This window comes from Castanea sativa, chromosome 1, assembly GCF_040712315.1.
Source record: "Castanea sativa cultivar Marrone di Chiusa Pesio chromosome 1, ASM4071231v1".
Taxonomy (NCBI): domain Eukaryota; kingdom Viridiplantae; phylum Streptophyta; class Magnoliopsida; order Fagales; family Fagaceae; genus Castanea; species Castanea sativa.
In genome coordinates this window covers 17,481,512-17,553,600 of record NC_134013.1, presented here as the reverse complement: position 1 = coordinate 17,553,600, position 72,089 = coordinate 17,481,512, and the positions used below count along the sequence as shown (strand labels likewise).

The 72,089-nt window shown below is 36.9% G+C and overlaps 1 protein-coding gene, 1 long non-coding RNA gene and 1 pseudogene across 2 annotated transcripts; 1 reads left to right on the top strand and 2 right to left on the bottom strand.

Annotated features, from left to right (window-relative positions):
* Positions 1-6,016: 6,016 nt before the first annotated feature.
* LOC142621665 (serine/threonine-protein kinase RIPK) lies at positions 6,017-8,512 on the bottom strand. Its single transcript, XM_075794992.1, has 5 exons — positions 7,748-8,512; positions 7,468-7,603; positions 7,175-7,311; positions 6,878-7,001; positions 6,017-6,662 (listed from the first exon to the last, which is right to left on the bottom strand). The coding sequence occupies exons 1-5, from the start codon at positions 8,117-8,119 to the stop codon at positions 6,160-6,162; spliced, it is 1,272 nt and encodes a 423-aa protein (XP_075651107.1). The 5' UTR covers positions 8,120-8,512; the 3' UTR covers positions 6,017-6,159.
* Positions 8,513-24,155: 15,643 nt separating this feature from the next.
* Positions 24,156-40,217, bottom strand: LOC142640306 (uncharacterized). The gene is made up of 5 exons (XR_012845179.1): positions 40,094-40,217; positions 39,929-39,979; positions 37,974-38,064; positions 37,823-37,888; positions 24,156-24,322 (listed from the first exon to the last, which is right to left on the bottom strand). It is a non-coding gene; the product is annotated as an uncharacterized LOC142640306 (long non-coding RNA).
* Positions 40,218-54,818: 14,601 nt separating this feature from the next.
* On the top strand, positions 54,819-61,195 carry LOC142621591 (ABC transporter C family member 10-like; annotated as a pseudogene).
* Positions 61,196-72,089: the final 10,894 nt, after the last annotated feature.

Genomic DNA, 72,089 nt, shown 5'->3' with positions numbered 1-72,089 from the left:
CAGAACTAAATTCCTTGCCTAGTTCTTCTAAGTCAGGAGCGAATTCTCTGTTTAATACGAAGATATTCAGAGATTCTTCTTGCTGGTCTGGAGGTTGTTCCATATCAGTTCCAGATGGGGATGGGGGGGATTGATCATGATTGTCTTCCTTATTGACAATCGAATCCTGTTTGGCTGTGTAGCAAGGTGTGGTGAGTTGGGAATTGGTTCTAACTCCCTGGAGCTATACACCTAAATCTCTTCTAGACTTTGGGAATGGTGATCCTAAAGGTCTAGTTGAGCTACACTGGGATGCAGATCTATCTCTCAAGTAGATAGGTGACTGCCTATGGGGCTGCTGTAGATCGGTTGGAGATCTAAACCAGGATATTTCCAGAGGTGGTCTACACTCATAGTCTAGAGGAGTGCTGATCCTAGATCTGTCGAAACTTAACCTAATCGTGCCGTCGGCTAGTTGTTGGACAAATTCTAGATCTGGATTCTGGGCTGGGTTTTGGATCTGTAGAGCATGGTTCTCATTCTCTATAGTCCAATTGGCTGGGAAAGTGACTTCTGACCATTTGAGGGTTCTTGGGACCTCAATCTTGGTGCTAGGGTCAGTGGTCTGGATGAGGGTTGTCTCACCTTTCTTTCTCCTATCAAGTGCTCCAACATTCATGTTCGTTCTCATGCACTTGTAGTATACTCTGTATATCAAGGCGATCTGACTGATTCCCTGGGTCATGAGGGTTCCATGGGTCTTGACATTGAGTGTGAGAGCTTTGATAACTGTGCTGTCATGGAGATAGATAGAAAAATCTGGGAAACAGTTAAAATGGATGGGTCCGTTGCTAAGACTGGTTTCTATGGTTCCTAGGAGGCTGTCGTCGAATCTAATGTGACGAGCATCTCTAAGGGCCATGAGGATTGAGCCGTTCAAACCTCTTCTGGTGAGTGGTTTCACTCCAACTTGGACTAATCCTATGTGTAGGAAGTTATGTCCTTTGTCTTTATGCTTCTGGATAGCTGAAGGGGATAACAAGTAGCACATTTCGTACTCCTTGTTTATTCCATAGACTTGTTCTATGGTCTTAACATGGTAGTTTGTTTTGAACGCTCTGCTCAAAGACCATGAAGACTTATAGAATTGGCTGGTGGCTACTTTTGGGATATTCCAATCTCCTATGTCTAGATCTAGATCGAATAGCTCATAAGACTCCGAATTAAGTACTCCTATGTCTGCTGGGATATCTGGAATGGATGATGGTTGGGAACATCTAATGCTGGTAGAAGAGTAACTTCTAAACAACCTATTCATGATTCTGGGGTTACAAGTTTAAACCAACGATCACAACCTAGTCACCTTTATCCTCAAACTTCTGGATCTAACCTTTAGATCTGAAACAAAAGTATACAACAGTGGGATAGAAACTTGATCTGTGAACTCCTACCTGTCGGACTCTCCTCCAATAATGGGGACCACCCTAACACGCCTTCTCTCGGCTTCACACGGGCTGACCAAACCAAACCTAGGAAGATTTTCGGCCACTTTAAGGTCTGGAGACCACACAGACTTTGGTAACAAATCTCACAAGTATAAATCTGCAACAAACTTTTAGGGCTAAACACAAAAATAGGAAGAATCGAGATAACAGGGAAGCAAAGGTTAATCTGAACAAATAATCACAAAGTAACAAATAGAATGGTTAGAAGGAGGCTCAGCCTACGATTTGCAGATGTAATAGAAGATGATGAAATAATAGCAGACGAAGAAATAAATAAATGGGAATGGAAGAGTTATCATGAAATAGATGTAAAACAAAATATGGGGTATGAGAGATATATCCATAAAATAATTCAAAATAATTATAATGCCAAAATAATCTAGATAACTATGGCGGCAGTGCCGACCAACTTGATTGAATGATAAATAGTAACTTACAACTCCGACCGGGCCAAACTTGGCTCTGATACCAAAAGGGGGTAAGTTACCGACTAAGGCCGGTTGAGGCCATGTGCGGAATATACAAGTAAAGGCCGGCTGAGGCCATGATATTACAAAAATGAAAATAGGCTAGAGCCATCTGATTACAATGCTAAGGGTTGTAAAGAGGAGGCAAAGCTGAGTGAGGTGTTTTGGAGTTCTTCCTAAAACTAGAACCTCTGAGGTATTTCGCTGTGAAATTGGACCTGCTGAAGACTGGAGTCTTGGCTTCCTTATATAGGCTGGAGGGAGCCTTGGATGCTGGCTGAAGACTGCTGAAATTACGGAGAGTGAATTGCTTTTACTGAGGTGAAAGCTGTTTCCACCGAAAGCAATAGTAATTTTGAATGATTGTGCTGGTGAACAGTAACTTTTACTGTTCCAATGAATAGTGCTTTGTCCCCTTGCTTTTCCGGATTTGGTCACTATTGATGATGCGGGTACTGTTCATATCAGTGGCTGGTGCTGATTCTGAATAGTAACCGTATTGTAACCTTACCCTGAGTTGCTGGGTCAAGATGCTTTAGTCAGTATCAGGAGCATCTGATGGATACCCATCATAAGGATCCCATGGGGAATCGTCATCAAAATTGTGCTCGTGATATCTGGCATAATGGTTGCAAAGTCCACAATATATCAATGGCTCATAAACTGGTTCCTTTGTGATGAACCGGTTGAGATTAATATAATCAACCCTGTGGAGATTCGGAATAGCGGCAGAGTAGGGTTTGTTGGTGAAAACAGTAATTCTTCCTGTGTTACCAATATGATGGTAGTCTCTCCATAAATCTTGCATTTTATCAAGGATTTCATTGGTGGAATGCTTTTTCCAACAGTCTGCAAGAGTGTATGGATATCTATAGGATAAGTGGGAATCTCCTTCATACCAGGGCCCTTGATGGGTATGGCCATTAATGATGACAAGATGAGTGGATGGTTGGACTGTCATCCAGATGTTTCTTTCTCATTGTGGGATTGTGCTCCAGCATCTGATAGAAACAAAAGGACTTTTGACTTTTTTCACAACCTGTTGAATGATTTGGGGTAACTGGCTGATCTGGTCATGGCTTGATAGTTTGATCATTTTTATGAAGCCATATTCGAACATTTTTGATAACCAGCTGGGGTCTTTGTCAGGTTCTACTTCAAAGTTTATGAGGAGTCTTGGAAAAGGATGATGTTGCTCATATACTCTGAGGCTGTTCCCAAAATACTTCTCCCATTCATTCGGAACTGGATTATCACCTGTATCTCCTAAATTTGTATATTGAGTGGTGATCAACACTTTGAAATGCTCCAACCATTCGTCGGATGATTCGAACATTGCCTTGGATCCTAAAATACTGGTTTGTATCTCAGGAAGCAAGTTGGCAACAACACTCCTCAAGATAGACTGAGTCTTAAGACTGAGTCTAGCATAATCGGTGCCCATGATAGTCTTTCTATCCATGGAATGGATATCCTCTTTGCCAAAGAGTTGACTAGGGAATGATAGATTTTCCGCCTCAAGGTTCACTAGGTGGATTTCTATTGCTTTGAGGGTTTTTTGGAAAAGTTTATTGCTGTTTTGGGTAAAGGCCATTTGAAGGTTATCAAGGATGAATTTAATAGAGGCTGGCAAATTTGTATAAACTCCATTTTTGAAATGGTATTTCGTGGATAAGACTTCCTGTAAAATAATAGCCATATCACCACCGGAATATGTCATCGTTGGAGGGACAAATTCCTGAAGGGATGTTGCTCCTCTATGGCTGGTAGAGGATGTGCCTTCATGCTTTACAAAAGACTGTCCCGCTGGTAGTCTTTTGTCTTGAGGATAGTCCCTTGCTGGTACTTTCCCCTTGCCCTTCTTCTCTGCTGAAGAAGTCATCGTCCACTTACTAGTGGTATTAAATATTGCTTTCTCTTTATCCTGCGTAGAAAGGTTTGAGATTTTCAAATAATTGTTAAAAACCCTTTTGCTTTTAAAACTGATGGATGCAGAGATGCAAATATTTTCATGATGAATGCATGATGACAATTGATTGGAATCAAAAGAATCATCAATTGCTTTGGCTGAATCAAGATGCTGGGCTTGATTATGGGATGGAAGGATGGTGACAGTACTGAGAGTTTTTGATATAGAAGCTTTCTGGAGGGAGCTGATTTCCCAAGGTTCGAGGCTTCTCATGAACTCAAACTTGACAGACTGACTAAAGGGATTGGTTGTGATTCCTTCATTGTCTGTGATGAAAAGATATAATAAACACAAGAAAGGATTTCCTAGGATGACTCTATCTGTCATTTTTTTGACAAGGACAAATTTTGTCATAAAGGATATGCCGCCTTGGCAAACCTCAGCTTGTGGGATATTGAAATCAATTTGCATTCTTCCGCCACTTGCGGATGTCAATCGCTCCTTAGACTTCTTAAAGTATTTGGAGGGAATGATTCCTTCTTGAATGCAGTTAAGATCAGCACCTGAATCAATTAAGGCTATGACCTCAAATTCAAAATCTTTGCTGATGACAATCCTGACTTTGGAATGCCATTTATGGAAGTTAATCCTACTGATGGTATCTAAGAACAATTCTTTGCTGGGTTCTTGGATAAGATCAGCTGTAGGGTTAACTGTTTGATCAACTTCATCATCTGAAGGACCTTCCTCATTGCTTTGATGAGAATTGTTTTCCAAGAGTTTGATTCTTCGGTTGAGAAGATCATAATCGACCCTAAGAATGGTTAATTCTTGATTTAGGGTTCTAACTTCTGATTTGGTTTCCTTAATATCTCTCTGGAGGTCGTTGACTGTAACTTCCTTTTTAGACTAGGTAAACCTATTGTAGATTTGCTCTAAATCTACCTTGGGTTGCTGGATCCTTAGTGCAGGTTTGCTAGTTTCCTTGACTAAGGTCTGATGGAAAAGGGTAAGCTTCTGAGCTTTGATGATAGGATCTTCTATAGCCATATATATATATATATATATATATATATATATCAGAAGCTTATGATTAAGTTAGAAAAATAAGTTTGGTTGGTGGGCTAGGTGAAGTTTGATCAATGCATGGATTAATAACAAGATTTTATGATCAGTCGAGAGTGTGCCTAATATCCATTCTTGAACAAGAATTGAAGCTTTTGGTTGCTGGATATTAAAAAAAAATGGCAACCTTGAGCTTTGATCAAGCTTGGACACTAAGACAACTGTTTTATGATAATTTTGGGTAATTTGTTGAATAAAGTTGTGGTTGCTGTGCCTTTTTAGGGGAAAGTAGACCCTAAAGAGTTTGTTGAATTAGTGAGAATCTCGACCTAAAAATGATTAGGTCGAGATTTCAAGTAAACATTATGGATCAATTAGGTGGCTTTTTATGTATTAGTGGCTAGCACTCGAGCTTGCTCATAGGCTTATAGACTTTGTAAGTGTTTCTAGCACACTTCTTGAGCCTATGGATAAGCTCAAGAGATATGCTCACTCTTTACCTTACATACTACACTCCTTCAATATCTCCATTAAAATACATGGGCTAACCCCATGTATACAAAATTAATATAATATATATAAGGATGAAATGTGCTTAAAAAAAGATAAAGCCTTGCCTTCTAGGACCTTTAAAAATTTAGTCATTAACACCCATCAAGGAATTTGCTAAAAGCCTTGTAGTATAACTATCTCCTCTTAGTTTTTTAGATGGAAACTTCAAGTCTAGATCCTCTTCCCCCATTGTAAGTATCTAATTATTAAATAAATATATATTTTTTTTTTAAAAAGAGAGGAAAACTCTTTTTCTTTTGTTCTTGTTTTGAGCAAAAGGAAAACTCACTTTCTAGGTTTCAGAAATAGTTAGGATTTGGTACTAATGCTAAAGCAAATAATAAGTAATGATTAACGAGCACTTCTAAGTGCTGATAGACATTTCTGCTGATTTTCTCAATTATAAGGTCTCCAACAATCTTTTTCATCGTTTATATTTATCAATGTGGTTTTGTATTTCACTTCAAACTGTTTTTGCTAGATAACGTACATCATTTCAAATCATGGTCTGAGTTTCTCTCCATTACAAATTTGGACTAATCAGATAATGCAAAACTAAAAACTTTTCATTCATACTTACTAAAGAGGAAAATCCATTTACATTTACTGCCATATGTATCTTTAATCTATCAATTATTCTTCCTAATGGTGCTTGTCATAGTTTAAACCATTTCCAACATTCTTACTTTGAGTAGAATCTGGACAGGCTACCAAAGACAGACAATTTGATATGATCTTTCCGACCATGTTGGTATTGTCCACTCTCTTCATTGTCATCAACTTTTCTCTCAGCTTCTATTTTAAACTCCTTCCCAAAATCATCTCCACTAAGACTTTCACCTGGTGCTACATACACAAGGTTTTCTAGGAACACAGTGTCAAAGTCCTGAAGAGTCTCCAAGATCTTGACCACATCACTCATAGTGGGCCTAGGCTTTGGATGATTGCTCAAACATTTGTAGGCCAATGTAGCTGCCCTTTGAGCCCCTTTGATAGAAAACCGCCCTTCTAGTCTTGGGTCTAAGACATGGTCAAGCTTTTTCAGGTCCTTCAACTGAGGTCTAGCCCATTGCACAAGGCTCAACCCTCGGCAGCAGAGGGTCTTATCCATTGCCTCTTTTCCTGTTAGCAGCTCTAGCAAAACTACTCCAAAGCCGTACACATCACTCTTGGTCGATAAGTGGCCTAAAATTCGATATTAAAATGGGGTTAGGTTGTATATTTTCAATTGTGCAATTACAAAGTTGGTAAGACATTTGACAATACAGCAAGTGGCTGCTTCTTAATTAGTATAATACTGAAAATGGCTCAAACCTTGAAACTTAATTATTAAACAATCAATGAAGCTGCTTAATAACTCACCAACAATGAAACTTCAAGTCAAAGTTGGTAGTAATTACCTGTCATGATGTACTCGGGGGCAGCATAGCCTCGCGTGCCCATTATGCTTGTTGTTACATGTGTGTCATCTCCTTCCAGACCATCCTTTGCAAGTCCAAAGTCTGAGAGTTTAGCTGTATAATTCTGTAATGAAAAGGACAACAGAGATTGAAAGATTAAATATAGAACCCATTTTTATATGTATTTCCTACTAATTTCTTTGAGCTGCAGGTCACAACCACTTCAATGACATATTGACATGATGTAATTTTGATAAATATATTAATAACAAAAAGAGACTAGAATAAAGAACTTACCGAGTCCAATAAAATGTTTGAAGTTTTAAAATCCCGGTATATAACTGGTTGATCCATTTCATGGAGGAAAGCTAGACCCTTAGCTGCTCCCAATGCAATCTTCATCCTAATTGACCATGGCAAGGCAGCAGAGTATCCTGCATGTTAGCAAAATAGTTCTATCATATATTTATTAAGTGGTTCAGATTGGTCTTTTGGTAATGACATTCTTTTATCAATTTACAGTACATATAAACGTTTCTGTGATTGTAGGAAACTATATAAATTCCCTAGGAATAATCAAAGCAACATACTTTGAAATAGTTGATCTGCTAAGCTGCCTCTTGCCATGTATTCATAGACTAGAAGCCTGTGCTCTTCCTCACTACAATATCCAATCAACTTAACTAGATTTAAATGCCTTAGCTGCCCAAGAAAGACTATTTCTGCCTACAACACAAAGCACATCACAATTAGATGAAGAAAACATCAATGTTTTGTTTTCAATTGTAAGACAGGCTCATAAGGGTATAATAAAACTAAGTATATTGATGTAACTATAAGAAACTGAAAGGAAAAGTTCATAGAACTAACCAGCCACTCCCTATGGCCTTGCAAACCTTCCAAGTCCAAAACCTTCACGGCTACAGGCTGAGCCTCCAAGCCAGGCTTAAGTTTGTCATCAACAAATCCCTTGTACACTGGTCCAAACCCTCCTTCACCAAGTAGATTATTCCATGAGAAATAATTTGTTATGACCTCTAGCTCAGCCAAAGAAAATACATGAAGGGTCCAGCCAATAAGGGAATTTGATAGATCATCAACAGAGAGTGGAGAGCTGGGATTGCTCATGTCCGAGAGGGATAGCCTCTGAAAAGAATTTTGTTTCAAAACTGGTTTTTGAGCTTCTGGCGCTGTGCAACAACTTAACATGATAGACTTCCATGTAATCTTCTTCTGAGTCATTTTCGATCAGTGATACTTTCCAATCAACTTTATCTTTTTCTTGCACCCAACAAAAAAAAAATCTTCAGTGTAGAAAACCTCAATTTGATGCACAAATAAGATTAGAAGAGATGATTGAAAATTGTAATGTGAATGTGTACAATGGCTGAGCTTATAGCTCATCCATTCTACTACTCAACTACTTTCAGCACCAATATACTTATATGGAGGTCTCACTGCCTTCTTTGCCTCTTGATTGTTTCGCACTCTATCAATCTCTTATTTGATTGGCTAGAGATATAATTTATTAATGTCTTAAATAATAATTTATATGTGTAGAATATATCTCCATATATAATTCCAAAGTTCAAATCCACCTTCAAATCTAGAGTGAATAATTTGCCTACCTCTTGACTTATGTATGCTGTCTATTTAAGCTCTATTATTAATATAGATGCATATATGTTGTTTACTGTAATAGTTGTTGGTCCTAACAATCTCCCGGGGAGGTAGCATAAAAATGTAGCAAAAATAAAGTATATCATGAAAAATTATACTAAACAAATTCAGTTTATATCCTAGATGAAAAATTATTTAGTTAACATCTTTTGGGTCAATACAAAAGCTCAAATTGGCTTTCGATAGTGATTTACTTGGGTGTGTGTGTGTGTAATTTGCCGGGGAAAAAGAACACTTGCAAATTGAACACACAAACTCTATAGAGGAAGGGCACTTGAGAAAAGATGTCATCTATTACCTGAAACTTTGACTTTATTATTTGTTTATTTTTTGGGGTTAGGTAAGATTTTCAAGCCAAAACCTGTTGAATTTTGGATGTTTAGATGTCAGGATCAGTGTTACCAACAAAATTATACCAAATTCCTTAGAATTTCCAACGACACATACGTTATATGAACTACTACAAGGAAAAGCTTCTAGACGAATCCTTGTTTTTTCTATCTTGGCTAAACCCATATAGAACTTTGTGCAAAACAACTTACTGGCCTAATCATAAGTTTGGAACGAGAACCATAAAATTATTATGCTGTGAAACTACTGAACTAAATAAATTTTCTAATACTTGAACCTATTGAACAGCAAAATGAGATAATCTTCCAACAAAATTGGCAAAGCAGAAGTCATGATCAGCAATCACTACTCATGCATCAGCATTCATGCTCAACACTAGCTCACTTGTTGGCATATAGAATTGACTGAAGCAGGTGAAAACAACGACACAAAGATTTTCATTAGGATGAAACTCTTTCCAATCTTTCAAAAAGGTCAGAGGGAAAGGGTGAACAAATCAATCTACCCCCAACCAACTTAATCTCTCATGGGAATTTTACCAGACAGCAAATATAAAATGATTATTTTAATACAAAATAGACTTAAAATAATTTGAATATGATAGTTTGTGTAGGAAGTCCATATCATTATATTTGCTTTTAAATTTTCGGTTGGCTTTTCAGGTGATTACAGAAAATTTTGGTTCACAACTTTACATACGTTTCTATGGCAACTTTTGGACCATAAATATGATATTGTTAACATAAATGTGATGAGGCAGTTAAATCAATAAAAATAAAAACAACCATTAGTGAACTCCAAATTGAAGTTCTATCTTGTTCCCCCCCCCCCCCCCCAAAAAAAATAATACTAATGAGTTATTTATACTAATAATAACGATGTTGATGATGATGGAGTAAGGCAACCACCTACTCATCCTTAAAAAAAATTTGAAAATGAAAAGGCAAGCACTCTCAACAAACCAAACCGTGAACATTTGTTCTATGTTAAGTGTTCTATTTTATACTTTACTAATTACAATGTCATATGATTTTTTTTTCTTCTTATTTTCATAATTGACCAACACCTTTTGTGTATTTGATTAATGCGCAGTTAGGGATCATATCCTAGCTTGAACTTTCAACTCTTTGGCACGGTTTAACGAAGTAGTCATGCCGTCCTACTTATTCAAAATTTGACACTCCATTTGTTTTGTCATAAACGTTTTTTAGAAAATAGGTCATTTTTTGAAAAAAAACATTTTCTAAAAAACCATATCATTTTTCTATGTTTGATATGCATAAAAAATCACTATCATTTTTGGTATAATTGAAAACATGTATATTGTGTAAGCCAACTACATAATCAATATAAAATATTACATAATCAAGAGTCTTTTATTTCAATTGGTTGACACTTCTAAATATTTCTAAGAAAAACATTCATAATTCAATCCCTCTCTTATTGTAACTCTTGAATTATTAATATATATTTTATAATGGTAGTATAGCACATACACATGACAATAAATTATAAAAAGTATATTATAATTTTTATAATAATATATGTGTGGCAGCCAAAGGTAATCCAGGTAGCTAGGCAAAAAAAAATTGTTGTCCCCCATCTAACGTGGCACCATGAGGTTGAAATAGTTTTTTTACGCAATAGCCCCATGGGATGCTACTTCCTCGGTAGTTGTAGAAACTAGAAACATTACAAAAAATTATAAAAAAGTATATTAGAATTTTTTTTTTTGCAATTATATGTGTGGTAGCCAAAGGTAATTAAGGTAGGCAAAAAAAAATTTGTTGTCTACCATCTAATGTAGCACCATGAGGGTGAAATAGTTTTTTTTTATGTAATAGCCCTATGGGATGCTACTTCCTCGGTAGTTGTAGAAACCATCTAGACTACTCTAATAGCCTTGCTGAGTGAGTTGCTGAATCTATTACTAGGTATTGAGGAGTTTGCAACAGGGGAACACGATGATAATTAGATTGGAAACCTCATTAGATACCATCTATGAAGGCCTTACACACACACACACACAGATTTACCTCTACAAAATAAGCCTTATTTTAAATTGAGTTTTTCATTGACAAAAAATAACTTTCCTTTGATTTATTTATTTTATGCTTCTAAATGTTGGAAATTGAACACAAAAAAACTATTTTTACATAACATTTTCTATTGAAACAAACGTAGAGTGAGAATAGGTCAAGGATGGCTTTAATCAGATACCTCTAATCATTGCTTATTTGGTTCACATTTTGTTTATTTTTATAAGGGAAAAAAAAAGTGTGATAATTGAGCTATTGTTAGTGGATAGAGTGGATAAGACAGGACTTATATTCAAAAACAGTCTACAATTACTAGTGCTATGAAGCATGCTTTGCCATCTTGTTTGGTCAAAGAACAGCCCATGCCTTTGTAATTTTTAAGTTGTGCAGTAGGTGAAGTGATCCAAATTACCTAACTGAGTAGACTGTGTAGACTTTTTTTGATGAAAGTAGACTGTGTAGACTTTGGCCTTTGGAAGTATTTCAAAGCACATATGCGTGCAAAGTTATGGAAGCCCATTCGAGTATTGCATGCTCTCTCTCTCTCTCTCTCTTTTAATTCAGTCTATCTTTCCGCAACAATCGGAGAAGATCATGACAGATAGTATTCTCAACAACTCTATGATTCTAAAAAAGCAATAAATGGCCGGAACTGACCTTCCTCTAGATATATATTCTCAACAACCGGAAGTGTATTCTGCTAGTATTTATCATGCAGATTGATGTGGTTGGTTGAATATTGGGTTTTGCGTCACAAGCAAGGGTTTATTTTGTGCACACTGCGTGTAGTGGAACGCGTTTCACGTACGCAATGCTTTATATTCAGTACGTGCATTGACCATATGCACGATATTATTAAGTTATTAACCAATTTTTAATTAATTAATCTATTCAATGAACACTATCATGCATCTTGTATATAATCTAACTATAAGAGAGTTGAAATGCAAATATTTTAATGCATTCGTTTTCTTATTTTGTCTCCAGAATCTGTTTTCTTCCCCAAAAAAAAAAAAAACAATGTATATATAGGGTTTTTTTTTTTTAATTTTATATTTTTTTAACGAAAGGAAAAGAATAATACATTGCATGACACCTTTATTTGAGAAATAAAAGCCCGACACGTGTGTGTGTCCAAGGAGGAAAATGATCTGTTGATACCTCTTATATTTTTAGTGGTAGGATATTTGTATAATCCTAATAATCCATATAGTCCACTAATTCCGTCTATGAAGTTGAGAAAAGGGGGAGTGCACTGGACATTTATAGATAGTATATGACTATAAAAAAAGAGGGGCTATCCCAGCGCTTTTGCAAAAAGTACCGGAATAAGCCAAAAATGCCTATCTTGGCGCTTTAAACTGCCGCGCAGTGACAGTTGATAAATGGTCGTTGAACCTGTACTAGTGCTTTTCAAAAGTCAAACCCTGTTCCGATGCCTTTACTTGTGTCGAAACAGTCCTGACCAACTGTTTTGAAGACTTGTACCAACGGATTTCAGGGCCTATACCGGTGCTTTTTAATAATAAAAAAAGCGCTAGTATAGGTCTATCTATACTAGTGGTTTTATAATTGCCCCTATAAGGTATTTACAGAAATATGAATACAATCTATACCAGTGCTTTTAAAAGCGCTGGCATAGGCAGTACCTATTCCAGCATTTTCGAAAGCGTTGATATAAGTCTTCAATGGATAAAATAACAAGGCCTATAACAACGTTTTTAAAACATTGTAATGGGCCTTGCTTATGCTATTCCCTATCCCAGCGGTTTGTAAAGCGCGGCAATAGGGTTTTAAAAAAAAATTTAATAGCACCTGTAATGAACCTACAATTCATAGCACCTATAATCTATACTTTATAGAACCTACAATTCATATTTTCCAATAGAAAAATGCAATACCACTTTAAACCAACAAACCAAATATATTTAAGTACACCATATCAATAATTACATCCCAAATATCTAGATTATGATACACAATATAATACATCCCAAGTGTCTAGAATTTTATAATAAAGTTTCCAACTATAACATATATAGATCAAAGTTTGAAACTTTATTATAAATATCAAAATGTCCAGGTAGTTACTCCAAAATAAGGCCCACCATCTACGTCATCATCATCTAATGTATGTCATCGGATGATACGCGGTTATCACTGGGAGAGTGGACCTCCGCTGCCAAATCATCATCACCATCCTACAATGGATTAGTTTACATCAATGTATTAGTATTTTGTCAGTACCACCATTAAATCACATCTATTTATAATTATTGTGAACGTCAAATTTTATATCAATTTATAATATAAAACTCATGAATCCATGCATTTAATAAATTCAAAACAAAATTAAAAGAAAAAAAAAACTATAGTTTTGAATAGTTTACTAATGAGATGGTTTTATCTCCTATCATTTTGAAACTTGAAGAGCATAATCAATATAGAAAGACATTTAATATTGTGTTATATATGACATTAGTCAAATGTCACAAAACGTGTGACTACTAGACAGTGTTTCATTAAGAATCCAATTTAAGGTTTCTTGTATTTGAAAGATGCAAAGTAAAGGCCAAAAACATTTATAACATTCTTTGACTACACTATCAAGAGTAAAGTGAGATATAAGGTTCCTCTCATTAATAATTTATCACACATCACATTTACAGGCTTTTGATGTGTGTGTTTATGACTCATTTTACTAACAAATTTTGACAATTCTATGTTAATAGAATGGTGAAAATTCCACCATAGAAGTGTCCAAAAGTTTAGCTTTCATATCCAATGTATTAGACTTTCTAATGCCAAAAATGGTGCATATTTGCCTGGAAAACCCTAATGCCATTTTGGTGATAGAATGGTGATCTAAGCTTGAGGAAATCAGCAAATATAGGACTACTGAATGCAAAGAGAAGCAACTTGTTTGCTTAAGCATGCAATTATTAGATTTGACAAATTGAACCACAACTAATGTCCTTGGAAGTATAGCACCATATTATTAACCCTAAAATGAAAAGTTATCTGCATCTTATTATTTACTTATTTGTCCAGCACAAAAAAAAAAAAAAAAAATAAATAAATAAATAAATCACTTATTATTTGTCATGTCTACTGACATTCCATAATTTTTTTTTTCCAACAACAATGTCATTACATTCAGAGAAATAGAGCAACGGTGTTGAAACACATTTATTTCTACTTTAAAACGCAAAATAATTTAAGTCTGATTATTTTTTGGCATGTTACTAATATATAAATTTTAATTCTTACAAGGAGATCCACTATTTAGGCATAGCTTTTGGAACCACAAGTATGTATCTCCTGCTTCTCAATTATTGCCAAATGGTCTTTTGGCCACTTTTACAAATCATATTTTCCATGAAAGACATAAAACAAGTACAAAATAAAAATTCAATCTATAGCCAACTAAGAACACATTTTAAAGAAATAACAATCAACACTCCCAATAATGAAAAGTAGACCACCTTATATCACCATGCAAGTCACCCGCTTACTCCAAATCAAAAACCCACCACAACAGTAATGAAGGGAACATCACTAGTACTACCAATACGTGTTAAGGCATCTGTGCACTAATTAGCTTCCATGTACGCATGTACTGCTTGCAAGTTTGGGAACTTCAAGAGGAGCCTAAAATCAGTAAGCAAGGGTTCAAGTGAGAGGTTGGAATTAGAGTTTTGCATCAGGTGTACAATAGCAAGAGCATCATATTCAACAATAAGATTATGTATTTTTTCAGTTGCTACCAGCTATAGCCCATCTTGAATAGCCCATAGTTCAGCCAGTACACTATTTAGCTTCCCACAATTTCTGGCAAAGCCTTTGATCCAAGTACCATGTTCATTCCTCAATAAACCTCTCCCTCCCCCCTGCTTGTCTTGCACTGCCAAGGGAGGATCCTTCAGTGTTTAATTTCACCCAACCTACTGGTGGTTTTTGCCATGAAATTGCTTAAAGATGCTTCTCTGGCTGCACCTTTCCCTCTATTGCCATAGCAAAAAATTCTGCAACTTTTCTTCGACATTGCATATAGAAGTTTTCATCAATAAGCACATTCCTGAAAATATAAGCATTCCTATGAAGCCATAAATGCCAAACACCCATGGGAAAGGTGATCTTCCACGGTATGCCATGCTGGGAGCTCTTGGAGGTGTAGTTTGAATGGGGCCAGTTCACCATATCTTCCAGAAAGTATTTCTTGCAATCCGAGGGAACCCCTAGCTTATTCCAGAAAATTTTTGCATATTGACAGTTTCTAAGAATGTGTTGAAGAGTTTCAACTTCTTTCTGACAAATGGGGCAATTGTATCAAGGGTAAAACCCCTAGAACCCAACACTTCACATGTAGGCACACTATTGTGGATGCTCAGCCATAAAAAGAACATAATCCTAGGCGTTGTGGCAGCCTTCCAAATCCACTCACAAGCAATAGATGAAGGGTTCAAAGGGCTTAACCCTTTAGCTAATAGATAGGCAGATTTCAGGGAGAATGCGCCATCTTTCGAGTAAGCCCAACATGAAACATCTTCTGTGTTCAGATCCATCGAGAAGGGAATGTCTTGAATCTGATTGCACAACTCTTCAAGTAGCTCTACTGATAACATACCCTGATACCAGTTACTTCCTTAGCCTTTAATATCTGTTACCAACAAATTTGATTCTTCTCTAGTCAATGGGCCTTGAATACAAGATCTCAATGGACTAAATGGAAGCCAAAATCAGCCCATAGATTGCTTAAGGCCCTATTCTTGATTACCCATTTATGGTTATTCTTGAAGATAGGACCCCCTTTCTTACAAGCTACCCACGTCCTGGAATAGGGGAGTTTCCTACCCCCTTCAGTAATTCTCAAGTCCGTGAAGTATTTGCTCATCAACATTCTTGCCCAAGGTGCTTCTTGTTCATTGGCTAATCTCCAACATTGCTTTGCAAGATAGGATTCATTCCTAGGCTGCATTTCAATAATCCCAAGCCCTTCTCTATCTATAGGAAGGGTCACAGTACTCCAATTCACAAGATGAAGCTTTCTTTTTTCTTGCATTGACCCCTAAAGAAATTCTCTATGCTATTTATCCACTGCAAGACACACTTTGGCTAGGAGCGCGCAGCATTGCATGTATTATTCCATGATGGGAGTGGAAGCAAAGTTGATAAGAACTTTTTTCTCTATAGGAGATAAAACCCATGCCTTCCAACCAGCAAGTTTATCCTGTACTCTCTCAATCACAAAATTAAAAACATTTACATTCCTCCCCTCATGAAGTATAGGAAAGCCTAGATATTGTCCCAAGTTGCTAGTGGCTTGGATGCCGAGCTGTTGACAAATATCCAACTTCATTTGGACACTAACATTCGGTGAGAAAAAAAAATTTTGACTTGGTCCTATTAACTTTCTGCCCTACCATATCACAAAAGGAGCCAAGTGCCGTGGTGATGGCTTCACAATTCTTGGCATTTGCTTTTGCAAACAACAATAGGTCGTCTACAAAGAAGATGTGAGAGAATCTAGACCCTCCTAAAGACGCACCCTAGTCCATTGCTTAGAATCACACAAACCCTCAATCTAAGCATTCACATATTCCATGCAAAGTAGAAAAATGAATGGGGATAGTGGATCACCCTGCCTTATCCCTCTAGAAGGGGTAAAGGGGGGAAGTTTCTCTCCATTGAAGAGAAGGGAGGTAGAAGAAGAGGAAATATAGCTCAAGATCAGCTTGATAAGGTCTGGAGGAAACCCAAAACAAGTGATAACCTTTCATATTAAACACCACTTAAACCTATCATATGCTTTCTCCAAGTCTATCTTGACTACCATAAATCCTTCTTTTCCTTTGCGCTTTCTTAGGGAGTAAATAATTTCCTGTGCTATAATTACATTATCCGAACCTCGCTTTCTAGCCACAAATGCTGTTTGATATGGAGAAATTAGATAGGCAAGTGAGGTCAAAGCCTTTGAACCAAGATTTTTGTGACAAGCTTATACACTGTATTACATAAGCTAACGGGTCTGAAATGGCTAATGGTTTTAGGGCCTTTCTGTTTCAGATTGAGAGCAATGAGGGTTTGGTTGAGGAACCCACATGTAGACTGTCGAGCCCCGAGGCTTTATAAGGTTTCATAGATTTTAAGGCTTCATAAATTTCAGCATCTGAAGGAATGTTGGCCAACTCCACGGCCTCATGCTCCGAAAGCCTACAACAATCCATCTCTAGTGTCATGTCTCTCGTGCTAAATAGGCATTTAGTTGTATATAACTTCAAGAACCCCTCTAGAAAATATTGTTTTGTTTGCTCCAAATCGTATATCCATTCCTCATTCTCCATTTTAACACAAGAAATTTTGTTAGCAAATCTGCATATAATAGTGGACAGATGAAAATAAAAGGTGTTTCTTTCCCCAGTAATAAGCCAATTTTGACATATAATTATAGAGTAGTAGGATATTATGAAGCAGATTTTACTCACCCTTTAGAAACTCACTGCCCACCTCACAGAAAAAGGAACCCAAACTTACAGCAAGGTGCTAATCCTGCAAAAGCTAAGTCTAAATTATAAACTACTAAGATAACCAGTGCATAAAGATAAAGTAAAGAAGGAATGAATATGATGCATCAATTTACTTCCTCAACAACAAAAGTCTATTGTGAGAATAATAATAATCATCATCACTGATGAACCAGAAATTTATGGTTGTCATTATACGCAGATCATCATTTACTCAGAGAAGACGTTACGCATTTATTACGGCCATTGATGACAAAATGTAACTGATGGAGCAACGGTCAGAGAATGAGCTATGGCCTCCAAACAAAGATTCTATAACACATTAGCCGTTGAGCATAAATGCAACGCATCATTGCCCATTAATGAGGCATACAACTATAAAAGAGAAGATAACAGAAGCTAAAGGTACACACAAATACTCAACGGAATCACTCTCTACTCATTTTCTCTCTAGAATCTTTCTCCCTTACTGACTTAAGAATTGGAGGCGGTTTGGCTAATGCCACACTGGCATGTTACTCTTCCACCCAGTTCATTTTGCAGGTTTCTCATCAACAAAGATGACCCACTCATAGCATCATCCATCTGCTACAAAGAGAAGCTCAACTGTTGATTTTTTTCATCATCAGTTTGGCGCCGTCTGTGGGGAACGCTAATTATTCAAGCCATCTCTCCCCATGACAAAGAGTTCCTCAAAGTGTGAGATGGAAGTAGAAACTAGACCTCAGCCAGATTCTGTGCAACAACAACAAATCCAAGCTCTCTTGGCAAATGTGGAAGAGCTGACTTGCCAGAATGAGGAGCTACGAAAGATGATGGAGTCTTAAAATGTAGAGCGTCGGCAAACAGGTGAAAACCAAAATGAAGAAGAATCAAACTCTCAAGCCAATAGGTGAGACAGAACTTCAGGAGAAGATTCCACTAGCGTGGAGAATGAGCTCCGCAACATGAGAAAGGAGGTGGACAAACAAAAAAGTGCTACAAAGGACAAAGGCAGAGAGAACGTGGATGGGATGATTCGATGGACGGACTCACCGTTCACTAATGAAGTGTTGAATTGTCCCCTCCCATCAAAATTTTGTCTCCCACAATTGGAGTCATATGACGCTTCCAAGGATCCCTTGGATCACATCGAATTATTCAAGACGCTGATGCTATTGCAGAGGACCCCAGACGAAGTGATGTGTAGGGCATTCCCAACAACACTAAAAGGAGCAGCCAGAGTATGGTTTAGCAAGATACCCCCAGGAACCATTGTAGACTTTGAACAACTCAACAAGGGTTTTGTTTGTCATTTCATTTGGGGGCAAAGACACAAAAAACCAACCGGTCATCTTATCAACATCCAGCAAGCAGAAGAAGAATCACTAAGGCAGTACGTCACACGGTTCAATAAGGAGTTGCTATAGGTAGATGAAGCTAAAGATCAAGTCATCCAAACAACCTTCCAAGCAAGATTTATACCTAGAGATTTCTTCTTCTCAATCACTAAAAGTCCACCAAAACAGTAGCGGAGTTGCTCTGTAAAACTCAGAAGTACATGAATGCAGAGGATGTTGTGCTCGCAAAGGAGATGAAAGGGAAAAGGAAGAGAGACAAAGAAACAAACAGCAATCGGGATTAAAAGAAGGAGACATGAAGTGGTTGACAGACTATAGGGAAAAAGAAGGAGCTTCCAGATAGGAAACCCAAGTTCACCAACTTCAATCCTCTAATAATGCCAATTGAGTAGGTCCTTATGTAGATAACAAACGATCCTTCCCTACAATGGTTGAAGCCAATTAGCACTCCAATTGAAAGAAGAGACAAGAGCAAGTACTGTAGATTCCACTAGGACCATGGGCATCGTACTGATGAGTGTAGGCATTTGAAAGACCAAGTAGAGACTTTAATCCGGCAAGGGAAGTTACAGAAATATGTCAGAAAGACAGAGCCAAACAGGTACCAACAGAAGGACGATCAGGACAGAACTCCGGAGATAGGGGATACCAAACCCTCTGCAGGAGAAATAAAGACAATCTCAGGAGAAATAACAGAAGGCAAAACGTTGAAATCCCTGAAAAAGGCACAAGGAAGGGAGATAAACAACGTCCATTCACGACTCCCTCCAATGAAGATGCCAAGGAATGACGAACCTGATATTGTCTTCTTAGAGAAAGATGGTCGCGGCATCAGGCAACCCCATGACGATCCACTTGTAATCATGCTCAGGGTAGAAGAGTTCAACATCTACTGGGTGCTCATTGACAACAGAAGTTCAGCGGATCTCATCTACTTGCTTGCATTTCAACAAATGAAACTGGATAAAAAGAGGATTAGGCCTTTCACCTTGCCTCTAGTAAGCTTCACAGGGGATAGAATCGTCCCCAGAGGCATCGTCACTCTAACTATGATTGCAGGAACTTATCCGACACAAGTCACTAAGGAAATTGATTTCCTTATAGTTGATTGCCCTTCAACATACAACATCATCTTGGGAAGACCTGCACTCAATAGACTAAGAGCAGCAACGTCGACATATTACTTGAAAGTGAAGTTTCCAACAACCCATGGGGTAGGAGAAATCAGAGGAGACCAAATTCTGGTAAGAGAGTGCTATCAAGCTGCCTTAGCATTTGGAGAAAATCACACATGGGTAATCAATGAACTAGAGCCCATTCCCAAACCGTTAGAAACACCACAAGAAGTAGAGATTGTCCTAGGAGACTCGACGAGGATATTGAAGATTGGAACAACACTTCCAACCCCTGAGAAAGAGAAAATGATCTCCTTCCTAAGGGCAAACCAAGATGTTTTCATCTGGAAACATGAAGATATACTCGGGATTGATAGGAAGATCATACAACATCTTTCCAACATCAACCCGAAATGCAAACCTGTACAAGCTTTTGGATGTGAGACGACATCCCCTCACTAGATGAATTTGCCATCAGAGGAGTCAGATCATCCATAGAGAGTGCCTCATGGACCTTCAAAGCTACCGCGTCAACATCATCCTAAAAGGTTGGAAGGAAAGATTTACCACCAGCTTTCTTCTTCTTCCTAATCTCCTCTCCACCGGAGGCAATCATCTTTAGTGACGAAGAGGGAGAGGCAAGGCGCTTGGCAGGACGAGGTGTTTTCGTGGGATCTTTCTTAACGACATCACTAGTCTTCTTCTTGGACAAAAGGCCACTGATGGTTCCACCCTTGGCCTTCTTCTCTTGAGCTTCAGCTAATTTTTGCTTGCTGAACCTGATCATCATTCCTGAAAGGAAGAAGAAAAACACATAAATTTTTTTTTGAGGAGACGATTCCAGACCCAAAAAGCACTCACTCTTCTTCACAACTTCCAAATCTCTTCAAACCTTAGTAGACGATTCCAGACCCAAGAAATGAAGAAATAAGGATTGAGGAGAGACAAGCTCGTCAAAATCCTTAACGGTCTCCAAATATTCCCTTACTTTTTCAACACGAGGCTGGTACCTCTTCTTCAGACAAGAACACTAGGTAACTGCAAAATAAGAGTACAAGTAAGTCACCTATCACCGTCACTCCTAGAAAAAGGAAAAACAACTAAAAAGACAAGGAAAATGCACTTGACACGGGAACTCCCCAACTACGAAAAAGCTTGAGGGCTTTGTCCAAGTCCTTACCAGGAACGAACTCCCAACCACTTCCAGAGATAAAAAAGAAATTTGGCTTCTAGTTTCGAAGAGACGAGGGATAATTAAGGATTAACCTAGAAGCCCTATCCCACGGCTTAAGCTTATAATAGCCGAGGTCCTTAGACTTCCTCAGATGATAAAAATGGAGGAATTTTTCCCTCCTAATGATATCAACATCATTGGCAAACATCCATACCACCATGCAAGAAACAAGGATCCGCCAAGAGTTAGGCACCAATTGCGCCGGAGCAAGATGCAAATAGGAAAAAAGTTCCCTAACAAAAGGATGAATAGGGAAACGAAGGCCACTGGCAAAGTCAGCCTTGTAAAAACAAACCTCATCAGTATACGAGTGACAAGCCATTTCTTCGTCAATCGGGATCCTAATTTTTACAGAACCAGGGAACTGAAATCTATCCCTGATCCGCTTCTTGTCCTTTTTAGAAAGGGAACACTAGATATTCCAGGCTTTATAAGGGGCAGAAACAAAAATGGCCCCTAAGACCACACGATCATCAAACGAGGATAACCCCGTCTCCAGGTCACTAGACCTTACCTCAGACATCCTCAGCAACCTAGCTACCTCAGCAGAATAGGAAACTAAAGGAAACCAAGAAGAGAGGACAGAAGTATACGGACAATCCTTCCCTACAAAGGAACTAATCCTCTAAAGACGCTCCCCCTCTACGGACTCAAGTAAACTACCTAAGTGAGCAAAAAAGAAAGCTACTAAAGGATAATCTGCTCTAATAGCAGAATAATCTACCATGGAAGAATTAGAAAAGAAGAAGAAGCACGATGGACTTACCAGGAAACGCAGAACAAAGAAAGGAAGCTCGGAGGAGAAACAAACCCTAGAACAAAAAACTGAATAAGGAAAAATACAGAAGAAAGGAAAGAGGAGGGAAAACGCAAAACACGTGGCCAAAACTCACGTGGGAAAATCGAGACATGTTCGCACGTCAAACACATCCTAGCCGTACATGTGGCGCCCAACCACCCAGACATCAAGTCGTCATAAATGCGTAGCACACAGAATACAAAGCGTCAGACGAATCTATTCTTATCTCGTCTAAAAGACGAGAAAACGAACAAGGGGGCAACTGATGAACTAGAAATTTATGGTCGTCATTATACGCAGATCGTCATTCACTCAAGGAATACGTTGCACATTTATTACGGTCATTGATGACAAAACGTAACTGACGGAGCAACGGTCAGAGAATGAGCTATGGCCTCCAGAAAAAGATTCTATAACGCATTAGCCGTTGAGCATAAATGCAGCGCATCATTGCCCATTAATGAGGCATACAACCATAAAAGAGAAGATAACAGAAGCTAAAGGTACACACAAATACTCGATGGAATCACTCTCTACTCATTTTCTCTCTAGAATCTGTCTCCCTTACTGACTTAAGCATCGGAGGCGGTTTGGCTGACGCCACACGGGCGTGTTACTCTTCCACCCAGTTCATTTTGTAGGTTTCTCATCTACAAAGACGATCCCATTCACAGCATCGTCCATCCGTTACGACGAGGAGCTCAACTGGTGATTTTTTGCATCATCAATCATCATAATTTTTTTATGGTTGTTTTCATTCTTAGTATATTAGACTAGGAAGTGTTAACCAAATTATGGAGCCCACATCAACCATGAACAATATAACATATAATTGGTTTAATCTTTTTTAGTCAATTAATTAATCCCAATTTAGATTTTCCCCCCATCCAAGCTTCAAGGGGAAAACAAACAACACTAAAACCAGAATTTAACTTTGGTTGAAACAAAAACCGTATAGAATAAACGCACTTTAAACCTACCATAGAAATTATTTCATTTTATCCCTGTGTTGAGTTCCAAAATAAAGAGCAAATTGACTTCGGAAGTTCATAGTACGTAGACTTCCACATAAAATGAGTTGCACTCACTCAACAAAAATTGTAGCAAGACTAATCCCCTGTCATTCCTTAAACGTGGATATATAATGCAAATAAAAATCATTGCAAACACAATCCTTTGTCCATGAAACTACACAAATCATTATCATTCATCATTCCATGTGTTTTTCTTTTTAGGTAAAGGAAAAATTTAAGAAATACACGAATAATAAGAGGGGAGAATTTGAAGTTCGGTTATGAGAATAGACCATATCATTGAGTTTCAGGGTTCTTAATCGGATGAGACATATAAGTATTACCAAGTCATCCGTTGTTATTTTACCTATATAAAAATGTTGGTAATGTTTTGATTATAAAACAAAAAATTTCTCTCATGTAGATAAAATTTATTCATGAGACCCTTATTCCACACTTAAAAAAAATTGAAATACTAAGACATTTCAACTTTTTTTTAGGGAATCAATAGTAGAATTTATTAGTTTAATATCATAGTATACATTTAGGAATAGAATATATGGGCATTTTTCAAATCAAGAATATTTTTGCCCTTTGTCTTTGGCAACACTAGCAAAAGATAGAGTAGCTCTATTACGTTTCAAAGGCACACTAACATAAGAAAAAAAATGTAAACTTTCACAAATTAAATTAATGTCTTTTAGAGAGATGATTCTATCACATTTGAGAAGATCACAAGTTCGCTAAATGTACTTTATGCAATAATGTATTCCCAAAATAAAGTAAAAACAAAAATAAAGTAACTTTTACAAGGCACTTTTGTAACTCAACATGAACATCAAAATTCAGATGTTAAAGAATTCATGAACTTAATCATAATTTAATCCTATGTAGTGGTATTTAGTATATCTCACTTCTTAATTAATTATATATAAAAAAAATACCCTACTTCTTAATTAATTGAATGAAAAAAAAAAACCAAAAGTACATGGCAAAGGAACACGTGTAAATCCTATGTATACAAATTAAGCACACAGAATAAAACCTAAAACAGAAGCACAAGCACAAAGCCATACATGAAACGAGAAAGAAACATAACCTGAAACTGAAAAGTAGAATTAAAAAGTTGCTTATCTTTACAAAAAAAAAAAATCTATGTTTTGAAACTTTTAAAGTACCTTTTAAAAAAGGCTTTTCTTGCTTTGCTCTGTTTCATTCAAAAATGGAAGTGCCAGCAAGTTCCGTGTCGTATTGTATCAGACTCAACGAGTTGTATCGGCCACCGCCTTCTATGTACCTTGCCTTCTTCTCTATCTGGGTCATCATCGCTTGTTCTTGGACCATTAATACCTACAAAAACCGCCACTTTCAGGTCCTTTTTTTTCTTCTTTTAATTTTTTTTTTTTTGAAATTTTTTCCTAGGTTTATTTAGATAGTATGATTGGATATGGAATTTGAGCGTTTTGGTTTGATGGCTTGATGTGTATGTTTCAAAATCAAAACTAAAAAACCAGAAATTTAACAACAAATATGTATATATATATATATATATATATATATATACACACACATATATACAAAAATTGCTACAAAATAGAAATGAGAGCTAGAGAGACTTATGATGATGCCGAAAATCTTCAGTGAACCACACAGTCTTCACATGCTCTAAGCAAGACCTACATAACACACAAGGAAGAAGAATAACCTACGAAGGGTACTAGTGTGGTACCAGCCAAAGACCCTCCGACGGTCAAGTTAGAGAAATCTCTTGTTCACAACTCTAGAATGCCAGAGCTAGGGTAAATCAAGCGTACCTTGATTTGTTAGAGTATTGGGGTTTTTATAGTAGCATAGGGTTGACCTTCGTTTCTTGGCTCAGAGGATCTTTCCTTGTAGGAGAGATCTTCTTTAATTCGTGTATCTTGCAGAATCCTTTCCTTGTAGGAGACCTTTTGGTTAGGATTTATCATGGGGCACAAGATATGTCCTTATATATTCATACATGGAACTCAAGTAAAGTATATGCTGGACCCGTCAAGAGTTTGTCTTGCCCCCGTCAGCTTCATGTCGTCAGCTTGTCATTCCGTCTGTGTCTTATGGTCATCACATAAAGGTACCAAGGATCTTGAGGCACACCCATCAACTTTGGGATTGACCCGTCAGCTTTGGGATGAATTCGTCAGCTTTATGGTGTCATTTAAGAATCCCTTATCAACTGCCCCACTCCATAATCCCGTTAGCTTTAGCTGACAGGTTGCTTTAGCTGACGGGTTGTGGAGTTTGATTTGCCGTTCGTTTATCATAAATACGTTTTTCAAGGAAGAAGCATTTACTAATTGATTCCTCGAGCAGCCATTATTAAATGTCAAGACACGTGGCTCAAGCTGGTTGGTCTCGTTTCTGGATGAGGGTGTCGCTTCGTCTTTCATGCACCTTTTACCCTATATATACTTCACCCCCTCCCCTCATTCTTCTTATTTCAACCTTGTTGTATTGAGAGAGAGAGAGCTTGTCATTTTTCTTCCATCATCCTACTGCCTCGTCACTTTTGCTACCGTCGTCTTGCTAAGGCCGTCATTCTTCCAGAGACCATCTACTAATCTATGTAAGTCTTCCCCCCTTCTCTCTTTTTATTTCATTTTACATTTTGTTTTTTAGTTTGGTCATTGCTTGTTTAGAGAAGTCGTCAACTTAGGTTCTTAGAATACCTTCGTCACTTGTAGGTGTAGATGTCTAGAGAAGTGATGAATGAGCAGTCATTAGTCCGTGAGGGAGCGGGCTATGACGAAGTCTTCTAGTTAGGTCATGAGCCCGAAGAGGGCCTCTCTTAGTCGTCAGAGAAGGAGCCATCAACCCATTCTCCTGACGAAGGAGAAAGCTATCATGGAGAGGTAGGTGAGGGAGAAGAGGGAGAGGAGGATGACGAGAGGGAGATTGAGGGTGACGAGGATGAGGTTGAGGGTGACGAGGGGGCTACTGAGGGAGATAGTTCAAGATGCCCAGAGGATGGCCATACCCATCCCTTTATCTTGCCCAAAATATGGACCGTCAACAATTTCAGGTCGACAATGGCACAAAATATCTTCAAGGACTTAAGGGACTGTTACCAAATCCCTAAAAATATTCCAATCTGTCTCCCCTAGAAGTTTGAGAAGTGTTACTCAGGGAGAACTGTAGATGTCGGCATGTATGATGCCATTCTTGCTGCTGGGTTGAGGCTGCCACTGACGTCGCTACACCGTCAGTTAGCCAATTTTTTGGAGATATTCGTCAACTAGATTGCTCCCAACGCCTGGAGGATATTCATTGGGGTTGAAATCCTCTAGGGTCGTCTTAGTGGTGGAAATCGCCAGCTTACATTAGACGAGTTCTTCTGGTGCTATCGTGTTAGGATGTGTGCCCTTAAATCCTATTGTATGATGCTATGTATGACTTAATGTTATGATTAATAAAGTTGTTTTATTATTATCTAAAATAATGGTAACATGAATATTTGGACATTATCATATAGTCCATGAGATGCATAATATGTGATTTACGTGAAAAGTTACAGAAGATATAAATCACAAGTTCTTTGTAAACTCAGAATTATGGTTCATAGTTGGTGATGAAATTGGGCATTTCATCTACGAAGACTATAACATATCAACTAAGATGATTTGTCTTGATCATGGAAGTAGAGACTTCTAGTTAGTATGTTGATATGTTTTAAGAGTTAAGACATATTGAACTAGACCGCTGTGAGATTTATTATTCTCCTAACGACTATCAAATGAATAATAAATATCACGACTTCTATTTGTATAAACTCTTAATCCTGAGAGAATAATGGACCTGATCATGAGGTGTAGGTTGCTTTGATATATTAGGAGTGAGATCTAAAGTCACGATCAAAACCTTAGTATGTTGGGCGCCACATTTAGTGTTGATGGAACATATATTCTCAAAATGAAATTCATAATCTCTCAACGGAGATATAAAATATTCCCTTGAGATAAGTTTAATGGGTTTAGTTATTCAGAGTGTTAGGCCTAACCACTTTAGTAAGGAGATACTAAAGTATATATTTATGAAATTGAATTTCATAAATATATGATGAATAACTTAAAGTATTAAACTGGGTACTCAAGCATTAAGATATAGTAATCTTCAAAGTGACAGTCTATATTCATGACTTTGTATTAGTATGAATATTTTATGAAGGGGTTGCATGTATAATAAAGTCTTGGGATATAATTTATTAATAAGGCCTAGAGTGCAATTATATTTATATAGTGGTATTAAATATAATTAATAGTAACTTTGAACTTGTCAAGAGTTGACAAAAAAGCTCAAGGCCCATTGGAGCTAGTGTCTTATTGGTCTCTTTTGGTCTCACTCCAAGCAACACACTAAAGCCCAATTGGAAAGGCCCAATAGGCCAACCCAATTAGATAATAAGTTAGTTATAAATGGAGAAACATACATAATTTTTTATAAGAGAAAAAAAAGACACATCATTTTGAAATGGTGTGTATGTCTGAGTGAAGCCACTCAATTATTCTTCCTTGGAAACTGATTGAGGGACCACACTTCTTGGGCGTAAAGTGGAATTGGAGTGAAGATTAAAAGTGTTCCCAAGTACTTCTAATATTTTATTTTGGATTTCACTACACCAAGGTACGCTATCTTATTCTTAAATTCTAAAATTTACATAGTGCATATTATCAATCATGAATGAAATACATCCATGTTTGTTGCTTCCGCTGTGTGTTTTGTATGAGATACAAAACCAGATTTTCCAACATATCGACCTCAGCACATTGCCTCATCCCAAGGAATTTTTAATTTTGCGGCAAGGAAGAAAACACCTAGGTTGGTGTTAGACATGCCTGACTCCAATAGAGAAGAGTAGATATTTTTTTGTACAAGGGACGAATTGGGTATGTTGTCCAGAAGAGTGGGTCACCATGCCTCATGGTTTTGACAACATTTGGGGTGTAGTTAAGGAATCAGGTTTAGTGTCGTTTGCTTTCACTTTTTCCTGTATTTTTTGCCTTTAACGTTATCTAATTTTTAGTTTTGATAATGTCGTCTGCTTTTTTTTCAGCCAGCGTTCGCCCACATATAACTGAAGAGCAAGAGGAGTTTATCTGTTGGATCCTTGAAGTTCCTTTTGAGCAATGGAAGTGCAGGGACCTGATTATTCTTGATAGTCTATACGCCTATTGTGGTGGTCCAGAGCTAACGCCAATAGCACATAGACTAAACAATTATTCTCGCCGTCGTAAGTATCTTGTCCTTCTCTTTTTACCTACCGTCATTTGCATGTCGTGTACGCATTTAACTTCATCAGTCGCTTTTTGCAGAAATGGAGGCAACTAGAATAAGAGCCTCAGTGGGGGCAGCTGTTGCACGCAAGAAAGAAGAGAAGGAAAAGGAGAAAGGTAAAGAGGTGGCGTCCTCATCAGCTCTCACAGTCGTTGGGAAGGGGCTGCTTAAAATCAAGGCTGAAGGGAAGGAGGACCATCCTCCTAAGAAAGGCAAGGCTACCCTCCCTACTGACAAGGGATTGAAATTGTCATCACCTCCCAAACAAGGCCACGAGGTTGGCAAAGGCCTAATGACAGCAACAGGCCCTGTCAACCAAGAAACCTGTTGCCTCCTCACCCATAAGGATTACGCCGTTGAGATGGTTGAGTCAATCATCAAGGAGACGGACTTAGATCCTTATGGCAATCAGGAGACCGAGGACCTGGGGTCGTCAGGTCTTTTTGACCTTTCTAGGATACGACTCCTCTCTTAGATACATACACCTTATGACTCTTAATTTTCTAGCTGACGGTTGTCTCACTTTGCAGGCTATGGTGAGTATGAAGGCCCTCCAAGATAGGTGTGCTGCCAAGGAAAGGGTGATCCATCGCCTTAGGAAACGTAATGATACCCTAACCGACGAGCAAGCACAGTACAAGGAGGCCCTTCGTACTCTGAACAAAGAGGTGGAGAACTTGAAGAAGAAGGTGACGAAGGAGGCCAGCCTTTGAGAGAAGGCCGACGAGGCAAGGGCAAATTTAGAGAAAGAGCTGACGGCTCTTTATGAGTAGGTGGAGACGACCAGAGCTGACGCCGTGACAGAGTTCAAGGCCTCGCAGGAGTTTATTGACTCTTGTGCCATCTATTATGGTGACGGGTTTGAGGATTGCCTAAAACAGGCCCTGTCCGTCTACCCAAACTTGGATTTTTCTAAGGTCAGCATGGGTGATCCCCTACCGTCTACTCCAGCTGGTGACACTATCCCTGAGGAGAACGACAACTCTACCCAGTCAGAGAGGGATTGAAATGATGATAGCGACGTTCTTGCTCAACCTGTTGTGGAGAAGCCTGATGCTCCTTTAACCCCGTCACATGAACCCCAAGATGTTGAAGATCCTACCACTCAAGTTGTCCAAGATCCTCTTACCAAAGATGACGAAAACCCATCAGCCCAAAATGTCCAAGACCCTTAGCTTTTTTTATTTTTCATAACTTACTATGTACTCCATCCATTTTCTAGACGATGTTAATGCCCCTTTGTTTTTTGGGATTTTTATTGTAAACACTTTTTATTCTGTGGCGTTTTTCTACATTTGTTGCTTTAATTGATCTTTATGTTCTTTTGACAAGTATATGTGTCTTGATTGGATATGCTTTCTGTCATGTGAATGTGTCCTTAAGGACTATGTACATTTATTTTTTGGATACTAGGACTATTCCGTCGGCTTGTGGACTTAGCCTCGTCTACCTGTGGACTTAGCCTCATCCACTTTTGTGGGCTTATTAATATGTTCGTCCACTTTGTGGACTCAGTAATAAGCTCGTCCACTTTGCGGACTTGTAATAAGTTCATCCACTTTGTGGACTTATAATAAGCTCGTCCACTTTGTGGACTTAGTATAAAACTTGTCCACTTTGTGGTCTTAGAATAAGCTCGACCACCTTGTGGAGTTATAATAAGCTCGTCTACTTTATGGACTTAGTATAAAACTTGTCCACTTTGTGGACTGAGAATAAGCTCATCCACTTTGTGGATTTATAATAACCTCGTCCACTTTGTGGACTTAGTATAAAACTTGTCCACTTTGTGGACTTAGAATAAGCTCGTCCACTTTGTGAATTTATAATAAACTCGTCCACTTTATGAACTTAGTAATAAAACTTGTCCACTTTTTGGACTTAGAATAAGCTCATCCACTTTGTGGACTTATAATAAACTCGTCCACTTTGTGGACTTTGTAATAAAACTTGTCCACTTTGTGGACTTAGAATAAGCTCGTCCACTTTGTGGACTTAGTATAAAACTTGTCCACTTTGTGGACTTAGAATAAGCTCGTAGCCTTGTAAGGGCAAACATACACACATGATATATTTGAATAACTCCTCTTATTGTGATGAATGCATATATAAGTAAAGAATTATTCCAAAAAGAATAAAACTCAGCCCTTTGGGTTTGAAAAATACTGTAGATAAAAGTCAACTAAAAGAAATGCCAAAAAGAAAATAAACTGGGAATGAGGAGTAGCGTCCTTTATGTTGTCTTCTACTAGTAGTACTTACTGAAATGCTCTGCGTTCCACGGGTGGCGAAATTTTTACCCGTCAAGCGTCTCCAAGTAGTAAGTGTCTTTTCTCTGCCACGACGTGACTCTGTAAGGTCCTTTCCAAGTAGGTCCAAGCTTTCCTTGGGATGGATCTCTCGTGGCACCCGTGACCTTCCTCAAGACAAGATATCCAACCTGGAAGTCCCTGTGCTTGACTTTGGCATTGTAGTTCTTGGCCATAAGGTCCTGATATCTCGCTAGCCTCTGCTCAGCTGTCGCCCTTTCTTCGTCAACTAGGTCAAGCTGTAAACATATGGCCTCATCGTTCCTCCTTTCGCCATAATTGTCCACTCTATAGCTTGTGAGCCCGACCTCAGCTGGGATGACTGCTTCATTTTTGTATGCCAGTCAAAATGGCATTTCTCCTGTAGGAGTTCTAGCCGTCGTCCTGTAAGCCCATAGTACTCTCGGCAATTCTTCGAGCCATACACCCTTTACCCTCTCAAGCCGAGTCTTGATAATTTGAAACAAGGATCGGTTCGTGACCTCAACTTGTTCGTTAGCCTGAGGGTGGGCGGGGGAGGAGTAGTGGTTCTTAATCCCTTACTACGAGCAAAAGCCCCTGAAGGAGTCGTTGTCAAACTGCTTACTGTTGTCTGACACCAAGACCCTAGGGATTCCGTACTTGCATATGATGTTCTTCCAAATGAAGCTATGTACGTTCTTTTCTATGATGGTGGCTAGGGCTTCAGCTTCTACCCACTGGGTGAAGTAGTCTATGCCAACTATTAGGAACTTCATCTATCTCATTACTATCGAGAATGGGCCCATGATGTCCAGTCCCCATTGAGCAAAAGGCCAGGGGGCCGCCATAGGGGTGAGCTCTTCTACCGGCCGCTTGATGTCATTGTTGAACCTTTGGCACTTGTCACAGGCTTTAATATAGGCATGTGCATCCTTCTGCATGGTACGCCAGTAGTACCCGGCCCAAATCATTTTGTGCACTAAAGACTGTGATCCTGAGTGATTCTTGCAGATGCCTTCATGGACTTCTCTTATTACATACTCTGCATCTTCAGGGCTCAAGCATCTTAGATGCAGGTGGGAGAAGCCCCTCTTGTAAAGAACGTCTTTTATCATGATGAATCGTGCCACCTGGACCTTCAGCTTCCTCGCGGCCTCTTTACCATCGGGTAGCGTTGCGTCTTTCAAATAGGAGATTATTGGCGTAGTCCAGTCACTTCCCGAGCTTACTTCATGTATATTGACGCCATTGATTAGAGGTGAAAGTTGAAAAAAAGAGAGTACCTTCCCGAAGATAAGCCTATGTTTTGCTGATGCGGCTTTAGCAAGGCAATCAGCTTGTTCGTTCTCCTCCCTTGGGATTTAAACGAACCTGGCGTGCAACTTGCTCGCTCGTTGTCGCACTTGCTCTTAGTACTTCTTCATTCTTTCTCTTTTGCACTCGTAGTCCCTATTTATCTGACTGAAGGCCACCTAAAAGTCGCAGTGTACGATCACACTTGTTGCTCCCGCAGCTTTAGCGCGATCACCCTTGTTGCTCCCGCAGCTTTAGCAAGGTCTAGTCCTGCCACCAATGCTTCGTACTCAGCCTCATTGTTTGTTATTAGGAAGTCGAGACAAACCATGCACTCAACTTCGTCTCCTTCAGCGGAATGGAGCACTGCACTGGCTTCTCCAGCTTGCTTGTTAAATGACCCATCCGTGTGAATGCTCCATTAACGATGTTCTTTTGCCCCTTGACCTTCCATATTAGTGAACTCCGCGATGAAGTCAGCAATTACTTGCCCTTTTATGGTGATGCACGGGCGGTATTGTACGTCGAACTCACTTAGTTCTATTGCCCCATAGTGCCATTCGGCCAGCGGCTTCCAGACTGCTCATCGCTCGCCGTAGAGGCTTGTTAGTCAGGATGAAGATAGTGTGGGCCTGGAAATATGGCTTTAGCTTTCGGGCTACAGTAACTAGAGTGAAGGAAAACTTCTCCATTGGTAGGTATCTTTCCTTTCCACCTCGGAGTGCTCGACTAGGGTAGTGCACGAGCATTTGTGCCCTATTTTCCTCCCTGACCAAGGCCGCACTGACGGCAGCCAGGGATACCACCAAATAAAGGAACAACTCTTCCCCAGGCTTGAAGGGGCTTAGCAATGATGGGGAAGAGAGGTAGGTTTTTAAATCCTCGAACACCTGCTGACACTCGACGGTCCACTCAAAAGACTTCTTCAATGTACGGAAGAAAAGTAGGCATTTGTCCGTTGCTCATGATACAAACCTATTCAGCGCTACTACTTTGCTGTTGAGGCTCTGGACTTCCTTCGCGTTCCTTGGTGGCGTCATTTCCATAATGGCATGTACCTTGTCAGGGTTGACTTCGATACCTCTCTAAGATACCATGAATCCCAAGAATTTTCTGGCCGTCACCACGAACGCACACTTGCTCGAATTAAGCTTCATGTTGTAAGAGCAGAGGGTGTCAAATGTTTCCCTCAGGTCGTTCAAATGATCACTTTCTCTTTGACTTTTCACCAGCATGTCATCAACATAGACTTCGACATTCCTTCCGATCTGATGTGTAAACATCTTGTTCATGAGCTTTTGATTCGTTGAGCTCACATTTTTAAGCTCAAACGGCATCACTTTGTAGCAGAATAGCCCTTAGCTTGTGACAAACAAAGTCTTATCTTGATTGGCTTCGTTTAGCTTGATCTGGTTATAGCCAAAGAAAGCGTCCATAAAACTTAGCAACTAGTGGCGAGCTGTAAAGTCTACGAGAACGTCAATCCATAGTAGCAGGTAACTGTCCTTGGGGCATGCTTTGTTTAGGTCCGTAAAATCTACGCACATTCTCCACTTCTCGTTAGCTTTCTTGACCATCACCACGTTGGCCAGCCAGTCGGGGTAATATACTTCCTTGATGAAGTTTGCATCTTGCAATTTACGGACTTCTTCCGCTATAGCCCGGTCTAGCTTTTAGGCGAATACTCTCTTCTTCTGTCGGATATGTGGAAAGGTAGGCGACACATTCAATCTGTGTTCTATGACCAAGGGGTCGATCCCAGGCATGTCTTCATGACTCCAGGCAAAGACATCCTGATTCTCCTGGAGAAAAGTTGTGAGTGCTTGGCGGATAGGTAGATTGGCAAGGGTGCCAATCCTAGTCATCTTGTCTGGTCTGGAATCGTCAAGTCGTATCTCTTCAAGTCTTTCAACGGGCTCCACCACCGCCTGATGCTCTTCTATATTCATGGCCTAAAGATGGTCGTCCATCTCCAACTTAGCTATGTAACACTCGCGAGCAACCACCTAATCTCCACATAATTTTCCCACTCTGTACTCAGTAGGGAATTTGATCATTAAATGGTAAGTTGAAGCGATCGCTTTCCACAAGTTGAGGGTAGGCCTTCCTAAGATGGCATTGTAAGCAGAAGAGCAGTCGACCACGAGGAATGTCATGTCCTTAGTGATCTGCTGGGGGGTAATCACCAATGGTGACAGGTAACGTGACTGCACCGAGGAGGAATACCCTTGTTCCTCCAAAACCAACAAGAAGAGCGCTAATTGGAACCAACCGTTCTCTATCAATCCTCATCTGCTAGAATGTTTAGTAGTAAAGGATGTCGGTGGAGTTGCCATTATCAATTAGGACCCGGTGTATGTTGTAATCCCCTATCCGTATGCTAACAACTAGTGCATCGTCATGCGGGTGGTGGAGATGGCATGACGATGTGGTGGAGATGGCGGGCATCTTTTTCTGAAAACCCAATGACGGGGTTGTTGACTCGTGCCATTTTGGGAACAACACCTATCAGCTGGATGTTCTAAACCATCCTTAGATAAGTCTTACGAGCCTTGTTAATAGAGCAGGAGGTTGTAGTTCCAACCACGATCATCCTTATGTCACCTAGGGGCGGCCTGGGCCGCTCTTTCTCTCGCCATATAGGTTGCTCCTGTGGTGTGTCTGTCTTCTCTTTGCTGATGAACCTCTACAACTTCCCTTGCCAGATAAGAGCTTCTATTTGCTGCTTCAAGTCGTAGTAGTTAGATGTGCCGTGCCCGTGATCTCAATGGAATCAGCAATACTTATCTCGAGACCTCTTGTTGGGGTCCCCCTTTAGCTTCCCCGGGAATGTCAGGGCTTCTTCATCCTTGATCTGCATCAAGACTTGATCAATTAGGGCATTTAAAGGCGTGAAGTTCGTAAACCCCCCAATGGGGGGTCTCGAATGCCCATCTTCTCGTTGGTCTCCAGTTCTTGCTCTCTTTCATCCTCTGTCTTGCCGTGCTTCCTCCTATCTTTCCCTCTTCTTAGGTCTATCTTCTCGGGCCAGCAATGCGTCCTCAGCGTCCATGTACTTAGTTGCCCTGTAGAGTACCTCTGACATAGTCTTGGGGTCATTTTTGTATAAGGAAAATAGGAACTTACCCTTTCGTATTCCATTGGTAAACGCAACCACGAGTATCTTATCGTCAGCTTCATCAATCGAGAGTGCCTCCTTATTGAAACGTGCTATGTAGGATCTCAACATCTCCTCCTCCTGTTGCTTGATATTCATCAGGCACGTGGTGGTCTTCTTGTGCTTGTGCCCTCCAATGAAGTGCAAGGCGAACTGGGCACTCAAATCCTTAAAAGTGCCGATGGAATTCAACGTCAACTTACTGAACCATACCCTTGCAGGACCTTTTAGCATTGTTGGGAAGGCCCTGCACATGATTTCATCCGCCACCCCTTGTAGGTGCATTAGTGTCTTGAAGGTCTCCAGGTGATCGAGGGGGTCCTTACTACCGTCGTAAGTTTCCACCTAGGGCATGCAAAACTTTGGTGGAAGGGGGAACGAAGTGACGGATGCGATGAAGGGCAAGTCTGTCCAGTAGACTAACTCATCAAGATCATTCGATACCCGTTCTCTGAGGGCGTTCATCATGAAGTCCATTTCCTTCATCATTTGCATCTCGGCGACTATGTGTGACAGTGGAGTATCTACAGCAGACGGATGACTTGTATCCCGCTGCTCTTGTTTGGTCGGAGCATTGCTGTCTTTCGGACCCTCTTGGTTCCTTCTCTCGGCGCTGGTTCCGTCCTGGTCCTCCTGAGTGTTAGGTATCGCGTTCTTTTGGCACAATTGCTCTTCTAGGTCATGGTTTTGCTTGATAAGGCGTTCTACAGCTGCAGCGAGTGTCCGAACTTGTCTTTCGAGGGCGGTTGTACGTGGTTCATCCCCTTGATTGTTGGTGGTGGTTGCCATTGAGCGAATGAGTACTATGCAACTCTTTGTCCGAGAAGCGGTAGTATGGCTTACTTCCTACTCTCGTTCCCACAGACGGCGCCAATTGATGATGCTGAAAATCGTCAGTAAACCACAAAATCCTCACGTGCTCTAAGCAACACCTGCACAACACACAGGGAAGAAGAATAACTTACAAAGGGTACCGGTGTGGTACCGGCCAAAGACTCTTTGACGGTCAAGTTAAAGAAATCTCTTGTTCACAACTCTAGAATGCCAGAGTTAGGGTGAATCAAGCGTACCTTGGTTTGTGAGAGTATTGGGGTTTTTATAGTAGCATAGGGTTGACCTTCGTTTCCTGGCTCAAAAGATCTTTCCTTGTAGGAGAGATCTTCTTTAATTCGAGTACCTTGCAGAATCCTTTCCTTGTAGAACCTTTTGGTTAGGATTTATCGTGGGGCACAAGATATTTCCTTATATATTCATACATGGAACTCAAGTAAAGTATATGCTGGACCCGTCAAGATTTTGTCTTGCCCCCGTCAGCTTCATGTCGTCAGCTTGTCATTCCGTCTGTGTCTTATGGTCATCACATAAAGGTACCAAGGATCTTGAGGCACACCTGTCAGCTTTGGGATTGACCCGTCAACTTTGGGATGAATCCGTCAGCTTTATGATGTCGTTTAAGAATCCCTTATCAGCTTACCTTGCTTTGGGTAGGGTTTGTGGTTTTGGGTAGCCCAAGAATATCTTCCTTAAGTAGACACAAGAAAATTTGGAGAAACAGTCATATTAAAATTCTGAATCAAGTTTAAAAGGGAAAAGAGACAAACTTATGTCACCTCTAACAGACACTGCAAAGTGGGAAATATTAGTAATGCACCTCACACATTTTGAAAAGGATCATCCAATTTGGTTGTAATGATGCTAGAATGACCACCATCAAACTTCTAATGAGATCTGAATTACAACAACCTCCCCACTATGAAGAGACCCATTACAATTCTCTTTTGACAATAATGGTAGTAATCAAAACTTTTCTCCTACATGCTGGTCAAAGTGAAATAAGCAAATGGAGAACAAGAATTTAACATCCAAGCACAATATGAATAAAAAGAACGTATTGTTAAAAGCCAAGGAAATGAAACAACCAGAAAACAAGCAGAAGAGCTTATAAGAATAATATATCGAACAAGGAAAGCAAAAATTCTACATAGTAAGTTATCATAATCTCATTAAAAAAGTTAACATCATCCAATTAAAATGCAGCCAATCTCTATTTTTTGGCTTGATAAATATATTTGTAAAATGAATCATGAACCTGACTTCAACCTGTTCATGGGGAGGAGATTGCATTTGAGCTAGGGCTTATTGGCTTTTTATGGTCATTGAATATCAAACTACATCACATGCTTTGAAAATCTAAAACTGGCTTTCAGAGTACAATTATATCCAGCTCTTAATTGTCAGAATCTTTTTTTTGACAACATCTCAAAGACAGACATCTAAATCTTAGAAGAATGACAACATAGTATTTAGTGAACAAGTTCCCCTCAGACATTAACTAAAATGGGAAGGCCATAATAGGTGTCATACTCTTAAAGGAAATTATGCAAAAATAATAGGTTCCAAGCTGATGCAACAAAGGAAGCCTAATACTTAATGACTAAATAAAATTGAATATTATTTAAGTGGGTTAAAGTGGAGCACAAAAAGATGTTGCCATATGTTTAGCTAAATTTGAGCAAAATGTATCGTCTTTTCTATGTTATTGTTATGATTTGGAATGTAATGTGTCATCCATCTAATAGATTATATATTTTATGTTATTGTTATGATTTGCAATGTGCTTCCTTTTTATATGTTTATTTTCGTTCGTTTGATATTATTTAAAGCAAAAGATGATATTCTGTTTCCTATCTCAATCTAAGGAGACACCAAATCAGGTATAGTTTGCTAAAGAACAAGAAAAATTAACAAGTCATGCATATTTAGAAAGATTATTATTATTTCACAATGCCAACAAAAAAGATAATTAGTGAGCTAACTAACCTGTGTTTGACTGTTTTGTGCATTAGTTGTCATAGCCTTAGTAGCACCTATGTGTTGTGATGAACCCTATAGTACAAATTAAAGACATAGACCAACATAGAATCAAGTACATAATCATACATGGCACCAAAAATAATGCTTTAATAATTACCAACAACTGCAGCACCGACAGATAGCATGTTGCTGCCTGCTTCAGAAGTCTTATTGATGTGTTATGATGCCTAAACAGTCTCAATGCAAACCTAAACAGAAAATCCTGAGTATCACGCACATTCACAACTAATTCTAACTAACATACGAAAGCCAAATCCTAACTGACTTGGGAAATCCCAATTATTGAATTACAAACCTAATTAACTACTAATTAAAGTCAATTAGCTTCAAAATTAAATAAAAATAAATTAAAACAGGTAACTCTTTGAGCCTCCCTCATCAATATTTCAACAAAAAATTTATACCAAGTAACATAGAGATTCAATTATAACACAACATGGTACAAAACCTGTGCATTTAGGGCAAAAAACACACCAACACTTGATTGTACCCACATCATGTCTTGTCCATATACCACATAGCATTCTAGCCTGGGTTTAAGATTCTTATAACCATGTGAAAAATTATAAGACAAATAATTTGGCATGAGCTATAGGCAAAAAGGACTTTGACATGAACAATACTTTACAGGACTATACATTCTATGGGTTAAGTTCCACTTTTCAAATTGGGTTACCCTTATTCAGTAATATTTTCCCTACTATTTCAGCAAAGCAAATCCCTTCCCTTTGTAATTATTCCTCCAGAATATATTTTACCAGTTCAAGGGAGAAAAAAAGGTACAAGGAAAGGAGTGCAAGAAAGGTGAGCTTGATAGTTAAGTTTTCCACAAAGCTCACAAGACACTAAAAATTTATGACCAAGAGTATCAAAGATGTAGATACAGTGACACACCACGAACTAGAATTTCTAGCACATATTTTCCTACAAAATTTAGGGTAAATTACAATTTATTGTGTACTTTGCATCACTCACTTTTAAAATGTAAAATTAGTTTGGATTAAACTAAATTATTTTTATTAACCAATCATCTACTTGAAACCATGTTACACTTACACAAAATCTTTCTCCGATCTTTTTCCTTAAACCTTGCGTTAAAAATTCATTAATTTAATCCACTCCACAAGAACACCACGATAATTGAGGAAAAAGATTATAAAAAAAAATCGTTCACAACTAAGGTGTCAAATAGATGATATTAATGATGATGTGATATCACTTGAGGGTTCTTCAAAATGTATCGATTTAATGATTTCAAATTATATGGAGGTTCACCGTAGGGGTGGCAAAATTTGACACGAACTGCGAACCCGACACGACACGACACGAAATTAGTAGGTTATGGGTTGAGGCTTAACGGGTTCATGTCATATTCGGGTTGACACGGCTAACCCGTTTAATAAATGGGTTGGGTTAGTGTTAAACACATAGAACCCGTTTGACCCGTCTGACCCGTTTAATTAAATGATATTTTACCAATATACCCTTCAAACTCTAGGTATATGAACTTATTAGTTGTTGTGATTTATATTCTTTGACATATTGTGATTGATTATTTGTGATATTGGGATATGCTTTAATTTTGAATGATTATTTGTGATGCAGTTACTCGTTAGTTCTGAATTTTATATTAAAAATATTTGTTTGTTTGTTTTTTCATTAATTTTTATTTTTCATTTTGATAAAATCTGATAAACAGGTCGACACGACTGACCCGTTTAATAAATAAGTTGTGTTAGGGTTGAGGAATCTTGACCCGTTTAATAAACATGTCGGGTTAGTGTTGACCTATGTAGTCGAATACTCATGACTTGACACGACACGAACCCGACACGCGAACACGAATTGCCACCCCTAGTTCACCGTAATTTTTTAAAAGTCAAGTAAAGTGTAGTAAACCTAACCACAAGGAGGTAAATTTTATTTTGCACAAATTTTTAACTTGCTGAAAAATAATAATAGCCTTTTGTTATCAGAAAATTAGAACTATAAACAAGAGAATCTAACAAATATGAAAGTTAAAAACGTGATAATAGAGAAACGCCCACTCACATAGCCAAGCAGTGTAGAAACGACTAAGAACATGAATCCAATAAGTGTTATCTAAAAAACATAAAGATTTTTCCATTAGTGAATTGAACAAGCATGAGTGTATTACATCAAAGTAAAAGTTACAAACGAATGCAAGACCCAAAGAGAAATGGAAGATTACTATACCATGTTTGGATTGGTAAATGATCCCGAAATGCAATGCAACACCCAAAATTTTAGGTTTTGAGTAAAGAAGAAGAGAGGAGGAGGGGAAGTGGGTCAAGGAAGATCCATGAGAGAGAGAGAGAGAGAGGGAGAGAAAATGTGGGTGAGAGGAGAGAGAGAGAGAGAGGGAGAGAAAATGTGGGTGAGAGGAAAATATCTGAAGTAAAGAAGTGGGAGACCAAAAATGAGAGGGCAAAGTGGTGGGAAGTTGAAAAAAATAAATGTTAAGTCTGAAAATTTTTAAGTGGTACGAGGGACTTATTGTGACGAAAATGGCACTTATTGCAGCAGTGGAAATTGCCACAATAAGTCATGAAATTTTCAAATTTTTTTAAAATTTTTGAAAGCCCTGTTTTTTACTTCAGACCTCTAGCAGCAGTTTTAAAACTACCGTAATAGGAGTAAAAACCGTCATAATAGGCCTTTAAAGATTTTTTTTCCTACACTAAAAGTAATAAAATATAATTTAATAATCATTAAAATGACTAAAATACCTCTAAGACTAAAAAAAGGGCAAAATACCCCCATAAACTTAAAAAATGACTGAAACACTCCTACCACCCAAAAAATGACTAAAATACCCCCTGCAAAATTCCCTTGAAGCCTAAAAAAGACCAAAATACCCTTGAAACCTAAAACAAGACCGAAATTACTAAAATATAATTTAATAATCCTTGAAAATGAGTGAAATACCCCTAAGACTAAAAAAAGGCCAACTTACTCGATAAAATTAAAAAATGACCGAAACACCCCTACCACCCAAAAAATGGCTGAAATACTCCCAAAAAATGAAAAAGAACTAATATACCTTTGAAGCCTAAAAAAAGACCAAAATACCATTGAAACCTAAAAAAAACAAAAAAAACCACTGAAACCTAAAAATGACTAAAACACCCCCTTAGCCTAAAATGATGACCAAAATACCCCCAACGGCTAAAAATGAATCAAATACCCCCTAGGCATTAAAAAATGACCAATATACACCCTAAGCCAAAAAATGACCAAAATACCCTAGAAACTTTTTTTTTTTTTTTTTTTTTAAAGTACCCTTGAGCCTAAAAATGACCAAACATACCCTCTAAGCCTAAAAAAATGACCAAAATACCCCCAAAAACTAAAAACGACCAAATACCCCCTAAGCATTAAAAAAAATTTCACACATACATCCTAAGCCTAAAACCTAACCAAAATGCCCTGGAAACTTAAAAAATTAATAAAATACTCAACTCATTTTTAATGTTTAAAGGGTATTTTGTCATTTTTTTAGGTTTTAGGGAGTATTTCGGTCATTTTTAAGGTTTCGGGGGTGTATCCTTCTTTTTTAGGTACCGGTGTTTCGATTTATTGGGGTATTTTGGTCATATTCAAGTAATCGAGGGTATTTTGGTCTTTTTTAGGCACAGGGGGGTACTTTGGTTATTTTCGATGTTTTGGGGGTATGTTGGTCAATTTTTAGGTTATGGGGGTTATTTTGGTCATTTTCTAGGTTTTAAGGGTGTATCGGTCTTTTTTTAGGTATCGGGTGTGTTTCAGACATTTTTCATGTTTATGGGGACATTTTGGTCATTTTTTGTGCTTTATGGGGGTATTTTGGTCTTATTCAAGTAATCGAGGGTATTTTGATCTTTTTCAAGCATGGGGGTACTTTGTTCATTTTCAATGTTTTAGGGGGTACTTTAGTCAGTTTTTAGGTTTTTGGGGTTATTTCGGACATGTTTTAGGTTTCAAGGGTATATAGGTCTTTTTTAGATATCGAGGGTGTTTTGGACATTTTTTGTGTTTACGAGGGCATTTTATTCATTTTTTTCGTTTTATAGGGGTATTTTGGTCATATTTAAGTAATTGAGGGTATTTTGGTCTTTTTTAGGCATGGGGGTACTTTGGTCATTTTCGATGTCTTGGGGTGTACTTTGGTCAATTTTTAGATTTTTGGGTTATTTTAATCATTTTTTAGGTTTCAGGGGTGTATTTGTCTTTTTCAGGTATCGGGTGTGTTTTGGACAATTTTTGTATTTACGGGGGCATTTTGGTCACTTTTTCAATTTATGGAGGTATTTTGGTCGTTTTCAAGTAATCGAGGGTATTTTGGTATTTTTTTTAGGCATGGAGGGTACTTTGGTTATTTTCGATGTTTTGGGGGTACGTTGGTCAATTTTTAGGTTTCGGGGGTTATTTCGGTCATTTTCTGGGTTTCGGGAGTGTATTGGTCTTTTTTAAGTTATCGAGTGTGTTTTGGACATTTTCTGTGTTTATGGGGGCATTTCAGTCATTTTCTACGCTTTATGGGGTATTTTGGTTTTATTCAAGTAATCGAGGGTATTTTGATCTTTTTCATGAATGGGGGTACTTTGTTCATTTTCGATGTTTTGGGGAGGGATTCTTTAGTCAGTTTGTAGGTTTTGGGGGTTATTTTGGTCATTTTTTAGGTTTCGAGGGTGTATAGATTTTTTTTAGGTATCGGGGGTGTTTTGGTCTTTTTTGCGTTTATAGGGGTATTTTGGTCACTTTTTCGATTTATGGGGTAATTTGGTCTTATTCAAGTAATCGAGGGTATTTTGGTCTTTTTCGATGTTTTGGAAGGGTACTTTGGTCTTTGTTCAAGTTTTAGGGGGGGTATTAGTCATTTATTATGAGATTCCCTAGTCCAGCACTTTTCAAAGCACTGAGATAGGTTTCCCCCATAAGTAAATAGAGTAATCCTATCCCAGCGCTTTTATAGCGCTAGTATAGGTGAACACTATTCTAGCGCTTTTAAAAGCATCGGGATAGGTATACCCCATATTGGAATGGAGTAACCTTATTCTAGCGCTTTTTAAAGCGCTGGGATAGGTCTCCTCCATAAAAGAATAGAGTAATCATATCCCAGCGCTTTCGAGAGCGCTAGGATAGGGTTAACCTATTACAGCGCTTTTAAAGCGCCTGGATAGGATCTTTTCAAATAAGAAAATAATTTAAAAAAAGGGTAATTCTAACCTATAGCGGCAGTTTGAAAATGCTGCAATAGGGCTTCATATACCAGCGGTTTTGGAAACCGCCGCTATAGGTCTCCTATTGCAATGATTTATAAAGCCCCGGTGTTGAAATTGAGTAATAAGATTTCCTATACTAGCGGTTTCAAAAAGCGTTGCTACATGCTCCTCTATTACGGCGGTTTTTAAAAGCACTGGGAAAAAAAGCTACAATAGGACTATATATATATATAAAAGATTGGTTCAAGTTACACATGATATAACTCTTATAAAGTTATACATTTTTTACACCGTAGATTTTAAAAGATATAACGGTTGAAAAAAAACATTATTAAATGTTATTCATTTTCCCCTCATTACCTAATTAATACTATAATTTTTTTCTCTCCTTCCTTATTAATTTCTTTCCATACTTTTTTTTCCTTTTTCTTTCCACTCATAGAGCACAATATCATTTTTTTTTCTTTCCAGCCATTAAAGAGCACTATTTTGTTTTGGTGTGGGTAGAAACTTCAGTATGAGTTTTGAATTTGAGATGTTTTGTTACTTTTGTACAAGGCTTTGCTTTATTTCTATGGCTAACAAGTAGCAACACATGCATAGTCTTTGTGGGCTTGTATGAGTTTTGTATACACTATATTATTTAAAAAATCATACTAAACTTTTTGTTGTGCGCCTATGCCCACAACGAAACTATGAGATGGGTTATAATAACCTAAAAGAAATAAATACAAGAAGCCCGCTAATATTTATATAACTTGTAAAAAAAGGAAAAAGGGAAGTGCCAGAGGTTTAATTTAGCAGGAAAAAAAAATGATAAAACTTGGACATGACTTCAATTCTGCTATTAAATGCAATGAAAGAAAAGTTCAATGTTTTCTCATTCTCAATATTTACACATAAAGTTGCTTAGAAGAAGAAGAATGGCTGGGTTTGGAGGGTGGAGAGAAGATTAGCTGGATATGGAGGGTGGAGAGACTTGTTTAATGCTTCATCACTTATTTTTAGAAAGATGATGAGATGGCTAATAGTGTGTTTTTAACCATTGGATTTAATAAAATCAATGGTCTAAAAAATGTATGACTCTTACAAAGTTACACCAGGTGTAACTTGAACCCATCTCTCTCTCTCTCTCTCTCTCTCTCTCTCTCTCTATATCTATATATATATATATATATATATATATATATATATATATATATTGTGGAAGCCCAATCTAAGGTCCATTCTAGGCTTGTCCCAATCTAAGGCCCAATGCTTACTTGAATTTTAAGTGCCACATCCCTATATATATAAGAAAATCTAATTGATTTCAATTAGGATCTAATTTTGCATTGTGTCTCATCTTTTCTTTTTTTTTTGGTTAAGTGAGTTAATTCAATGTAGAATACGTTCGAGTAGTATGATATAAATAAATCATCAAAAATCTAATCAAATATCTAACTCTCTATATATAAAACTAGAAAAAGAAATATGTGGACCATAGAATATATGAAAGTTATCAAATGGTTTGTTCATTTTTTTTTTTTTTGAAAAGTCAAAACTAAGGTATGGCTGCAAGGGTGTCTATAAGTCGGTCTTAGTTGAGTTTGTGCTTAACCGATACCCAACTCGATCTGACTAGGTGGATGAAAACTCAACTTTTCATTGACCGAAGAGAAGTGGTGGATTAGGCTCTTCATGAGTGGCAGCCAGTTTGTTCGGCACCAACAACGACAAAGAAAGGTGGAGGACAAGCTCAAAATGACGAAAACTCGGTGAGATCTAGCCAAACCTAGTAGAGTTCTCTTCAAATCTAGCAAAAATCTTGTTGAATCTAGTGGAACTTTGCATGCATTGATTGGGTTCTTTGCCGAAGTTGGTAAATCTTGCCAAATTTATGAGTTTTTTGAAGCCAAATTGAGTCAAGTTGTTTCTTGGAGGGGGAGACCCACCACTCAACTCACCGAAATTCAGTTTTAAAGGTGTACACATCGTCACAGTTGCCAGATCAAGCATGGATCGAGTCGATTTCGGTCAAGTTGGGCAAGTCAATGGACACCTCTAATAGGTGGAATTGGTGTTAATTATGCATGGGAATGTCACCGACCTAGTATAACCAAGCCAATTTGTATGGAATTACTTATTACGGCTTAAGTTGCAAGATAATGATTATTAATGAATGGGAAAAAGTTTGGGATTAAACTAGCTTGTAGCTAGCTTGCTACAATTCGCAATGTAGTGAATAAAGAGACTTTCATGTGTAGTTTTAGTTACATTTTTTTTTAATGAGTTATGTGGACCAAAATGGAAAAATACCCCTTTTGCCCAAAACGAGTAGCAAAATGCCCATGTTTTGAAACTATTTAGGGATATGCCCCTGTTTTAAACTCGATTTTCTAAAAATCGAGTTTCAATGAAAAACTCGATTTCTTGAAAATCGAATTATAGGCAAAAAACTTGCAAAAACTTACATGGAACTCGAGTTCCATGTAAGGTTTTGCAAGTAACTCGATTTTGGTTAAATCGAGTTTTAAAACAAAGACATATCCCTAAATAGTTTCAAAACAGGGGCATTTTGCTGAAACTTTTGAGCGAACGGAGTATTTTGCTATTTTGGCCGAGTTATGTGACTTATTATAATAATACACATCAGTAGTCTTATAAATCTCTATGTAAGAGGTTAATAAAATAAATTTAAATTAGTTTGAAACATGAATATGTCAAAGGCAATATAACGCAACGCACTCATGCAACCCCAAAATAATTGTCTACATTGAGCAATGAAAAGTATCGCAGAAGATAATTAATGTAAACTCACTCAATAAAATGGGTCTACCTCTTGTGTAAAGAGTACCAAGAGCTAGGGGTGTGCAGCCAACCCCCCAACCCAACAAACCGACCCAACCCAACCCAACCTGCCAGGTTGGGTTGGTTTTTAGGGCTTGGTGGGTTGGGTTGGGTTACAAAAAAATTTTTGATAGCGGGTCGGATTGGGTTCAGGTCATAAAATTTCAAACCCGCCAAACCCAACCCGACCCACCCATATATTTAAAATATATTATATAATTAATAAATTTTTTAAATAACTATTCTTCCTCCTATCCTATATAAAAGTCAATATTAATGTATATTTTGTTTATCAACTTAGGTGGCATGTGTGATATTTTTTTTTTTGCTCAATTTAATAATAATAGTAATAAAAAAAATTGTCAAACCCATGGGTTCAACCCGACCCAACCCGACCCATGAAGGTTGGGTTGCATTGGGTTGGACTTATGTGATGGGTTGGGTTGGGTTGGGTTGAATTTTTTTAACCCACCATGGTGGATTCAGATCCTCTAGAGTTCCTAGGTACTCTACCAAGTAGAGTTCATTAAATCCTAACCACCCTTTAATGATTGAATGGTTTAGATTCTGCCATGTCAGCATTTCATTAATAATATTCTTAAAATAATAAAATAATGTTGTAAACAAAACAATTAAGATGATTGTTAATGAAATGCTGACATGGCAGAATCTAGACCATTAAATCATTAAAGAGTGGTTAGAATTTAATGAACTCTACTTGGTAGAGTACCCTAGGAACTCTAGAGGATCTGAATCCCACCATGGTGGGTTGAATAAAAAAATTCTCTTAACCCGATCCATGTACACCCTTACCGAGAGCTCACAAATTAAAGTGAGGTGGAGATGGAGGCAACTCTCAACTAATCACCTGTTTTAATGATTTTGAATGCATTGGGAAAATCTTCTAGAGCTTTTGACATTGTCTTGTATAAAAAATAAATAATTTTGGGATGTTTATGGGTCGAATTCTGTGGGGGGATTTCGACACAATCCAACCCTAATAATTAATAGAAATGAGAGTGGGTCGGATTTTCATGTTAGTGTGTTAGATTTAGACCCATTAGTCAAGCTATTCAATTAAGTCAAGTTAATCAATTTGTCCAATTATACCAATTAATATCCAATTCACAATAAAAGCAATTAAAGCATATAAAGGCTAATTCCCGTGTTTGTGATGTCATGTCTTCTTCTTCAATGATATAATTATTTATCTCAAAAAAAAAAAAAAAAAAAAAGATATGGATGTGCGCAAATTAAGGCCACGTCAAATACGTGCACTTGGCAAAGCCCTTGTTAAATTCTGTTGAATAGTACTATTTACTATTTAGATTTTCCATTTTAATATAACTTGAATTTTTTTTTTATGCAAAGTTAACTTTGACTTGATCCAACCCATTTGACCCATTTTAAGATAAACAAGCCACTTTTGCAAGTGTTTCACATTTTTTAAATGGAGAAGAAAGCTTTTTGGGTTTAAGTTGAAAAAATTGAAGGATACGGCTTCTGAGTAACATTACAAAATTTGTGTTTGAAAGACCTTAAATCCGTGCATATGTGACACTAAATTGACACATGAGATCCCAAGTATATGAAGGAATTTTAGCATCATGAATAAGTTTTACCAATTAAATTTAACAATTTTTTTTTTCACTCTTTTTGCATTTTGTAAAATTTCTATAGACTAATTTGTCCAAGGAACATATAAAGTTTTCCGATCTCCACCAACAATTGTCCAAAAAAGTTTTATGACTATATAATTATCCTCTCTCTTTGCATATACAGACAAAATGCATCACTACCACACAAGAATAATAATGTAAATACATAAATTTTGGTCTTTTTGTTTTGAGTTGTTAATTAGGGTACTCATATATTTTCTCTTTATACTATAGTTTCTATTAGTCCAGTTAGTTTTGATGCCTATAATTTTGAAATTAAATAGATTCTCAAAAAATAAAAAATTATGAAATTAAATAATAACAATTTTAAGTTATTATTATCAAAGTATTCACAATTAAATTATATAATATATAAATTTATGTCTAAAACCGTGTAGTATATAAACTTTCAGCAAGTACATAGATTGTTTTTATAAATACAACAAAATTTGAAACTATAGCATTAATTTCATAATGAAATTTCTTTATCATCGAGTTCATAAACTAATTTAAGGCTGCGTTTGTTTTGGCTTCAAACCATTTCAGGAAATCATTTTACACCTCACCGTGTGTTTAGTTGCGCATGAAAAATAGAATTTTCTGAAAAAGCATTTCCGTTGACCGTAAAAATAATGGGTTTGACCCGGAAATAGTTTGAAGTGAAAATTTTCACTTCAAACCATTTTTTACTCAGACGCGCAAAGAGAGAGAGAGAGTAGAGAGAGTTAAGGAGATCACGCCCCAACCCCAGTCGTGCCGGCGAGATCGCACCCCAGCACCGGCACCGCCTTCTCGATCGCGTCACCGTCGCAATCGCACGATCGCGATCTCGCCTCTCTCTCTCTTCGCAATCGCGATCTCACCTCTCTCTCTCTTCACAATCTCGCCTCTCTCTCTCTTTTCGCAATCTTGCGATCACGCCGCTTTGCGATCTCGCGATCGCGCTGCTTTCATGATCGCGATCGCAATCTCACCTCTCTCTCTTCCTTCTTCTCTCCCGGATTTTATGATTTTTTTTGGGTTTTGTTTCTTTTGTGTTTCCTTGCTGAGAAATGATGTTATATATTTGTTTGGAAGCTGAGAAAATGTGAGCAACAAGTAAAAAATGTATTTTTTATAATATTTTCAAGATTACAACCAAACAACTGAAAATATTTTCCAAAGTATTTTTTTAAAATACCACCAAACACCTAAAAATATTTTCCTTTCCTGAAATTATTTTACACCCCAAAAATATTTTACACCCAACCAAACGCAGCCTAAAAAGGTATAAGAAGGTTTACATGTCTAATTAACTAGTGATTTTGGACTTTTATTTGGGTCCAATGTATAAATGGTATAGGCCAGGCCTTATAAGCTAGAGCTATAACTATGTTCTAAATTAGGGCAGTGTCAGTTTAAATTAAGTTAGAAGCAAAAGAAATAATTTTGCCAGGATTTCATCCAGCCCAACTTGGCTTAAAAGCCTTTTAAGCATAGCAAAAGAAACTCAACGAGGCTGAGGCCTTCCCTTGTCGCGATGATTATTTGGGCCTTACAGATTGTTAAAGAAACATTGGTTGTTTGGTTGTACGGAAATAGTATTAAGAAATGGTATGTCCAGGATTATTTCAGCCAAGGTGTCAATTCGGGTTAGCGTGTCGGGTTCGTATCGGGTTCGTGTCATGTCAAGGCAGGGGTATTCGACTAAATGGCTTAACTCTAACCCGACCTATTTAATAATCATGTCATGATCCTTCAACCCTAACCTGACATGTTAATAAGGCTGGTTGACCTAACCCAACCTATTTGACACACTTAATAAACGAGTCGTGTTAGGTTGACAAGAATGTAACACAATTCATTTCAACCTGCATAATATTTAATGTAACCTCCATCTAGAAATTTTTTTTTTTTACATCCCAAAAGCAGTGCATACACTTTAAGTCTTCAACCTACATTCAAAATAATATAATTCAACAATAATATAACATTCATCTAAAAATAAGTTATTTACACTCTAAAAGAAGTGCATACCCTTCAACCCAAATTTAAAATAACATAGTTTAACAAAAATAACATAGTTCAACAAAAATATAATATCCTTGGAGCAAATAGTAGACTAATCCTGACTATGACTACGATTATCATCCATAGAGAGAGAGAGAGAGAGAGAGAGAGAGTAATAACCGGTTTGAGACTTTGAGTTTGAGAATTTGGCATGAGACAATAAGATAGTAGAGTGGGTAGTACGGTTGAAATTAAAAAATAAAATAAGATATTTATAAGAAGGTTTAAAGATTCAAGGTTTGTAGGGTTTAGAGATCTAGGATTTGTAAAGTTTCAATTTCCAATTATATCCCTTGTAAGTTTTTGTAATTACTCACTTTTCTTTTTAAATTTAAAATATACGTTGGATATAAAAGGTATTTGACAAATCTAAAATAAAATGAATATTATTTGTTATACGAGTTAAACAGGTTATGTTAAGTGGGTCATTTTGGGTTGACACAAATAAATTGGCGTGTCAAACGTGTCTATTATGAGTTATGCGCGTTAACCCACTTATGACACGTTTCTTATCATGTCGTTTTCGGGTCGACCCGTTTATGACCCAAACCCATTAAGGCACAACCTTAACACGTAAAACCTGTGTCTGGTTTCGTGTCGTGTTCGCAGGTTGGGTCGAACATTGACTACCCTAATTTCAGCAATGGATTTAAATATAAAACCTGTAACAACATGCAAACTAAGATTTGTTATAAAAATGTTTTAAATACAACACTTCTCGTTAGTATTTGTGTTTCTCAAAAATTAGTTAATGTACCACCTTTCAATGGCCTTTTACCTTGTTTTGAAACTCAACTTTCAAACTTAATTCTTCCGGCCAAAATTGGCAATTAACTCCAATTGCCAATTTATATAGTTAGTTGGCAACGTTTTGAAAGTATGTAGTAAACTAGCATCTTGAGTTTCAAACACTCGATTTACCCCTAAGAACTTAGTCTCAAAGGCTCGATTTCTACATTCTGATTGGCCTTATTTCCACGTGGAGTCCACCTGGAACTCGACTCTTAGAGGCTCGAGTTCCATATCGACCCTTAGAGCCTTGAGTTTGTGTTCTGAGAATGATGACATGGAATCCACCTGGAAATCAGTTTTTAAAAAGTAAAATCGAGCCTTAGAGACTCGATTTCCTAAAAGAAAAAATTCAAACTCTCACCCTATTCAGTCTTTACTCTCACACTATTCAGTCTCCACTCTCAAACATTCAACTCACCACAAAGATCAATTCCTCTACACTCTCAATTGTTGTCCTCCACAATCACCCAAACCCACTTCATGGTCCTCACTTCTTCCCCCTAAATAACCTTGAATCCACACACTCACCCAAACACTCCGGCCACTTTGTCTCACTGAATTCGAAACCCACAATCTTTAGAAGCTTATGAAACACTAGGTAATCCATTTTGCTAAATGCTTTTTTGTGTGTTTTGTGGGTTTGATTTTTTTTTTTTTAACATCTTTTCTGATACCTTCACTTGAGAGGACAACTGATATTAACTATCTCATCAATCTATAATATAAAAACCCAACATGAGAGAGAGAACTTGTTTACAAATAAATTATTTAATCATAATTACTAATTATTAAACTAACATAAAAGTTTTAATTTTCTTAATTTCCCTAATAATTATAAAGTGCTTATCATTTTAATCAAAACTGCAATCAAACACACACAAAATAAAACTCCTACATGAGAAAAAAAAAACTTTCAATTCGAAAAACCAACTTAGAATTAGTTTACAAATAAATGATTTGAGTAACACTATGGACACAACATTTTTCAATACTATTGACATGACCTATTGTATAATTGTATCTATTACTAACACCATGTTTATTATGTGCCAATCGCAATAGGTCATGTTAGTCGTTGTTAAAAATGTTGCATCCTTAGAAGCACAACCACTGGCATGTGCGTGTCCTACACGCACATCTTTTTACTAAAAAAGAATATCATCCCCGAGTAATTCTATAACCACAACCTTTAACACACTTTTTTCCACAACTATCATATGTGGCAGACTACCAATGACTTTCACATTGACCCACCACTCGTACTCTGCCACATTAGAGTTGTAGCATAAAAAGGTTGTCCTCCTAGATTTTCTCATTACCCCACACCATGACAGTCCTAATTTTTCAAGAATTGACGTATCGTCGTGTCATGTGTCATGTTAGTGCCAGTATCAATGTCCATGTTTCATACTTGTGTCTCTAAACTTATTGTAAACTATATAATCGTGATTACCATTAATTAACAAACAAACAAAAAATTAATTTTCTTTAATTTCATCCTTGTAAGGACACAATTTGTACCTAAGCCCAAAATAGTGAGGGGATAAGCCCAAAGAGCCCAATACAATGAATTTGTAGAAAGTGGGTTGGAAATCTAGGTTCTAACGAGTTTGTATTTCAATTGTAATAGGTCAAGATCCTTATAGAACAAAGATGAAGTAGGTTTGTATAATGAAAATCATCCTCGGACTCAATTCGAGGAGGCTAGGTCTTCTATATATCTCACTTAATGACAGTTTATAAATATTGTTCTTTAGTCTACAGTTTTTTTCTCTACTTCTTCCCGATCCCCTTTTCTGGGAGTCTTCTCTCCCTTTTATATCATCCTTCCTCCTCTCTACCTTCCACGTATAGATCAGATTGTTGGCCTGGATACTTGTCCCATCAGCACCTTCTTGAAGTCTTCGGAAATAGTTGTAAGGCTGAACCTTGCTGCTCAGGCATCACTTCCTCATTAATGCGGCCAGAAAGTTAGCTGCAGAACATTCAATGCGATGATAGCAACTTTCTCTCTAGATATTTCATAGCATTTCCTTGTCCTGTGCTCTTACAATATATATCCTTACCTACAGGATCATCTAGAACGTTGCTTTTGAGTGGCAGACCGCCCCTTTCGACCTCGGCTTCGCTTAGCCGAGGAAGTATTCCTCCTCGGACCCCTTCTGGGACGATCATGATCAGACTATTTCTTAACTTACCAACATAGATTCTTAGGAAGATATTTGTCCATCCTCAGACTACTTAATGTCCTCGAATTGGGCCTCTGACCCAATATATACTCCTGGACCTATCACCTCCACAATCCTAATGTTGATAAAGTAAATATTAACCATTTTCCAAACAGAACTACAATCAAACACCTAAGCCACAATAATTGAAAACCAAAAAATCTTCAAGGCCATGTCCGGCGTCTCAAGACCATGGCGTAATCATTCAAGGCTCTATCGGATTTTCACTGAATTAACTCTTGCTAGCATCCTTAGCTCATGTGGCAACTTGTCTGCCACTAGTGAAATTATGCAAGCTCATGCTTGTATTATTAAGCTAGGCCTTCAAGTCTTTTTTATCGATATCCAATGCTCTGATAAATGCATATAATGACATCAATGTTATAGCAGTGGGTTCTATTGTAATGGTAGTAAGAACCACAAATCTAAACATAAGTTAAAAACTAGTACTAGGCAGATTCATTAGCTTATGATGTTCAAGAATATGAGAGGAATTTTTTGGATTCAATGGTACAGATTCATTAGCTTATTTGTTACTTTAAGGTTGATGAACTTTAGTTTGGATAATGTATTTTTGATATTGTGTTTATTAATGTAATATTGTTGTAGTGTTATTTTATTTTATTTTACTTTTAATTGGTATTGTTATTAACTGATTTGTAATGTTTAATCTGAAGATTCTGAACCATGAAATGGATCCATCCACCGTAGTATATATTTATATCAACATTCTTCAGAGATTGTGAACCTATTAGAGTCAAGTGTAATATGTTAGTGACATATTTTATCTTTTTCATTTAACATCAATTAGAAAACCTTTTTATCTACTCAAAGTACAAAAATTATAACTTTTTATATCATATGCATATACAAACACACCCCACATTTGCATATACTCACCCCACATCACATACAAACACACTCAATCATTATCATTTCATACTCAAAAAAAAAAAAAAAACTAAACACAAAACTCACCCCATTACAAAATTTCAAATCATTCTAACAAAAAATAAAGAAAAATATTAAACCAAACAACAACAAAAATAGTCATGATAATAAAAACCTAACAATACAAATATATCTTAAATATTTTTTACTTTTTATATACACTAACTTGTTACATCATATGCATATACAAACAAACCCCACATTTGCATATACTCACCCTATCACATACAAACACACTCAATCATTATCATTTTATACTCAAACAATAAATAAATAAATAAATAAACACAGAACTCACCCCATTACAAAAGTTTAAATCATTCTAATAAAAATATAAAGAAAAATATCAAACCAAAAAAAAAAATTGTCATGATACATACCCATGAAAAAAACCTAACAATATATATATATATATACACACACACACTAACAACTAGAGAGAGTGAGTGTTATAAAAACCTTACCAGACTTGAGAATGTGTAAATGTGGGTGAGTTTTGTGTTAGAATGATTTGAAGTTTTGTAATGGGGGTGAGTTTTGTATGAGAGTGAGAGAGAGAGAGGGAGAGAGTACAAGAGTGCTGTTGGGTCCTAAATGTGACAGAGAGACCCACAACAGAGATTTATGAGGACTAAGAACAAGAGTGAAGCTGCCCTAAACCACGTGGATTAATATCCACCACAGCTTACAAATCGAGTCTCTAAGACTCGATTTCCCTTTTAGAAAACTGAGTTTCTAAAGCTCAATATCTAGGTGGATTCCACGTGGATAAACCACGTAATTATCAGAACACAATAATCAAGATTCTAAGAGTCAAGATATAACTCGAGTTTTAGAGTCTCGAGTTCCAAGTGGATGCCACGTGGAAAAACGCCAACTCAGAACACAGAAACCGAGCCTTAGAGTCTTGAGTTTTGAGGAGGAAATCAAGTTTTTAAAACTCGAGATGTTAGTTTGGTATATACTTTTAAAACGTTGCCAACTAATTATATAGTTTGACAATTAGTGTTAATTGCCAATTTTGGCCTGATTCTTCCCATAGGTGAGTTTCATACCACATTTGCCTATGTGAGTACGGCTGATGTGGCCTTTTTTAAATTAAAAAAAAGAAAAGAAAAGTTAATCCAATTAAAATTTATTTATTTTTAAAAAAAGTTAATCCACAAATTCACTATTTACTCACTCGGGCTTTTACCCTCCGCCACACACTTCCATCCTTGTCGGAACCCACCACTCCAAAACTACTACCTGTTACTCCCTCAAATCACCACCACAAAATTCTTCTCAAAATCCTACCACCATCACCTTCGTGCGCCTCCATCGCTCAAACCCAGCCAACACTCCCAAACTCCTCGTTAATCCCGCCCATGTCCCCACTCTTCCCTCCCCTCCTTTGTCACTCACCACTCTCTCACTACCAATCACTGACTCACCAACAAAATCTCTCCCTCTCCACCCCCGCACCACTAGAAACCAAACACCAAATCAAATCAAAGAAGTTTGTATAGAATTTGTAATCCAATAGTTGTCTCCAACCCCTAACCCAGCCTTGTGGAACCACATAGCCGTTTCTAGGCGGTCTAGCTACCCGAATCTTCCCTTGGTTTACACCCACCGTCAAAAAGACCCATTTAGTTTTTCGGTTTATGCGACCCGAGACCAGGTCGCACAATATTAGCTCGAGCATTGAAGAACCGCAAAACTAAGCCTGTTTGTAAACCCAAGGGAAGATTGGGGTAGGCTAATAGGCCTAAAAACGGCTTTTGGTGGAGCAGAAGGGCTAAATGGGAAAAAGTTCAGTATGTGTTAAGGTCCTTTCTACACATATCTTGCTCTGCTTATTGAACTATTGCTACTTGTTATGGCCAATAAGGCAGTTGCTTTGAACCAGCTATGTTGAATGCGTTTGTTGTCTTTAGGTGAATGTAATTCTGTTTGTTGTTTTCATAAACAATAAAACTATAAAGTCCCATATGGACTTCTTTTTAACCATTCTCCCTCCTATGATCACTTTAAGACTTTTGGCTATTTGGACATGGTCCACATGGAATTTGGGGTGGTTAAAGTGGACCACATTTTATCTCCTTAGTAGGTTCTATTAAGTTATAATTACTAAACTTTATTTGTTAAATATTGTGCCACTGTTGGGAAGCTTTTGTTTTTTAATATTACTAGTTACATATAACTTGTTAGGAGTTAAGCTAGCTGAATATAGCTTAACAAGCTCCGATTTCACAATTTTAATTGAAATCATGTTTTAAAAACATAATTTAAAAAATGTGTGTATAGAGTGTGGAATAATGAGTGCGTAATAAAATTTTCTGTTATATATACATTGCTAAACAAAGGAGTCAGCTTGAAGAAAAATGGAAGTGGGTTTGTTGTAACGTGACAAGAGCATTAAGTTTCTCTGCATGGCAAAGCAAAGAATGTTGTTAGCAAGAGCAAGCTAGTCAAGAAGGTTGATTTGCTAAAGGTAGAGTGAGTTTCTAACTTTCTTAAAACTCAAGTATTATCGCTGTCTTCTTAGTCTTAAATTTTGTACACAACATATAGACAATTACACATGCAATTTTGTTTTTGTCTTTTTCTTTTCATTGTATTTGTCTTTTACTACTTTCATGCTTGGATTGTAATGAAAGCTTATGTGAATATTGTGGCGTTCTTAATTGTACTTTCAACTTATATTCATGCTTACACAGTCAGTCCGATATTAGAACATCCTTGGAATTTGTGAGGTTTTTGTTTTTGGCAGGCAAATGAATTGATGCTGCCATTTTTAGCTTTATCTTTTGGATTTCTTTACAAGGCTTGTTTGTCCTAAGTTTTCAATTTGTCTGTATATGAAAATTCATTTCTCCCCCCTCTCGCTCTCTCTTCCATTGTCGGTACAACATTTTTGTAACCCAAATAATGAAATGTTCCAAGTAATCAAATGGTGTAGGAATGCACGCAGGGCACTAGATTTGGGTGGCACTTGTGATGACAGTATGTTGATGGATAGATTAAAATTGCATTTGTACTCTTGAGCTCAGTTAGAAGGGTGGCAGACCTGTAGGCTAAAGTACATAGTCCATGTTTGAGCATTATCTAAAGAGGGTATAAAATAAAGGGATGTCTGGTATCCCACATGAAAGAATAGGAATGTTTTTGAAAATGAATGGTGAAAACCCATTTGTAATATATGTAGATTTAGTTGTTAACTTGATCAAAATTCTTTGTGTGCATACCTATCACCTGTTTTGTTATTCTTTCTTATTAGGCTCTTTCTGATTGCCGCTCAACTACATAAAGCATCTTGTTTGAAGTTGCAGCTCTCGAAGTCTAGGCATGGCTGAGGTTTTCTGGTCTATATTTTGTGGGAATTCTGAGTGTTCAAGTGAAGATGGAAAGAGAGCAGTTATGGTTTTCTTTCCATAATTGACCCCAACACATGCATCAACAATTCTTTAGTTATTTCTGTTGATTTCCTGCTTATGCTCATGTTCCTATATATGGTCATTTGTAGATCACTTAAGGAAGATTATAGAACCATCACACTCTGAACACTTCTCTCCAATTTTGATTTTCTCAGCCGTTCCTAATGGTGGTTTGGGTTTGGCTTGCTTGGGATCTGGGATTTGGATATGTTATAAGGAACTAAAAGCAATAGGAACCATTTTACCTCTACATGGATGGCTAGTAAGGATTCACACGGTTGCTGCTAGATTTTATAGTAATTATTGACAGTCTACACTTTCAACACGTCACAACCTCAAAACTTTGTTCAATTGTCGCCTTCTTATTGGCAGGATTCCTCTTCTTTTCATCTACTTGAGTCATTATTGTGAACAAAATGGTATGTGTTCAAATGGTTTTGAATGTTTTGTCCTTTCCAAGAGCAGTCCTACTGCTCTAGTGTGTTTTTTAGAGACACAAGAATGAGGAAACAGATCCAGACTTCAGTCATGATACTTCCTATGAACCTTTACAAGGTGAAGAAGACAATGCCACAGGCGAAAATTATTCAAATGAAAATGTTACTTCTTTTGCCAAAGCTGGATTTCTTAGTAGTAGTACTATGACATTTTGGTGGTTGAATCCATTAATGAAGTAGGGTAAGGAGAAAATTCTAGAGGAAAGTGATATTCCACATGCAATGCAGGCAGACCGAGCTGATACATGCTACTTAATGTTTAAGGAGCAACTAAGCAGACAGAAACAAAAAGCAACTTATGAATCCCCTTCAATGTTCTCAATAATTTTTTCATGCCAGAAAAAAAGCAATTTTAATTTCTGGATTCTATGCATTGATCAAGGTCTTCACAGTGTCTACATGTCCATTTTTCTTAAAGGCTTCATTGAGGTTGCAGATGGAAATGAAGCTTTTGAATATGAGGGTTATGCACTAGCTGGAGGGCTCTTCTTGGCGAAGTGTTTGAAGCCATTCTCCGAGAGGCAATGGTTCTTTCAAACTAGAATAATAGGCTCCAAGTAAGATCCTTTCTTTCTGCAACTATCTATCAGAAGCAACTACAACTCTCAAATGCTGCTAAGGTTTCATCAGATATGGTCAACAAGCCTTCAGTTGTGTCTTGCATTAATTATTGTCTGGTATTCTGTGGGGCTAGCAACTGTTGCAGCTTTAATTGTAATCATACTAACAATGGTTGCAACTTCTCCATTAGCCAAATTGCAACATAAGTATCAGACAAAACACATGTTAGCACCAGATAAGAGGCTGAAGGCTATTACAGAAGCTCTTGCAAATATGAAGGTCTTAAAGCAGTGTGCTTGGGAGAAACATTTTAAGAATTTCATAGAAGGGTTAAGGAAAGAAGAATCTGAGTGGATACTAGCAGTTTTATCGCAAAAGAGGTACTATTTGATTTTGTTTTGGTCATCTCCCATTTTAGTATCAATTGCCACCTTTTGGTTGTGCTACTTCCTTGGAATTTCCACTATCTACTAGTAATGTATTCATGTTCCTAGCAAGTCTGCATTTTGTTCAGGAGCCCATTAGGATGATCCCTAATGTCGCTGGAGTGTTCATTGAAGCAAATGTTTCTTTAACTCAGATAGTGAAGTTTCTGGAAGTGCCAGAGTTAGAGAACATAAATACAAGGCAAAAATGCAACAAGAAAGAGCTTAGTCAGTCCATATTTATCAGGGCCACTGAAATATCATGGGAGACTGGTCCTGCAAATGCCACACTAAGAAACATAAATTGGAGGTGAAACAAGCAGAAAAGGTAGATATTTGTGGAAAGGTTGGATTAGGAAAATCTACCCTTTTAGTTGCAATTCTTGGAGAGGTGCCAAACATCAAGGGCATAGTAAATAATCATTTCATTCCTTCTCCAATGGACTAGAATAAACTCTGAATTAGAGCTTTGTATATTTCTAGCTTTCTTTGAGACTAGGTGATAAATTTTCCATGAAGATATAATATTTTTCCTTCATTTTCTCCGGTTTTCCCTTTCTATACATTTATACCTACTTAACTGTATGCATCAATTACAGTGTAGATATCTAAGTTCTTAAATGAAATAATAATAATAATAATAATAATCAGAACACTTCGGGGTCTATCTTTTCAGGTTAATGTTTATGGAAAAATAGCATATGTTTCTCAAACATCCTAGATCCAGATAGGGCCTATATGAGAAAACATTCTGTTTGGGTCCCCCATGGATTCGCTTAGATATCAAGAAGTTCTTAAAAGATGTTCCCTAATAAAGGACCTTGAGATGCTTCCATTTGGCGATCTCACTGAAATAGGAGAAAGGGGTGTTACTTTGAGTGGTGGACAAAAGCAGCGAGTTCAACTTGCAAGTGCACTCTATTAGGATGCAGATGTATATATCTTGGATGATCCATTCAGTGCTGTTGATGCACATACTGCAACCACACTATTTAATGTAATTATCATTTTCCATCTAATAGGTTTTTAATACTAGTACTCTTTTGTTTTTGAAGAAAAATCTAATATGCCCTGTGGCCAGGAATATGTGATGGGAGCTCTATCTAAGAAGACAGTCTTGCTGGTGACTCACCAAGTTGACTTCTTGCATTTGATTCTGTTTTGGTTGGCATACCAGTGAAACTATTATGCTTTCTCTATGTCTTTCATTTATTTATCTATTTATCTTCTGGGTTGGGGCTACTTTTTCCATTATTCTTCTTAACTATGGTCTTGATACCTAAGAGGCTAAGAAATAGTGGATAGACTTTCTTTTCCAATTTTACTAAATATTTTCTATTATCTGCTGGGAGTGTTGTGAAAAACCCTTGGACTAAATATATTTCAATTTGTTTGCAGTTAATGATAGAATGGAAAGTATTAAGAGCTTCTACATATGATGAGTTGCTGGCTTCTAGGCAAGAATTTCAAAATCTTGTCAATGCAGACCATGACACTGTTGGTTCTAAGAGACAAGCCAAATATGCTTCTTTTAGAAAATCGAAAACCTACAAAAGTGAGATCCAGGAAATTATAATGAGCAGGTAATGTCGTCTTTAGGAGATCAATTGATTAAACAAGAAGAAAGAGAAATTGGAGATACTGGTTTCAAGCCTTACATACAGTATCTGAGTCAAAATAAGGGCTTTTTGTACTTCTCCTTGGCAACCATTTGCCATATGATATTCATAGTTGGCCAAATTATTCAAAATCACTAGTTGGTTGCCAACATCCAGAATTCTCATGTAAATAGAGTAGAATTGATCACAGTTTACACAGTGATTGGGTGTATCCTAGCATTATTTGTGCTTATTAGTTCCATTTACGTAGTTATTTTAGGATTTGAGGTCTCACAATCAATTTTTTATACACTGCTGACCTCTCTTTTTCGGAAACCATTGTCCTTTTATGACTCAACGCCTCGGGGAAGGATTCTCAACAGGGTAAGAGTCAAACTTCAAAACTTAAGTTTTGTGCTATGCTTATGAAAAACTCAGTTGGACTTAACTAATGTTTACTTTTATAGGTGTCATCTTATTTGATTGTCATCGACCTTGATTTCGCTTTCAAATTAAGTACTGCCCTTGGGTCAGCTATGATCTCATACTCTGACTATGCAATATCAGCTATTCTAACCTAGCCAATCTTGTTTCTCATAATTCCAATGGTTTATCTGACCACACTCTTACAGGCAATACATACACCAATAATAATGAAGAAAATGATTTTTTCACAAAACTTTAAATATATACACCTAGAGGTGTATTAAGTATTCCTTTTCTGATTTTCTCCAGCCTTCTCAACAAATAAGTACTGAACTTGTTTTTGTTTGGAAATATACAAAGATACTTCTTTGCTTCTGCTAAAGAGTTGATGCGAACAGATGGTACAACCAGGTCTTTGATTGCAAGCCACCTTGCTGAATCCATTGCTAGAGCCATGACAATTAGAGTTTTTGGGGAGGAAGAGCGGTTTTTAATAAAGAACTTGGACCTTCTTGACAGAAACGCGAGTCCATACTTCCATAGTTTTTCAGCAAATGAGTGGTTAATCCAACGTCTGGAAATTCCGTGTGCAATTGTTTACTCAGTCTTGGCACTTGCCATGACTTTGCTTCAACTTGGAGCTTCGGCCTCTAGTTCATAACATTAGCATCATTAACTCCATTGTGTTCCAATAATCAAGTATGGCCCATTTACATTCTTGTGGTGTTACTGCATACCATGATTATCAACTTTTTAAGCTTCACACTGAACAAGTATTTCTTAGAAGCAACCTATAAAACCAACTCCTCCAGCCAGCAATACAACCTTGCCTTGACACTCTGACCTATTACAAACCACAAGTGTTTGTGGTTTGACTCCCTTTTGTCATCCCATATTTGGTGTAACCAACACCTTTTAATAGAAGTGATCTGCTTCTGTGAGCTTGTATATGCATCTTAAGTCTGAAGCTCCTTCATAAATAATCATTCGGGAATTCCCTAGGATTCCGCACATGATATATTCATTCTAAAATTTCGACTATACAGTTCTAGACTCACATTTTTTAGCATTGCCAGCCAAAGCCACTAAGGGTGGAAATAGGTTGTTTTTGCTTGAGCAACCTGCCTAGCCTTGCTAGAAAATTTTGGGATTTATAAAATCTTGAATGAGTAATTTAAGTTGAACTTTATTTTCTCTTATTCAATGTTATTGGGTATTCTATATATACACCATTGGAGACTTTTTTTTTTTTTTTTGAGAATCAAATGACATTGGAGACTAGTTGGTGAAACATGGGCATCTATAGTATATGTTTGACCAACATTTTCTATTGTCAATTGTAAGGGCGCGATTTGAGTCCTAAGCCCAAGGGATAACAAGATTAAGGCCCAAAAAGCCCAACACAATGAATTTGTAGAAAATGGCTAAAAACTAGGCTTCAATGGATTGAACAAGGCTCACAATGGATTAAAGATGATAAGGAAACAGAGAAAAACAAGTTTTATGCAAAGAAATCTTTCCTCAGCAAAGTTCGAGGAGAATGATTCTTGGATATATTTCTTCTAAGCTTTGTTACAATTTTAGTTCTTATTGCTACAGTGTTTTTTCTCTAGATTCTCCGTCCCCTTTGCAATGGGCTTCTTTCTCTCTTATATTCTCCTCTTTTCTCCATATCCACCCCACACGTGTAGGTCAAGTTGCTGGCCTTGATCCTTGTCTCATCAGACCCCTCCTGAAATCTCTAGGAGTAACTGTAAGGCTGCTTATTATTATTCAAGTATCACCTTCACATTAATGCGGCTAGAGGGTTAGCTATAGAGTATTCAATGCGGTAGTAGCATTTTTCTCTTAGATATTTCTTAGCTTCCCTTTATCCTATGCTTTCCTGATGTTCATCCTTACCAATAGAATCCTCTAGAGTGTTGCTCTTGATGGTAGACCACACATTCTGACCTTTGCTTTGCTTAACCGAGGAGGCACTCCTCCTCAGACTACCTTTCCAAACCTTTATAGTCATAATTTATTTGTAACCCACTGATTTTTACCCCTTCACTAACGTCTCATTGCCCTCGGACTACTAAGCGTCCTTGGACAACGCACACGGCCCAATACACATTTTTGTGTCTTTTATCTCTACATCAATAATTTGATTGCAGGATTAATTGGAATGGCACTCTCATATGGTCTTTCATTAAATATACATGTTTTTGATGTCCAAAACTGGTGCTTGCTAGTAAATTTAATTACTTCCGTTGAAATGCTAGAGCAGTACATGCATATTCCTAGCGAAGCTGCAAAAGTACTACAATTTCACCGACCCATGCCCAATTGGCCTGTTGTTGGTAAAAATAATTGATTTGAAGGTAACCATGAAAGAACTACAAAAAAGTATCCATCAAAATTTTCTAGAATTATGGAGATGTACCTATAATTACTTGGCATCAATCAGGTCAGGTATAGACCCAATGCTCCCCTAGTTCTTCAAGGGATAAGTTGCATATTTGAATGAGGGCACAAAATTGGGATCATTGGCCGGACTGGTAGCAGAAAGATTATGAGAGTTTATTGAGATGTTATTAAGTGTAGTAAGATGTATTGAATTTTAAGTAGAATGCTAATTTAGAAATATCTTATTGAATAGTGTAAAACATGAGTTTTATACCTCATCTTACCAAATTCGCACTCTAAAGATTAGGTTACATAAGTATGTGGTGTAAAATTTTTGTTTTACCCTTCTAATCTCAACATAACACATCATTTTATTACATATTTAAGAATAGAGTCTAAATTTGATAAGAATGGGTGTAAAATCCATATTTTACATTATCCAATAAGATATTGTCATATCAATATTTTACTTAAATTTCAATATGAGATTAAATTCTATAAGGATGAAGTGTAAAATCCATGTTTTACACCATCTAATGAATGATTGCCACATCAGCATTTTACTTAAAATTCAATGCATCTTACCACACCTAATAATATCTCGATAGATTCCCAATTTGGTTGGATTTATATATGGGTATTAAAATTGATTGAGTGTGATTATGTTTATTCTTAAATATGTGATAAGATGATGTGGCATGTTAGGATTGGAGGGGCAAAACATGGGTTTTACACCACGTCCTTATAGAATTTAAACTCTTTCAGTATATCCTACTACACCTAATAACATCTCAATAAATTCTCTTTATAAATATAGCAAAATTTGAAACTATGGCATTAACTTTATAATGAATTCTCTTTATGATCGAGTTCATAAACTAATTTAAAAAGGAGTAATTCTTAGGTAGTCCCGGAGCACGGAGAATGGTGCTCCCTCCTCTCACATTCATGGTGGGACCCGTTCATTAAATGTATGGTGGGGCCTACCATGAATGTGAGAGGAGGGAGCACCATTTCTCTATACTCCTGGACTACCTAAGAATTTTCCTTTAAAAAGGGTATAAGAAGGTATACATGTTTAATTAACAGGTGAGTTTGGACTTTTATTTGGGTCCAACATATAAATGGTATAGGCTAGGCCATATAAGCTATAGCTATAACTATGTTCTAAATTGGGCCAACGTCAGTATAAATTAAGCCAGAACAAAAGAAATAATTGCGGTAGGATTTCATCCAGCCCAACTTGGCTTAAAAGCCTTTTAAGCACAGCAAAAGAAACTCAACAAGGTAGAGGCCTTCCCTAACGTATGTCGCAATAATTATTTGGGCCTTATAGATTGATACAGAACACAGGTTGATTAGTTGTTTCTTTTTCTTTTATTTTCTTTTTAATTTTTTTTTATGTACAGTTGTTTCTTTTTGGTTGTGTGGAATTAGTATTTGTGTTTCTCAAAAATTAGTTAATGCAACACCTTTCAATGGCCTTTTTTTTTCAATAATACTAAATTTTGAATTATTTAGTAAAATAACACTTACAAACTTATATCAACCTTGTTTTGAAACTCAAACTTGTTCCACTTGAAACTAGACTCTTCAAGAGGTGAGTTTCATGCCACATCTGCTTATGTGACTGCGGTTGATACGGCTTTCTTTTATAAAAAATTAATCCATTTAAAATTAATTAATTTAACTCAATTATTTGATAGATAAGATTCACTTGAGAATCGACCCTCAAATAGCCGATGAGTGGATCTTTAAATATTACCAACAAAAAAAAAAAACTCTTTGACATAAATTCACTATTTACTCACTCCAATGATTATGGAATGATTTTAACTCTCAAACTCCCCCCTAACTCTCAAAAACCTAGTTAATCCCACCCATGTCCCCACTCCTCCTTCCCTTCCTCTCCTACTTAGAGGTGGCAATTCGTATTCACGGGTCGGGTTCATGTCGTGTCAAGCCATGAGTATTCGGCTATATAGATTGACCCGAATTTGACATGTTTAGTAAACGTGTCAGGAATCCTCAACTCGAATACGACCTGTTTATTAAACAAGTTGACCTAATTCAACACGTTTAACTCATTTAATTAACAAGTCATGTAAAGGTCAATACAAATTACCCATTTAATAATCTATTTGATTAATAGGTCATACCAAACCTATATAATTTTTATCAATTCTCATATATCTAAAATTAAAATACAATTACAACTATAAATATAGTAATAAAAAAACAATAATATCAAAATAACTAATAATTTTATAAGCTAAATGGGTCAAACAGGTCAGACGGGTTTGCATGTTGAATATGAACATGACTCGTTTATTAAATGGATTAGCCGTGTCAACCCGAATATAACCTGAACCCGTTTAGCCTCAACCCCTAACCTGTTTATAAACGGATTAGTCATGTCAGATTTTGCCACCCTTACTACCACTCCCCACTCTCTCACTACCAATCACTTGCTCACCACCAAACACTGTCCCTCTTCCTCTCTATCCCTGCACCACTAGAAACCAAACACCAAATCAAAGAAACAAAGAGCGAATAATTTGGATTTTGTTGGTTAATTCCATTAAGAAAGAAAAAAATTTGTGAAAAATTTACCCCATTAGATAAAGAAGCACAAGGTTTTTGAATCTCTTTGTCAATTTGGCCCCATAAAGAGCGTCATTCTAATAAAGTCTCATGACAAAACTTGAAGAGTAAAGTCACATTGTCAATGTTGTTGTAGGTTACAAGAAGGGTGAGAAAGGGACTTCGAGAGATAGAGATATGAAAGCATGATAAATGGATTATGAGAGTGAGGGTGGTAGTTGAGAAATTTGGTAATGTTTCAATTGGATATTGCCTCTTGAAGTGTTGAGGTCTAGGTAGATCTTTTTTTTTACATCATATCAAAAGATGTGGCAAGATTCTGAGTTTCAAGTACGACGAAGGGTTAAGTTTCCAGAAAAAAGTTATTTTTTATATTTATATATATGTTTGAAAGAGCGCTATTTGATTATATATATGTTTGAAAGAGTCCTATTTGGGAGGACCTATGCAAACCTAAATCTCAAGGTGGTATGAGGTTTAAAGATCTTTCAAGGTTTAATGATGCTCTCTTGGCAAAGCAGATATGGAGGCTCCTACATGATAAAACTTCGCTTTTCTATAGAGTTTTCAAAGCAAAGTTTTTCCCAAACTGCACTATAATGGAAGCAGCAAACCCAAGCTCGGGTTCATACGTATGGCGAAGCATACTTAGAGGAAGAGAGGTCATCAAGCAGGGGGCGATTTGGAGGATTGGAGATGGAAAAACAACTGAAATCTGGGGCGACAGGTGGCTGCCAGTAAAACACTCACCAAGGATTGTGTCTCCACGGGTTGATGTGCTAACAGATTCAAAGGTAAGCAAATTGATGGACCAAGACAGAGGCTGCTAGAATAGGGAGATCATTGAGGCAACACTGCTACCTTTTGAGGCTGAGATTGTTCAAAAAATTCCCCTCTGCAATACTGACCAACCTGACACACTCACTTGGCCTTTCAACCCCAACAGCGAGTATACTGTCAAGTTGGGGTACAGATTTCTGCAAACTGAAATTCAGAACACACGGTCAGGGCAATCTGATGGCTCTCGGTTAAGCCCTCTATGGCAGACAATCTGGAGCCTCGTAGTACCAAGTAAGGTGCGAAATTTAACTTGGAGAGCAGCGACGAATTCTTTACCTACGAAGCAGAATTTGGTCAAGAGAAAAATAATTCAAGGGGACAGCTGTGATATATGCCATGACAATAGAGAGAATGTGCTGCACGCTTTATACAAGTGCCCAAAACTGGAAACTTTGTGGCAGAAAGTTCCCACCTGGAGTCATAGCAGCTTGAAGTAGGCTAATTCCTTTATAGACCTGTTGGGGTGTGTTTTTGCAGAAAATAGGGAACCTGAGTTGTTCTCAATGGTCATCTGGGCTTTGTGGACCAGGCGAAATAACCTTAGACTGGGAAAGAGTGTGGGCACGCTGGATCAGCTCATGAATCAAGCTAGAGACAAGCTGCGTGAGTACCAAATGCACAACACGGTATCGTGTACACCACCGAGACATCATCCAACTCCAAAGTGGCAACCACCAGGAGAACTCCAGTACAACATAAATTTTGATGGCACCCTGTTTCAAGCAGAAAATTGTGCTGGCATAGGGGTGATTATAAGGAACGATTGTGGACAGGTAATGGCATCTCTTTCTCAGCGCATTCCCCAGCCTTTTTCTGCAATGGAAGTGGAAGCTCTGGCGGCACGCCAGTGGCGGCTCCAAGATTGTTTATCAGGGTGTTCCTCGGTGGACTTGCTCTGTTACAATTTTTTTTCTTCAGATTCTCTATTACAATTTTTTATTTTTTAGATTTTAGTTCAAATTTTTTTTAGCTTTTTTTTTTTTGCTTGAAAGTAATGTTATGAATACCGTTTTGGACCTTGTTTCGGTTTGTTTAGTGGAACAGAATATTTTGGTACCGATCTATTTTGACGCACCGTTTCAGGATGTTTCGGGGTTTCTAAAATATATATATATATATATATTTATATTTTCTTATACAACATAAAATTATTGATCCAAATAGTAAAACTCAAATAAACAAATCATTAGTTTTTCTTTTTTGACACTCAAATCATTTAGTTATTACATAACAATTATTGTTTTAGAATATTAAAACATAAATATGTAATTGAATAATGAAAAACAACAACAAAAAATAGTATAATAAGAGTGTATATATGTATATCATATTGGGAAGAGGCAAAACTCAATAAATAAATTTGAAATCAAAATCTTTTGTTAACTTTTTGAGTTTTGTCATTTCCAAAGCTTTGTCATGTGGATGGGGTCAGCAAGCTAAAAGTCTAGAAAACAAACTAAAGAAAAAACTTGACAAAGCAAAAACTAGAGTAAAAAAAGAAAGAAGAGGTAGACTAGCAGAACGTTAGACGAAGCAAAGAAGAAGAAGAAGAAGAAGAAGAAGAAGAAGAAGGGGCAACCTTTGCGATAGTTGGATTTTTTTTTTTTAGGCGTTCGACGCAAGTAATGACATGCTGTGCTGACGAGTTTGTTAGTTTAAGAGTTTTTCTTCTAAAAACTGGTACCAACCAAAATGTAACAAATAATCTACCAAAATTTAATTTTATTGGCATAAATTTTTTTTGAGAGTGTTCCTAATTTTTTTGAGGGTGTTCCTAATTTTTTTTTTATAGGTAGAGAAATAAATTTTTTTTATTATATATATATATATATATTAAAAATAAAAGAATTCAGGTCAGGGTGGTCCTGGGACCACCCTGACCTATATGTGGCGCCGCCACTGCGGCACACAAGGGTCTTGAACTAGCATTAGAAACGGGGTTTGGAAGAGTAGTCCTCGAAGGTGACTCAAAGATCCTCCTCACAGCACCCAAAGAACACACACACAGTTTAGCAAATTTTGGCCACATTGCACAGGACATTCACTACCTTGCCTAGCATTTTTCATCGATAGAGTATACACATGTTCGTAGGCAATGTAATAATGTCGTTCATTTGTTAGCTAGATGAGCGGTTTCTATTTCACAATTCCAAGTCTGGATGGAAAAGGTACCACCAGATATCTCTCATGTACTACAGACTGATGTTAACGGCCTTCATTATTAATATTCAAGTTCTTGATTCTCAAAAAAAAAAAAAAAAAAGATAAAGATACATATAATTTGTGCAGTGATTAATTTGACCAAACAAGACGCAACAGTCTTCACGTAAAAGAACACCCTAATTTTCTCTCCTAAACATGTATCACGACTAGTAATGGTCATACCAGATGCATGTATGGTATAATTAAAAAGCTTCAACAGTGCTTGGAATTAAGAGGGTTTGGTGAAGCAGTTCTGTAGAGTAGTCTAATCCATTAGGTCACAGTCACCAGCATCCGTACAAAGAAATCAACTAACCCAACGGCGCCATTTACTTCATTTCCATTCACACACTACATCCTTTCTCTAGAGCAACAGGTAAGAAAATCATATTTTCAGCGCAAAAAATAAAAAAATAAAAAAATCATATGCTATATATTATTATTATTATTATATAAAATAAAAGTTGACTTAGAAGCCGTGGTTATGCCAAACAAGTAATTTTACCAAATTATAGCAATATTTGGAATAAAAATAATTTTTTAGATTAAAACAACACCTTATTTGTTCTTGTTAGTGCTTGTTTGTTTCCACTTTTGTAGCCCAAAACGGGCTTTTTTGAAAGAGCAAACACTGTTTCAGTGTTTGGTAAGTTAAAAAAGCTGGCTTTGATAGAAAGCTGCGTTTTTCATTTCTTCACAAAACGCGCATAATATTTATGCGTCTCTTCGGACCAAATTAGAAAAATGAACGCGCGTTGATGAATGTATCCGTTGGACCAAATGTACAGTTACCAAATTGCCCTTCAGAGCCTCTCAGAGGCTCTCATCTCTCTGCTCTGCCCTCTCAAATCTCAATAACAAATTTCCAAATCCAAACACAAAAAAAATCTATAACAAATTCCCAAATCAGCTAAAGAAAAAAAAATCTCTTGCAAATTAGGATTCCTCAAAATGCAAAACAAAAAAAATCAGAATATAGCAAAATCTTTCAAATGGAAATTGTACCCATCTTGCGGTGGATGGATTCTAGAGGTTTGGAGAAGAAGTTGAAGAGTCTCTCTAAGAGGATGGATAAGTTCTTGAGTTCTCTGGACGGATGACTTCTTGCGGAGAGAAAAAAAAAAAAAAGGAACGTTTTGGACTTTGGAGGAGGGGGAGAAAAATTAAAAAATAAAAATAAAAAGAGGGAGAAGGAACGTTCTAGACTTTGGAGGAGGGGGAGAAAAAAAAAGAGAGAGAGGAAGAAGGAACGTTCTGGACTTTGGAGGAAGGGGAGGAAAAAAATAAAATAAAAGAGGAAGGAATGTTCTGGAGGAGTGGTAGGGGAAAAAAGAGGAAAGAATGATAAAAAGAAAAGAGGAAGGGGTACGGAGGAAAAAAAAGAGGGAAAAAAAAAAAGGAAAAAAGAAGAAGAAAGAAATGCGGTACGTGGATGATAAAAAAAGAAGGAAAAAAACGAAAAAAAAATGTTATCACAATATCTTCACAATAAATTTTAAGTAATAGGTTATTATTAGCTAATATTGGTGAGAAAAAAAAATTAGAAAGAGAAAAAATAATAATTGTAATAGTACGTTCAAATTAAAATCACTATCAATTATCACAATACTTTCACAATAAATCTTAAGTGGCAGGTTATTATTAGCTAATATTGGTGAGAAAAAAAATAATTTTTTTAGAAAGAGAAAAAAATAATTTTAATAGTACGTTCAAATTAAAATCAGTATCAATTTTTATTACAATATTTTCACAATACTTTCACAATAAATCTTAAGTGGTAGGTTATTATTAGCTAATATTAGTGATGAAAAAATAATTTTTTTAGAAAGAGAAAAAAATAATTGCAATAGTACGTTCAAATTAAAATCAGTATCAATTATCACAATAATTTCACAATACTTTCATAATAAATCTTAAGTGGTAGGTTATTATTAGCTAATATTGATGAGAAAAAAATAATTTTTTTAGAAAGAGAAAAATTGATTTAAGTATATGAAATAGTTGATTTAAGTATGAAACAAACTCTCTTATATATAAATTGTCCTTTTTGGTAATTTATCCCTTAAAATGCAACTTATAAGTGTTTGCCAAACATTCAGCTTTTTTAAGAAGCACTTTTTAACAGCTTTTACTAAACACTCAGCTTTTTGAAAAAACACTTTTTCATTATGCACTTTTTGAAAACTCCACTTTTTTATTATGCACTTTTTCAAAATGCCCAACCAAACTCACCTTTAATTTCTTTAGATAAGATAGCAATAAATGTTTTAACAAAACATGCAACATGCATCCAAGTTTTAGTTAATAAAGACAACAAATTATTTGTTCTTTTCAATTTTTTTAATTAAAGTAACAACAAATGTTTTAACAAAACATGCAACATGACAATAAGTGTTTTAACAAAACATGCAACATTCATCTAAATTTCAATTGATAGAGATAACAACTTATTTGTTCTTATTAATTTCTTTTAAATAAAATAACAATAAATGTTTTAACAAAATATGTAACATGCATCTAAGTTTTAGTTGATAAAGAAGATTATGCTTGAGGTCAAATCGATCTCTTCGTTAATAATTAAGGAATTATAAAATAATAATTAGAAAAGTTTTTATTGATAATTTTATTTAGATATATTATATATAATGACAAATATTACAAAATTATGCATTTTATATAATAATAATAATCATTCATTTAGTTAGAAATGAGTTCTAAAATTATGTAATGATAACTCATGTAGCTATTATTTCTCAAAAATATATATAAATAAAATTCATGATTAAAGCCATGCAACATACAAGATTTTCACTAGTACTGCACTATACCATAACAGAATTACCCCATAAACCATTACATGTGTAATGTAACTATTTTACGAATAAGAAAGGCACTTGTTTTTTTTTAATTACAAAAATTCACTTTTAGTCTTTACTAGCTTGTCACCTGTGCAATGTACAAAAAAGTTCCACAAAAATATGATTCTTTGTTTTATTTTATTTTTCACAAAAAAAGAAGTCTTATTTTATAAGCATGGTAGTTATCAATAATTCGTCTATTATTATTTTGGTTATATGTAGAATTATTTAGTTTACTATTTAAAGAAAATATAATGTCACAAGATTCTAATGGAGGGTGTAAATATAAGAGGTTTTATAGGGAATCCTTACAATCATATTCAATTAAAGTATATCTATAATTGTCAAGAATCTTGTAGCTTAATTGACACCTCTTGATATTTCCAAAAGAGACATTCAAAATTCAAATCTACACACACACACATATATAAAATCTATCTTTCATTAATATATATAAATTATAAAATTGAAGTTGTTTGACTTTTGGTTGACCTCATAATTTTTTATTATTTTAAATCTCATAAGTAAATTGTTGGCCATGTCAACACTTTCTATGAGGCAGATAATGGCAAGGATGAAATTGAAATTGTCATAGAAAACTAAGGACTAAAATGAAACAAAAGAACAAATCCAAGGATCAAAATGTTAGCACCCCATAAATAT

What these genes read in the sequence shown, in the direction of transcription:
- LOC142621665 (XM_075794992.1), bottom strand. Translation starts at nt 8,119, where the DNA reads ATGACTCAGAAGAAGATTACATGGAAGTCTATCATGTTAAGTTGTTGC. An exon ending in AGCAGATCAACTATTTCAAA is followed by an intron (nt 7,312 to 7,467) that starts GTATGTTGCTTT and finishes GCTAACATGCAG; the next exon opens with GATACTCTGCTGCCTTGCCA. An exon ending in CAAACATTTTATTGGACTCG is followed by an intron (nt 7,002 to 7,174) that starts GTAAGTTCTTTA and finishes TTTTCATTACAG; the next exon opens with AATTATACAGCTAAACTCTC.